The 72,089-nt window shown below is 32.8% G+C and overlaps 4 protein-coding genes across 5 annotated transcripts; 3 read left to right on the top strand and 1 right to left on the bottom strand.

Moving 5' to 3' along the window:
- Positions 1-1,674: 1,674 nt before the first annotated feature.
- Positions 1,675-8,285, top strand: LOC141690167 (gamma carbonic anhydrase-like 2, mitochondrial). The gene is made up of 2 exons (XM_074494832.1): positions 1,675-2,128; positions 7,665-8,285. Exons 1-2 carry the CDS (start codon positions 1,771-1,773, stop codon positions 8,039-8,041), a joined length of 735 nt encoding a protein of 244 aa, XP_074350933.1. The 5' UTR covers positions 1,675-1,770; the 3' UTR covers positions 8,042-8,285.
- Positions 8,286-15,636: 7,351 nt separating this feature from the next.
- Positions 15,637-23,421, bottom strand: LOC141692247 (F-box/LRR-repeat protein At5g63520). 2 transcript variants are annotated; one of them, XM_074496986.1, is made up of 11 exons: positions 23,160-23,421; positions 21,646-21,753; positions 21,470-21,562; positions 21,352-21,372; positions 21,175-21,261; positions 20,869-20,964; positions 20,713-20,752; positions 20,236-20,379; positions 17,308-17,489; positions 16,564-16,682; positions 15,637-16,191 (listed from the first exon to the last, which is right to left on the bottom strand). In XM_074496986.1, the coding sequence occupies exons 1-11, from the start codon at positions 23,382-23,384 to the stop codon at positions 15,744-15,746; spliced, it is 1,563 nt and encodes a 520-aa protein (XP_074353087.1). In that variant the 5' UTR covers positions 23,385-23,421; the 3' UTR covers positions 15,637-15,743. The 2 variants fall into 2 exon arrangements, with proteins under 2 accessions (XP_074353087.1, XP_074353086.1); XM_074496985.1 differs by having other exon boundaries at positions 21,175-21,372.
- An 11,802-nt stretch (positions 23,422-35,223) lies between these two features.
- LOC141693474 (SUMO-activating enzyme subunit 1A-like) lies at positions 35,224-39,454 on the top strand. Its single transcript, XM_074498580.1, has 10 exons — positions 35,224-35,419; positions 35,549-35,600; positions 35,726-35,921; positions 36,846-36,925; positions 37,155-37,271; positions 37,627-37,677; positions 37,900-37,966; positions 38,729-38,832; positions 38,912-39,016; positions 39,113-39,454. The coding sequence occupies exons 1-10, from the start codon at positions 35,337-35,339 to the stop codon at positions 39,218-39,220; spliced, it is 963 nt and encodes a 320-aa protein (XP_074354681.1). The 5' UTR covers positions 35,224-35,336; the 3' UTR covers positions 39,221-39,454.
- A 6,079-nt stretch (positions 39,455-45,533) lies between these two features.
- Positions 45,534-47,619, top strand: LOC141690623 (uncharacterized). Its single transcript, XM_074495407.1, has 3 exons — positions 45,534-45,922; positions 46,006-46,576; positions 46,933-47,619. Exons 1-3 carry the CDS (start codon positions 45,534-45,536, stop codon positions 47,617-47,619), a joined length of 1,647 nt encoding a protein of 548 aa, XP_074351508.1.
- Positions 47,620-72,089: the final 24,470 nt, after the last annotated feature.

Below are 72,089 nucleotides of genomic sequence, written 5' to 3'. Positions count from 1 at the left end.
TCAATTGAAACTTGTCCATATTTCCATAATGAACAAGTTGGGGGAGATTGTTAGAAGCAATTGATGATATCAAACAGAAATTATCAGAAGTTCACATCAGAACTTATATATCAACGGATGATGATGATATCAACGGATGATGATATCGACGGATGATGATATCGACGGATGATGATATCAAAGGATAATGATATCGACGGATGATGATATCAACGGATGATGTAATCAGTATTTGTCACATCAGTTGATCTTCGATAAGGAGAAGCAAACAGGAACTCAAGGCAGTGAAGGACTTTATCTCAGAAGTATTGTATTAGGTTTCCTTGTTGTTAATAGAATATGATTCCTTATACATTATGTAGTTATACTCTATATAAAGCACAGATTAGGTTCATGATATAAGCATTGTGAACATTGTTATATATTTCGCATAACCTAGCAGCTCTCAAGGATAATTGTTCATCCTTTCGAGAGAGTACGTTTGTAATCAATTTTTATCTGTTAATATAAAAATTGTTGATTCTGTTGAAGTTTTGTCGAATTGATTGTATTAACTGTATTCCCCCCCCCCCCTCTACAGTTGATTAAGGGCCTAACATAATAATTTAATCTTGAAGCAATATTAAATTGAATGAAGTTAGTGACTTTTATATGAAAATAATTCTCTCATAGTTGGTTCAATTCTCATGACAAACATCTTTTTTCAATATTAATATGAAATAGGAATAAATGGGTAATTTTCTAAGTAGCTTGGTTCAATTCTCATGACAAACATCTTTTGTCAATATTAATATGAAATAGGAATAAATGGGTAATTTTCTAAGTAGCTTGAAAGACCATGTTGGCCTATGACAAGTATAATAGATAGATAGATAGATAGATATTAAATTAAATTAAATGAAAGTGATAAGTTTTTTGTGAATGTAGCTAATGAGTTTCTAAAAGATTATCATTAATGTCTTTAGTGTAGTGGTTTGAGATGTGAACCTAATTCTTTTCTAATGTTAAGGTCAAGGGTTCAATCCCCATGCAAAACATATATTTTCCGACATAAAGAGTCCATCGGCGATGTTCTAAGAATTCATTTATTTGGGAAGAATTAATATCAACCATTTCTATTTAAAGGTCTTTTTGAACAATAAGTTAATTAAATATAATAAAATTTGGACCATAGTTTCAATATTGCTCATTAGTATTTTTATTTTTTTAGGCTTAATGACCTTTTCGGGCTCAAAATTTGCACCAGTGTACTCGTAAAACCCCGAAGTTTAAAAGCGTACCTTTTCAGCACTCGGGTATTCAAAATGTGCTTTTTTATCCTTGGACCGGGAAAAAAATCGGGTGAAAACCGGCCGGTCTAAGGGTAAAAGGTTGCGTTTTCGGTAATTGAGAGGCAAAAATGTACGGTAATAAACTACAGGGGCTGATGGGTATACCGGTGCAAAGTTTGAGGTTTAAAAGATCATTAAGCCTTCATTTTTTTATTATATATATATAAAAGTTATATTATTAGATTTTATTATTATTTTAAGCCAATTAATCGAGGTGCCCAGTTTACAAAAAAGTTATTAACAAAAGATTGCAATATTTTAACCATTACCATTATTAGTAATTACAATTTAGTTAAAAAACAAAATAAACACATCCGACGCATGCGCAACAGAAATGATATTTCAGCACAAAACACACAAAAAAAGAGTAAAATTGCCCATCTTCAATCCCCAAACACACACCACCAAGCCTCAAAACCAGTCGCCCTAGCTCACAAAAATGGCTTCCACACCTCTCTCTCGTCTCTCCAGAAAGCTCCTCTCATCATCAACCTCTACTCACCGGAACCTACTTTTCCGGCGAGCTTTGTCAACCGAATCGGCGGCGGCGGATCGAGTGAAATGGGACTACAGAGGTCAACGGCAGATCATTCCGTTAGGTCAGTGGCTGCCTAAGATAGCTGTGGATGCTTACGTGGCACCTAATGTAGTTCTGGCCGGTCAAGTTAGGGTTTGGGATGGTGCGTCGGTTTGGAACGGCTCGGTTCTTAGAGGAGATCTTAATAAGATTAGTGTTGGCTTTTGTTCTAATGTTCAGGAGAAGTCTGTTATTCACGCCGCCTGGTCCTCTCCCACTGGTATTGTAGCATTCTCCCCCCTCTTTTCCCTCTTTCGGTATTCGATACATTCTCGATAAATGAATAATCTCGATAAATTAGTACTCTCGGTAAATTAGTTATCTTGATGAATTAGTTATCTTGATAAAGTAATAGTTTCGATACATTGTATAAATAATTGTTTATATCAGACAATTAGTACTCGCGATGAATAGTAATCTCAATAAATTTGTAATCGTGATAAGTTAGTTAATTAGATAAAGTAATAGTTTCAGTAAATTATATAAGAGGGCGTTTGGAAACTTACATTTCATTTCAAATGAGGGATTTCAAATGACAGGATTTGAGTTGTCATTTCAAATTCTCATGTTTATACTAATATTTGAATGTCCTGGATTTCAAATGAAATCCAAATTCAAATTCCCAAACAGCTTATTTGATCAAATCCAGAATTTCAAATGAAATCCAGTTTACCAAACGGGCCATAAAATTATTGTTTGTATGAGATAAATTAGTATAAATTAGTAATCTCGATAAATTATTAGTTTAGATGAATTAGATAATGTATATTGTTTGTATGGCGTTGAGACCTGAAATGTGGCAGGGATGATTGATGCTTTTGATTTTTAGGGCTTTCGTTTTGATTGTAAAGAAATGATAGGGAGAAAGGGGAATTAGTGCGAAGATTTATTTTTGTTATATTTGTACGATTTTATTTTTAGGAGTGAGTGTGCAATTGTGTGATTATGAATGTGTTTCTGGTTTGAGCTGGTATAAGAATGTGTAAAAGTCTAATTATGTTTTGCTTATAAAGAAATGATAGTAAGAGAGGGAGGTTAATGTGTGGATTTATGTTCATTTTAATTGTTGGATATTGAAGTTAACGACGGGTTTACTTTTTTAAAGGGTGTGCGAATTTTGTGATTATGAATGTTTTTCTGGTTTGAGCTGGTACTAGAGTGTACAAGATTTAATTTGTGGTTAGAGATTGTGCTCACTATAGGTGAAAGTGGTCCGACTTGTATGTGTTATGTATTTGTGTACGACTAATATAGACTAACTATATGCTGGAATTTTGTATTTAGTTGAGCTCGTAGCTCTTCAATTATTGAGCTGGGTAGAATCTTTAAGTGATTTGTATGGTGGGACAAACGTGGACTAGCATGATGATTAGCACTAGGCGGGAAACCAAGTTTCTTACACTTGTCCAATCTTCAATTTCCTCCATCTTTGTTGACCTTTGTGATGGTGCTATAAGTAATACGACAATTAAGCTGATACTTATGTTTGAAACTTCGAATATCATGACCCAATATTGCTTTCTTGTATTTCTTTGTTTTTCTGTGTTCCGACTGCTATACATGAAAGAAATTGGAAGATGCCTAAAATGTAAAACTATGGAGTGGCTTAGAGATTGCACTGCTTTTGCATCTGGTTCTTGGTTTCTCTGTGGTTTGTGTGCTATTCAGGAAAGAACTAGAAAGATGCCTAGTCTATGTCTATACAAGTAGAGAGTGGTTAAAAAGATAGTTGTCCTTGTATCGGTGCTTGGTTCTACTTTGGTCCAAGTGCTTTGCAGAAATGAAGATGCCCTTTTGTAAAAGGGCTTTCATTATTGTTTGAGGATTATGCATTTAGATTACAAGATGACCTAATAGAGAATTCTAAGATATGTAACAGTTGCGTTGTCAGGGCCAGTTTGAGACTTGTTTTTGCATATTGATAAAAAATTGGTGTGCACAAGCTCTGGTCCATTATATAGTTTTGTCGACCTTCAAACATAGGCTTGTATCTTCTGTGCAATACTGTAACCCCTGATTCCAGTGGCTTATCAATGAAAATTTGACATGCTATATATGATCAACAATGACGTATGCTTTACTGAATTCGAATTTTTACTGCCCAATGCTCATTCCAGACCAATTCAACACTCCTAGGTGTTATGCTACAAGCTATGATAACTGAATTCGTCTTAGAAGTATCTGGTTATAACTTATAAGTGCCAGTGTTGAGTACCCATACTCATGTCTAAGTATTGAGTGTTAATACTCATGTCTGAATGTTGAATATGCAGTGTTAAACTCTCTGTGCTTCAAGTGTCAAGTGTCCGAACAGGCTACACACCGGAACTAAATTTTGCCTTATAGCCGCTCCGAAATTTATTATTTGACCCTTTGTTACCCGGATTATTCAATCTGCTATCATACCATGCCTGACACGACATAGGTGTGGGTATGGGATCTTAGTCGGTTCCTTCACATTGAATCCCAACACTTCACCCTCTTGCACCCCAAGTCCACAATGTAATCTAGAGCCTTTAAGTAACTTATTGTTTATTCATAATTTCATATTATAGTTTTACTAAAAATATACAGATGTAATTCAGCCCTGATTTATTGGTACTTTTATACTTTACTTGATATAACAAGAACAGTGGTTCTTGTGTACTTGACAATAGTTTAGTAAGTTCGAAAAATTAATATGTTATATTGTTCTCTTTGTTACACTTGCATGGTGTCTGTCCGCTTGTATCCAATGATGGATCCATATCCATGAACCCTGGTCTTTTTTTAATGAGCCTGTGAGACCTGGATCATTGAATATTACAAAGTGTAAACAAATTTTCATCTTTTTTTTTGATATTGTATAAACCTTTTACTCGGGCTTCTTTGAAATTTCCTGATGTCCATCATACTAAAAATGAATTGACTTTATTATAATATGCAGACCTTTATTGGAGAGAAGAGAATCCTTTGTGAGTACTGACTAAACTATATGTTGAAATTAGGTTAGGTAAGCGGGGTGAACTCGCATGGGTTAGGCAGGCTGAATTCTAGAGACTAGTAGAGAGCCTTAGGAAAGTTAATTGGATATTTACATTTGACTGTCAAGCGCTCCCAATAGAACAAGTTTATAATGTTTTAAACTCCTGGAGGTCATATGTTAGATACATATGTACATATATGTTTCTGACACGTCGCACATAAGATATGGATTTAGTACGTTTCTGATGGATCATATGTAAAATCAACAAAACTGAGTAAATTGCCCATACACAACAACAAAACACACTACTCAAACCATTTGCCTTAAAATCACAAAAGTGGCAGCAACAGCTCTATCTTGATTCTCCTGAAAACTCCTATAATCTCTGACCATAACAGCCTCTACTCACCAGAACCAACTTCTCTGGCCAGCTATATCAACTCAGCGGATCGAGTGAAATTAGGCTACAGAGGTCCAAGACAGATCGTTTCGTTATGTCAATGGCTCCCTAAGATTTCTATTGATGTTTAAGTGGCTCTAATGTTGTCATCACCGGTCAAATTTGGATTTGGGATGGTGCTTCGGTTTGGTTATTAGAGGAGATCATAGTAAGATTAGTGTTGGTACTTGTTCTAATGTTCAGGAGAAGTTTGTTATTCACGTCGCTTGATCCTCTCCAACAGGTTTCAGCTTTTACCCCCCCCTGATTCGATATACAATACAATTTTGATAAGTTAATAATCACTATAAATTAATAATCTCAATAAGTAAATATTGTTGATAAATTACATTATAAATGCAAGTCTCGTTTATATGTAGCTGATACCTGAACTGTGGCACTGATAATTGATGCTTATGATTTATATGGCTTTAGTTTGCATTTAACAGAAATGATTGTAAGGGGAAGTTCATTTGTGGACTCTGGATTTATGTTCGTTTTAATTGTTGGATTTTGAAATTGATATTTAAGTTAACGATTTTTTTTACGAGAGTGCAATTGTGTGATTATGAATGTGCTGGTGTCTAATACTCTAATTATGTTTTGATGATAAAGAAATGATAGGAGGAAAGGCAAGTTAGTATGGATTTATGTGTGTTTTAATTGTAATTGTCGAACGTTGAAATAAGTTAACTATTTTGTTTTTTTACGAGTGTTCAATTGCGTGATTATGAATGTTTTTCTGGTCTGAGCTAAGAGTCTAATCCGTGTTAGAGATTGTGGACACTGTATTTGAAGGTGGTTGAACATGTGCATGTTTTTTTGTTTGTGTAAGATTAGTATAGATTAGCTAAATTGAGGAATTATGTATTTGACTGAGCTCGTAATCCTTCAATCATTGAGTTGAGTTGCTTGGAAGCTTTTAAGTGATTTGTATGCTGGGACAAACATTGCCAAGAATCAGCACTAAGCTGGAACCAAGTTTCTTTGTACTTGTTTGATCTTCAATTCTCTCTGTCTTTGGTTGATCTCGTATAACGGTGTTCTAATAGTAAGTACAACAATTAGGCTGAAACTTATATTTGAATGCCATGGCCTAATATATTGATTCTGTTTTCTGTGGTTTGACTGCTGTGCATAAATTAATCGAGAGATGCCTGATATGCAAAACTAGAGAATTGGCTAAAAGAATCCACTGCTTTTGCACTTGATTCTTGGTTTCTCTTCTCTGGCACATTATGTAGTAGTGATGATAGTTGATAACTGCCTGGGTTGTATTTTAACTGTATCATTGATGATAGTTGATAGTTACAGTGTATGTTAAAATTCACGGTCGAGCACTCCGAGTAGAACACATCATGTAGTATTTATAGTGTCGCTCCGAGTAGAGCACATCATGTAGTATTTATAGTGTTGCAAACTTTAGGGGGTCACCTGCTTGATAGATGTGTAGAGGTCAGGATTCCTCTCTGGCACGTGTGGAAGTTCAGTCACATAAGTTGTGGTTTTAGTCTTTTGCTGATGGATCCTCTGTAGAGAATTTCCGTTCTTGATAATTTCTAGCTGAACAAATGAAATTCCATAGCTAGACTTCCATACAGTTGTGGTGTACGCAGGACTATTCGCTTTTTTTCCCCTAGAACAAAGCTACTGTTTCCTTATGTCTGATCTGGCTGTTCCTCCTGGAATCAGCCACCATGGATAGCCTCCTTGGAGGGGATTATTCTGGTGCTTTAGTTGGGCTCCTTAATCTCTTGACAAATCAGGTCTAAATATGAATCTGCATGTAGGATACACAACTTGAATTAGACATACAGTACGTGAAAAGTGCTTGTCTTGAATGTTATCAGATATTTCAGAATATGATGATAATAAAAGACACAGCTGATCATGCTCTGATGTTTTACTTTTTAAATATTATCTTTATATGTGAACTCCGCTGACCATATCCATAGGCTTTCAAATAAACTTGTCAACAATTGTCACCATCTGAATTGCCTTTTCTTGTGCAATATAATCTGCTGAAGGAACGTCTCCCTGGCATCCTATTATCATATTCAATGCAGAGCTTTGTATCTGTCTTTTGTTTGTCAAATTAGTATGTTTTTCATTACGATTCTTTTAGCTACATTTTATGGTTTGCAAAATTTGGCGCCACATAATTTGTTTAGTCTCTTCATTACCTAGACACTGGTAGGGGATGATACAAATTGCACTTGACACTTGATATAGCTTAAATTTGAACAGAATACTCTGTGAAGTAATATACCCTGCGCCCCTGCTCGACCTCATTTTACTGTGTCGGAATTTACAAAAAAGAATAAAGATGTAATATTTTTCTGTATATGCCAGGCCTGCCAGCGGAGACACTAATTGAGAGGTTTGTGACCGTCGGTGCCTACAGTCTCTTGCGTTCATGCACTATCGAGCCTGAATGCATTATTGGTCAGCATTCCATACTTATGGAAGGTTCTTTGGTGGAGACCCATTCTATACTGGAAGCTGGATCTGTGGTTCCCCCAGGAAGAAGGATTCCTACAGGAGAGCTTTGGGCAGGAAATCCGGCAAGGTTTGTTAGGACCCTGACTCACGAGGAGACGCTGGAAATCCCTAAACTAGCAGTTGCAATTAATGATTTGAGTAAAGCATATTTCTCGGAGTATCTGCCATATTCCACGGTATACTTGGAGGTTGAGAAGATGAAGAAGAATCTGGGGATTTCAATTTGAAGCTCCTTCCCATGTATCAATTAGTTTCCTGGCATTGAAATAAGCAACTCTAGAACTCAAATGCCAGCAGAATCTTGAGTGGAGTATTTTGTTTTGTATGTGATTGCCAAATGATTATGCCGACAATTAATGTCAGAATGAAAGTCTGGAATGGACTTGAACTGTTGTTTCATCTATACTCCCATTTTCAATCAGACTGTTGGGATTGTTATATTATAATTAAAATGTTCCAGTTTTCAGTTAAGTTATATACCAGTTAACGAGTTGAGGAGTTGTCTACATACATATATATAACCCTTTCATCTAAAACTTTGCAAATTGCAAGTTTAGTGTAGTCATTTGTCAGTAACTAGGAGTACTGTTTTGCGAAGAGAGGTTTGAAACTAACTTCTGCTCCTGGGAAAGGTTAATTAATCAAATTCAATATCATATAATAATAATAATTATTATTATTTTTTCTACCCATTTTTTTTACTTGAGCCCCGTTTGGTATTGCTGTTGCAGACAGTCAACAAAAAAACTGTCAGAAAAATGTTTGGTAAATTCTGGAAAACGCTTTTGGTCAAACTGTTCTTAGCAAAAGTATGCCCCACATATTTTTGAAAATAGCTGTTTTCAGCTTTTACAGGAAGTGATTATCAGTTTCACCATCAAATCTTTTCAAAAATATTATTTTATATATTATATCTTAAAATATGCATAATTAAAAAAAATACCAAATAGTTATCTAATTTTCCTGACAGCATTTTTCTCTCAGCACAACAGTTTTTAACAGCACTCCTCCATTATGCTGTAATGCCATCGCCATCAATTTCACATATAGATTCTAACCAAAAAAAGTTCTTTCAAATCAAATTTATATTTCATCTTTCGTCACGCAAAGTTGATGAAAATGTGCAAGAAATGAGACGTAGCATGTAGCCAAATACATGAAAATGGATGAGAAGATGAGACGTGTAATTTGTAACAATGTCGATATTGATAGTAACCTAGCAAGCGCCAATACAGATGAAAGTAGTTTTCTACTGCTATATCGTTTCTTGGGCTAGTAGAGTTTTGCACCACCTACCTAGATATAACAACAATAATAGTATAAGATTGATATCTATTACGTGGAATATTTTGGCTACCTTGTTTTTATCTCATACTCCTTCCGTCCCAAAATACGACTCCTTTTACTATTACGTGGAATATTAAGTGTATTAAGTAATATTACGTGGAATACTCCTTTGACATTTTACGTATATTTTAATGGGTACAAAAGTTATAGTTTCCCATATATATATTTTTTAAATTTTTTAAATTAAAATTTAATTTGTATATATATTTAGAAAAGAAAATTTTAAAAAATAATTTGTGTAGTTATCCTTTTTTTTAACCTTAAAATAAGCGTTAAAATTTAAGGGAATTTGTATTTTGGGACAGAGGGAGTATAAGTTAATGTAAGTAGTTTTTACTTATCTATACTATATTATAATAGACACATTAAAAATTTGGTAGTCGATCAGTCGGTACTTGCTGAAATTACTTAATTACCCTTAATTAATTATTCTAGATCTAATTGCTTAGTTAGTCGATCGGTCAATTCCAATTCTTATTGATATTGGAGTCAACTTTCTCTATCAATTTAAATTCTATTTCATATCCAACTCTATATTATTATTAATTGATATTAACGTCAACTTCTTCTACCAATTCTAAATTCTAATTCATATTTAGTTATATATTATTCTAATTGATATTTCGGACTAAAATAAATTTAAGCAAACTAAATATAATTGATGTGCATCGGGTTAAGTAAAAATAATAAATACTATCGTTCCGTCTAAAAAATTATATTATATTGAACTAGGATAAACGAAATAATATATATTAGTCATCCAAGATAATTAAAATATAATTTAACCAATTAAAATAAAATCATACCAGTATATATTAATTATTCGGGCTAAAACAAAATTATCTTATTGATCCGTACTTATAAAATTAAAAGTAAATTAAATTTATTTAGTTGAATTTGGTCGTAGTAATGGGTTTCGGGCTAAAATATAAATAAATTAAACCGGGAGAAATCAAATTAATATCAGATTAAGCATAATTTGTATCCTATTGATATGAACCAAAAATTAACTTTTAACTAAACATAATTATTATTATTTTTAAAACACATAAAATGATCAATAAAACTATATCGTTCAATCAGTACTATTGTCCTTTTCAAATAACTCTTATAATTTATCGATTAAGTAATAATCTCTCAAAATAATATTTTTGTTAAAGTTATAACATAATAGAAACATTGTATTTTTATTCTCAAAAAATTATAAATCGCTATAATAATATTTTTAAAAACTTTGAACATATACGTGTATTAAAATAAATATCACGAAGTCATATCATTTAAAAGGTATAAATAAAAAAAATTAATGAAAAAATTTAAAAAATTCAATTCAAAATATTTTTGTTTAAAAGATTATATAATATTAAAAAAAATTGTGCATCCGTATGTAGCATGGGTTTTAAGCTAGTAAGTTATAAGTTACGAAAAGTAAGTAAATATTTACGGAAACATGTAAATTATAACAAATTAGCATAAATCTTGTGCGATGCACGGGTTTCCATTAATATCTTAAATTTTTATTTATCAAGTTGTATTATATTTTTAAAATATTTATATAAATATATAATGATTATAAATTTATAATAAAAATAATAGAATAACATATTGTCGTAATTTAGTAGAATAAATAGACTATTTCTAGTAGTTAACAATTTAGTAGTTTAGCGGATATGTAACACTATTATTTATATCTTTTAATAATAGGATAAGTTGTATTCGTAGTTTAGTAGGATAAGTCTACTATATTTAGTAGTAGTTTAATAATTTAGTAATTTATTAAATATATACCACTATTTATCTGTTTTTATAATAATTAAAATTAGAGAATTATCGTTGAACTTGAACCAAATTATCTTTATTCCGGCTATTATAATATAGTATAGATTCCAGTTTTACTTTTACAAGATACGAACACTCGACCTCCGTACAGGAAACCAGAGATACGCTACACTAATGAACACCTTTGGCTGTTACTTGGGTCCAATTTTACTTGCTTCCAATAAAGTAGAAGATAATTACTGTATTGATTAGTAAAGTTAATCTAATGAGACAAGGAATTAGGTTAGGCACTGATAATGACAAGGCTACAAGGATGTTGAGAATATGTGTTACTTTTTCTTGAGGAAAATAATGGTGCGTGTTTAGTGGTGTTACTGGTGTAGATACCCAAGTGATTACAAAACTGCCGTCCTCTAACAATAAAATCCTGAAATTTGTAAACTAATCCTACTTAACCATGCCTTTTGGATTCTAACATTTGTAAACCAATTCCAAGAGTAGTTAGATCTTCTGTCAAACACTACATTAATCAGCTCACGAGTTTAGTCCTCTTAATCATTGCAGTTACTTTTCCTAATATATTAAGCCATCTCTCAAACGGGCCGGTTGAGTTGGTCTTTTTATGAAAAGTATAAATTTTAGTGAGATTAGTAACAATTATTTTATGTGATCTTCATTTGTGTGAAAAATGGGAATAATGTATCACATTCTAATACGATATAATGTAAAATATATATATTAGTTGTTGGGCAATTAGCTGTTAATTATTAATATTAACTATAGCGGTTTGAATTAACTGTTTTTACTGCTGATTTAAACAATTTTTTTTTATAAATAAATGTTTTTTTGAAGAATATAGATGTTAATTTAATAATAAAAAATCATACAGCATTTACACTAATGTCGAGTTTTGAATACAGTGTATATACAAATATAAATACTCATTTCATGCATTCTCATTAAATTAGTGATATCATCTTCATCATACCCTGATAGAGCTATCAATCAGAATTCCTATTTAATACAATATTTCATCATTAAATAAAGACCTCCGCTTACAATCAAGATGTGAAAAACAAAACTCTCACTTTGAAGAAAAAATAACTTGAAAATACAAGCTGAAAATCAAAATAAAAACAATCGGAAACAAATATTTTTTTTTAAAAAAAAAAACTTAAATATGATAGTCGGAATTACAAGATAGGTGGTTAACTCTCGAATCCAATAAGTCTCGTTCAAATCGAAGAAAAAATTCTAACCGAAAATCATGATAATGTACATCCAAAAAAACAACCCAAACCTAATCAAAATAATATAAACCCTTCGCATAAGAGAAAGATTATTGAAGGAAATATATTTAAAAAAACCAGTAAAAAGATTTGAGGCTATTAGCCGGTTTGATTTTAAAGAGGGAGGCGATGCCGAGAAAAAGAAGAGTTGAAGAACTTGAAAAGCGTATACGATGTTAAATTATAAAACTTAAAACTTAGATGGTAAATATATGTTAATTATTATTTTATATACATGAGTTAGTCCGAAAAAACTCTTTAAAATAACTTTTTTTCACCAAAACAATTATTTTAAAAAATCGCACTACGTACTATCTTGAAAGTATATCAATATGGAGGGAAGAATTGTAGGTTAAGTGGTGGCTAATTCAATGGTTTCATATTAAAATTGTCATTTACCTACCAAACTCAAAACTTTTAAAAATTATCTCGTGAAACATCTTAGCACATAATATTCCCACCAATATATATAAATAAACTTCACCACCATCGCATTTCCAGCACTACAGAGGCATGCAAAACATATGCATTCATTTTTCTTCAATATAACCTACTTTATACCTATCTACATATATATGAAAAATATATTAATTGGTATTTTTGGTAAGAATTTTGAATTAGTAAGCTTGACTGGTCAGCGATTTATTAAGAAATGAGATGCGCAAATACAAGAAACGAATATTAATTATTGGCTTTTAGCTTTTGGTTTGTAATAAGAAGTTTTAAATTATTTGGCCAACTATTTGAGAGCTCAAATTTCAACATAATACAAAGAAGCTAATTTGATTCTTTGGAATAAAATATAAATAAAGATGACATAATGATGATGGTAATTTTGTAGCAGGTATATATTAGGTTAAGAATTGGTTGGCAAATTATTAGAAGCATTATTTTAATTTATTCTAGAATAAAATGGGAAATACTATGGAGAAGAAAGAGACTTGTTTCTAGTAATTGAGTTAATTGTCATCAACCACTACTTGTTTATTTTGTTAAGACCTCTTCTTGGAAATCTTTATTATAAATTCGTTTTCTCTCTTCTAGTTCAAGCTCATGGACTTGGACATTTCAACCTTCCTTTTTGTTCTTGAGATTCTTTCGGTTTATTTCTTAGTTCGGGACTTTATTTAAATACTCACGCACACACGGTAATGCTGTGAGGCTTTGTTGGGAATGCTTATGTTGTAGTTGATGTATGATTGTGTTTTTGTATGTAAGTTTATATGGTAAATCTCCCTCCCTCTCCCTCTCTCCCTCTCTCTCTCTCCCTCCCTCTCTCTCTCTCTCCCTCTCCCTCTCTCCCTCTCCCTCCCTCTTTCTCCCTCTCTCTACCCCCCTCTCTCCCTCCCTCCCTCCCTCCCTCCCTCTCCCCCTCTCCCTCTCTCCCTCTCTCTTTCCCTCTCTCCCTCTCTCCTTCCCTCCTCCGCTCCCTCCCTCCCTCCCTTTCTCTCTCTCCCTCTCCCTCTCCCCCTCTCCCTCTCTCTCTCCCGCCTTCTTCCTTGTAGAGGTAGGTAGTTGGAAATGTGAATGCACGTAATGACATATGTAGTGGTTTTGGGTAGTAGTTTGTGGTGGTGGAGTAGGTCATGTAGTGTAATGATATGAAAAGGCGGTGACAAATGATGTTGGAATGGCTCAATCAAGCCAAATCTCCCAAGAGTTAAGCTGGGTCCTTTATTTTGATTGAGCCGCGCCAATATCATGTCGCAAGCTCATACATTAATGTTTCATTATTATAGTCATATTGTGAAGTTTGTAGTAACAATTAGTACTAATTTCCTGCATGCTTCGAGTGATAACTACGACCTGTTTGAATCTCCTAAATTTCATGATTCAAACGGCTGTTTTTTAATATATGACGTTTGACTTTTTTGCACACATATTTAGGAGGGTTGACCATGTAGCTAAAATTATTATTTTTAAAAAATTTTCTTTGAATAAAATATGAGATCAAATCTTTTATTCACAAAAAAAAATCGAAAAAATTTATTTTAATTATATGGTCAAACCTCCTAAACATGTGTGCTAGAAAGTCAAACTCATATATTAAAAAACAGAGAGAATATTTAATTGAAGATATACATATATATTAAAAATTTAGAAATTACAGTAACACCACATGAACTGCATTAGTAATAAATAAATATTCATCACTTTCATAGAATAAATTAGATAAATATTTTGAATGCTTCTTCCTATATTAATGTTGGGCATATTTATTTTCGCTTGAGGCTTTAAATATCCGAGGTCAGTCATGACCCTGGGTAGAATATTAGCATGATATGCAAAGCAGTCAAATATATTCATATCATTAATTTGTTAGACTAACAATTGTTAGAGTATATTGTATGTTGATTCCTTACTAATACTATTCTGCAGGTGTATTTATTTTTGGAATGCCATCTAAGTCACCGTAAGTTGAGCTGGACCTTTTTGTGTTTCTTATTACTACTTTCTTTGATAATTTGATATTGGTTCTATGATACTTCCTTAGAATACGTGTCAAAAAATCAAATATCAGTTAAAATGGTGCGGAGGTTGAAGTATGTTGCAAGAACCTAATCAGGACATGTAATACGGAAAATGGGAGAACTGAGAATGGAAACAATGGCACTGGCCAGTGTTCTGTTGAAGTGCGCCAAAGAATTGTTTCGTGTCAGGACATTTTTACCAGAGTCATTCAGCTTGCGTCGTATATTCGCAATTTCCTCTTTATGTTAATTACTGCAGCTAATGGTTGTAAGTACTTTGCGGACAAACACTCACCTGAAGCTGTAAACGCTCCTTACGTTAATTACTTGCAGCTAATGGTTGTAAGTATTTTGCGGACAAACACTCACCTGAAGCTGTAAACGCTCGCTAGTGAGCACTGCATCTTCAGAAAATTGTGCGCGACAGTTTATTCATTCTCGTTCAGCCGCTGCATTGATCATATACGTAAAACGGCAGGTGTTCTGAGCCTACATATGTGCTGCTGTCGCCCAAGAGCTAAATTGTCACTTCTTATTTAGTCCAGTAAATTATATCTCATACTTGGAGCCTTCAAGATTGACAAAACATGAAAATGTTAGGTTGCTGAACATAATTGGACCTTGAAATTTATACGCTAATTAATCGATTTTTCAGGTTGTGCTGTTGCATTTTCACAATGTTGCTTCAGTTGAGCTTCTCCAGCTCAATATTGTATCTTATTAAAGAGAACTGAAAAATCAAGTAGAATAAATCTAGACACATTAATGACCGAGTCCATTCAACTTCTTTACGAGCCTTGGACAAACTGACCATTGCAAATTCGCAATCAAGGAATTTTATTTCATCTTCATCTTTCACATCCTTTCAATTAAACATTTGTATTCCATTACCGTTTATACTAGAAGTACTTGCTGAGAATAAACAAGCTAAGAGGCTAGATAAATCGTCTCCCTCACATTACTGGATTCAAAACTCAATTAGTTTACATATTCCATTGAAGAAATTTTCTCCGAAAGCAACAGAAGATCAACATATTATTTAACTATATTCTGGGTCCAGATGGAGTGTAAGACATGACAAAATAAACACTACTATAAGAATGAGCAAAGCAACAGTAAGACCCCAATTCTTGATCATATAAGCTTGAATCACTACGGCATATTTCAGAGTTGCCGCAATACAAACCAGCCAATGGAACCCCAGGAAAATTCTCCAAGAATGGGGTGCTGTCAACATCATTTTTACCCAAAAATCCATCCTCTCGTCCAATGCAGGCAAATATAATACCACCAAAGATTATATTGTTGTTACCAGAGGCAGATGTCAAACAAGAACTTCCAACACCACTACTACCTTGCTTCAAACTTCTGAATTTGTCAGAGACATTTTTAAGAGAAGATAACGCCACATGGGTATCTGACTGAAACACACGAAACGGATCTCCCGTTTTAATACCACGGCCTTCAACAAACAGTTGCGCCTCGTCTCCCCTGCAAAATAGTAACAGATTTAAGCAATGTTATAGCGTGACATAATTAAGAACCAGAACGACAAAATTTAAGATCCCAAAGAGGGATGTGTACAATAGATGTTATGCTAAATTCATTTGCCAAATTATCTCTGTAAGGTGAACAGTCCCACTAGCTTCTTAAAAGATAAACCAAAAGGGTGATATAGTGTTAGGAATAGATTACACAAAAATACAAAAGAATGAATGTCTTTTTTAGTACGTAGCCAAAACTACCATCTGATTTTCATTTTACTGCTTCTCCGTCTCACATTTGCCTCAACATTGTTGAAATCTGTAAACACATATAGAGGTATAAGAGATCAGCTGAAAGATGCACAGTTTCATAATTTACCCATGAACTTCATGAAATACTTGAGAAGTTATCCATTTCACTTCATTTGACCCCAGAAAGCATTTTCGTCGCTTCACCACCCCTAGGTATAAAGAAGGATACTTTAAAAGACCTGGCATCTGTAATAAATAATGCAAACCTTAGAATATAAGTATACCCAAGCATGAATAAAGATACACTCCAATAGTCTGCACTATCAATTCGAATCAAACATAGATAAACTACCAACTCTTTTTAATTTTAAAGGAAAACCAAATAAACTGGAAAATCACTCTTGATGCCTTTATGATGGCCACCACAACAGCTATAAATTAATTATAAATGACATAGATAAAAAATGAACCATCCAGCCAGCTACTACTGGAGAAGTTAATGGGTGATGGTACCAAAGTAGGACTGTTATTAATCTTCTAGTTTTGAAGTAGCAGGAAAGTCTATTGCATTCGTCATATTGCATCCAAATATAACCAAACACGGTCTTCAAAACTATTTAATGAATCTTTTTATAGTCGAATATTACAGCATATACCCCCGTCGGTGTCTAGTCCTTCGCAACATTTTGAAATCAGTATAACAACAATTGTTTGGACCAGGGCCTACAAAAGTATACACTTTTACCAGTTTATACCAAAAGATGATCCTGAATTTGAACAGCAAGTTTATTAAACAGCCACTTTCTCAAGTTAATTGCAATATATGACACAGGAGCTAAAATTTTAACTTAAGAAACATATAAAACCATACTTCTTCATAAATTTGATTGAGAACTGTTTCACCGTCAAGCTCCTGAATGTCTCCTACTCTTTTTGCAGTGAGCCAGGTTGTACCCTTACCACGAATCTCTCTTACTGAAACTGCCTTGTACTTGGGGCCTATAGGTGACATGCCAGTGGACAATGCAACATGAAATTGTATATTTCCCTGAACTGTTCATAGGCACAAAAACTCTAACTTTAATAACAAAGTTACCTTTGACAGATATAAATGATAACCAAGCAAAGGCGTGTAGCAATCAAAACTCGAATCACTTTATTAACCAACACTATTATAGCTGCCTTAAATGATTTTATAAATATTCAGGTTATTTATATTAACTAGATTAATTTAGTACTTTTTCATGTGTCTAACCAAGGGATTTCCTTTGGTTAGAGTTTACTTTTATTTTTATTTTGAATTTTGAATATAGTATTTATCTTATATTATTGTTTTAAGAAGTAATCATCATATTTTACGAGTAATTTAATTTTTCTTGTTTTGTTTTCCAATTGCAGGTGTTCTATTTTCAGACATTAAAGTCTTATTGTCCAAGTGTCCGGAGGCAACATGCGTGCCTTTCGGTTAGATAATAAACTTACTTGAATGAAAGACGTCCTTATTCGGATTCTGTACAGTTCATGTACGAATAAGTCATTCTTGACCAAAGAAAAAGTATTAGCTAACAAATAATTATGACACATAAAGCACAGAAAAGCATTAGCAGATGTGGGTCATGTGACCATCTCTAAAACAACCAAAAGCATGGTATTGGCATAAACGAGTGACATACTCGTAAAAGAAAATTTGGAAAATTTCAACATCCTCATACCCTGATCCCACATAGACTAGATACATTAACGTAAAAAGGAAAAAATGAAAAACCTTGATAACAGTAACCAGTGTTGTTAAACGCGAGAGCACTGAAGCGCAAAGGCTTCCTAGAGCATAAGCGAGAAGCGCAACGCGAGAAGCGCAACGCGAGAAGCGCGCTTTTTGAAAAAAAAATTGCAACAACATGAAAAAATGTATAAAAATAAATTTAACATGTAATGAGCAAATTAGATTGCCATAAAATATGTTAATAATATCCAGATTCAAGTTAAGGGCAAAAACATGAAGTCTTTGTAATAAAATAAATATAGATGATCAACTAAAAGTTCCATAAAATAGTTATGAACTTAATAGTTAATAACTTGACAAAAACTAAGGATCATTATTAACATAAATTAAAAATCATCATCATCAGGCTCTTCATCTTCTTGAAGATTTTCGAAATCTTCATTTTCACTGCCATGGTCAAGATTTTTATCCCCCTCTTCGAATTCAATTTCATCTTCATCGTCTTCACTTTCATCAACTAAACACCTTTTAGATGATAATTCAATGGTTTTTTTTCCATTTTTGTTTCCACTAGAGGTATTTGCCCTATGGTAATGATAATATACATATGTAATAAGTACAAAATATGTAAAGAATAAATATGTAAATTAATAACTTAAGTATTAATTATCAGATTTTTTAATTATTTTACCTAGAATTATAATGAGGCTCTGTTGTGTGTATATACAAGAATTAGTACTATATACTAAGAAATCAGGACTCAATATGTGTATGTGTGTGTATGTGTGACGCGTGTGTATGCATATGTAAGAAAGAAGATTACCAAAAAGGAGATAATCCAGCACAGATCTTTTACAATTGCTATGTGTATTGTTGGGTGAGTGACAAAAATAGCCCATTTTTAATAAGAGAATGACAAAAGTAGCCGGTTTCAAAAAAGTGGTCAACTTTAGCCGGCGGGATACGCATTTGAGAATAAGGTAATACAGATTATGCATTTGTCATAGCGGGGATCTGTATTATATTTATATAATTTTACTGAATACGCAAATGGGGTCGGAGTATTATATTAGTTAAGCATTCTTTGAATGCGTATTCTACTCTGATAAGCATTCATTGAATGCGTGAGCTTATTATTAGAGCATTAGACTGCACTAGCCATCTGACATCACATGACATCACATGTGATAGTTTTTAGTTTTCACCTTTCTTTTTCTATTTCCCCAGTAGCAAAGAGGTGACAATATTACGCAATCAATAAAAGGGTATTAAAAAGGCCATAATTGGCCAACTTTTCTAATGCGGTAGTTTTGTTAAAAATTTCTGAAAACAAGTCATATATGTCATTTTTTCTATATTGTTTGTATCATTCGTTAGTGTCGGTCTCTTTTAGGGGTTTTATTACCCTTTTTCTTAAAAAAAGACCCGGTCAAAGGCCCAGTCAACAGCCCAATCAATAAATTTAAAAAGCGTGATTTTTTGCGCTTCTTGCATCTCGTTTAAGCGCAAGAAGCGCACCAAAAAGCGCACTTCAGAAAACTTGCATCGCATAACTGAATCGAAGCGCTTCAGCCTCGCATCGCATCGCTTCTCGCTTAAGCGAGCGCTTTTAAAAACACTAACACTGTAACAACCAAAAGTATACCAATACCATAATACGTAGAGAGTGCATCTATTGGATGACAACAGGTAGCTAAATGAAAATTTTATCTATTTTGTTCAGTAAACAATAGAAGGACCAACATCAGAAAAGTGCAAGTTTATATGTTAAATTGATACAATATCTTCTCTGATCTATCCCTCCGGGAAACCCGCCAGCCATCATGAGTAACATCTTATTATAAACCTCATCCTCATTTTCAGTAGCAACAATAATGTTTAGCTTTTTGATCTACCAAAAATGATATTTTAAAGAATTAATTTCACCAACATTCCAACAAAAAAAATTAGAAGAAAGATTATCACCAAATAAGTCAAGGTTTGACTTGTCAAAAAAATGATTTCTATTTGAATAAAAGTGAACATATCAACAAATCAAAAAAGTCTTTTAGCTCAGATAAATAAGATAAGCAGTACCGTTAGGCTTGTCTCGGTCTCGCATAAATAGTAAAGCAACGGCTGCAACAGAGTTCTTGGAGTTTTTCTGTATACAAGTACCTCCGCAGATGAACACACTACTCCCATCACCAATAATGGCAGTTTCAGGGGACATGGCACAATCTGCAAAATTGCACAACAATAAGCTCTATGCCTCTACAGAGAACAAACACAAGATTTGTATGTCATTACTAAGAATATAGTATTAAGTAAAAGACACACAAGTTACTTGTAATGATTCTAGACCAATGTTACATACTTATGTACTTCACAAGGCTCAAAAGGAATATATCTTTGGAGGGATAGTGCACCGAAATATTTCTGGTTTATTGCCTACATCTGCATTTATCCTATCTTTTTGGCAAGTTCATAGGGAGATTGAAAAGGATAATATTAAAGACAAGGTTGAGATATGCATCAAAAAATGATGTAATATACAAACATAACGAGACTCACCCAGCTTCTCTAGAAGACCATCTGTGTCAGTTCCAAGACCCTAATACATCACATTCATCACACATTAATATTCAAACGACAAAAAGTTAAAATAAAATAAAGATCTACTCTTCTGATAGGATACTATGGGAACAATGTAAAAGAACATGAACTTACTGCGAATAACATAATTGCTGCCGGAGAAGTACAACCTGAAGCAAGGGCTGAGCATTCCCTGATATTTGTCACGAATTCATCGATGAACAGAGCATCCTATTTACAGAAATTATAGTCAAACTATTATGGCAAAAAAGTATGTAATCACATACATATTTCATGTTTCTTCAAACTACGAGTAAGAGTTGTAGTAAGCGGCCCAAGAACAAACGACTGTTCGACGAAATAAATTAGATGCTTCTTTATCAATGAAACAGACAAAGAATACAGATACAAATTCCTAGAATATAAGCCACCCAATCGTACCTTCTTTGATTTTGACAAAGTAACTGCTGCTACTTTCATTCCAGGTAAGAACCCAACCGTCAACAAAACAGCTGCATTCCTGTTCGTCTTATGGTAGTTCAAAATTTCAGCATAATCAGCATCTAAAAAAGCGCCTGGATCAATAAATTGCCAATTATCAAAATAATCTTCTTTCACCTCTTCTCCCCACTGCGGAATCTGGACAAGAACACGAATTAATAATCTTTCCGGTGAACCCAAACATAAACCTAATAAACACATATCTACAAATTTATATCCACATAAAACTGAAAACCTCTTTGAAACTATTTGTAGCTACATCCCTTCCCATTAATCCAAAAGCTGCAGTACAAATGATTGGAATCGCAGTTCCTAATTTCTTAGTAATCTGCAAGTCATCGTGCAACTCTCAGTACAATAAAGCAAACAATTAGAAAGCCAATGCAAAAACACATTCATAGAAATACACACCAGTCGTAGAGCAACATTCATTTCAAACGATTGGCCAATTGCCACAATCGCGAAATGAGGACGTATTGGTTCCGCAAAAACCTTGTTGAAAACCTCATCCACAGCATCCTATACAACAGTCATTATCAATATCATAAAAATTAGCTGGTATCATACTGCCACAAATCTACAATTTATGATATTGAGATACATAATACAGTCTTATAAACATGTAAATTGAGTGACTATTCCCATAAATAAATTACCTAAATAATAAAACAGAGACGATGCACTTCAAATCTCGAAAAATGAAAAATTCCTCTAAACAAATAAAACTCTTAATTACAATGTAAATGTAAATGATAACATAACGTTATACTGTCACCATTAATATACAACTTGTGATACCGAGATGCATAATACAGTCTTAAATATAATCATATAGATATGTTAATTGCGCGTGTGAATAAAAAACATCGATAATCAATAAATAACAAAGACAGCAAGCTCGATAAATAAATAAAATTCTAAAATTAAACCTAATAATTTCATACTTCCATCAACCTACAATTTGCCATTCCAAGATACATAATACAGTCATGTAAATATATATATAAAATAGAAACTAGAAACTAATCTAAGCATGGCTTAGATCAATCTAATCTAGTGGCTCCCCCTAAAAACACCACACCCAACTAATATGTACCCTCCCACACACAATCTCAGTTTTTCCCCTCCGTTTTTAATTTGATTTGCATACCATATGTGATATATTTCGAAGTATTTAAAACAAAATTATTTTGTTTCTAGTTTGTATTCTAAAATTGTTTTTTTCGAGGTTATTATATATATATATATATGAAATGCTTGATAAATGAATAACCTCGAAAACATTACAAAGACCTTAAGCACGATAAATGAATAAAATCCTCGAATTAAACCTAATAATGTCATACTTCCGTCAACGTACAATTTACCATTCCAATATACATAATACAGTCATGTAGATAGATATATGAAATGCTCGATAAATGAATAACCTCGAAAACATTACAAAGACGATAAATAGTCATGTAGATAGATATATGAAATGCTCGATAAATGGATAACCTCGAAACATTACAAAGACGATAAATAGTCATGTAGATAGATATATGAAATGCTCGATAAATGAATAACCTCAAAAACATTACAAAGACGATACATAGTCATGTAGATAGATATATGAAATGCTCGATAAATGAATAACCTCGAAAACATTACAAAGACGGTAAATAGTCATGTAGATAGATATATGAAATGATTGATAAATGAATAACCTCGAAACATTACAAAGGATAAATAGTCATGTAGATAGATATATGAAATCATCGATAAATGAATAACCTCGAAACATTACAAAGGATAAATAGTCATGTAGATAGATATATGAAATGCTCGATAAATGAATAACCTTGAAAACATTACAAAGACGATAAACGAATAAAATTCTAGTAAATGTAAAGAATACATGTGTGAATTGTGTGCGTATATACCTGAATAGAAGGATTGAGGGAAAGAGCGGAGGCGAGTTTAGGAGTGGAGAGAATGGAATCGCAAAGACGATGCCAGGAGTGGTTAACGCAGGAGGCGGATGCGAAGTGAAGCGCGGGTAGTTTGTTAAGTATGTTAGTAAGAAGATCATCTCCGATTGAATCGATTGTGGTCATTGAGTTTCTGCTAGTTTCTCCCATTTCACACACTTTCATTTTTGTATCCATGGTTATTTTTAAACCCTATATTGTAATTTGTTTTTGCATTTTACACATTTAAGAATGCAAAGAGGTCGGGTCCCGGATTAGATCCACAAATCAGGAAACCTATTTTGGTGAACAACTTATAAACCACTTGTTAACTTGTAAGTCCATAAATATTTATTAAAGATTGTTTGTCTACCTAATTTATAAGTCAAATTTTCAACTTATAAGCTGATAAGTTTTTGTTTTTATCGGTGAGATATGCAATCTCGATGAATAAATTGTACCGAGATACAAAATAAGAAAAGGAAAAGGAGTTTCCTTCGTACAATAAATTTTATCATCTAAACGAAGGTCATGCATGATGGCCCCGGAAATTTAGACAATAACAACTTAAGATTTGAAAAGAGAAACACCCAAATAACTAAATAAAAGCAAGATTACTTATCTAGTGTAAATATTTAAGCAAACTACTTATTGAAGAGCCAAATCTTTGATTTTCGTTACCAGTACCAAACCTGAAAATATAACCAACGGATTCAGTCATTTAACCATTATCGACACGTAAATTCAATTTATTCAGGTTTCAAAATTAGGAACATAATTAAAATAGTTAGTGAAATTAACATAATATAAAATCCAACTAAAGCGAAATCTTTTTGTTGGATGATAAATTATTTAGTAAATAGATTGATTTTTAATCTCAATTATTTAAACTTAAAAAGTAGGCTGTGATTTATTGTTAAAAGCTAGTAACTTCTGCATAACTTTATAACAATTACAAAACTTTCAAATAGACACCACATTCAATAATTTGTACCGGCATAAGAGGGTTTTAAGATCGTCCTATTATTATATCCCGTAAATAAAACTCGATTTATAAATATCCATAAATTTGTAATTTCAATGAGTTGGTATTTTTTGTAAAATAGGGCTCAGTGTAGTAGTACTGAATTAGTTATCATGAAATTTCTGATGTTTAGCTGAAAGTGGCTAGCACTTCCCACGAAACAAATACATATGATCCTGCCAAAATTCTAACTAAAATTAAAATTAGCCTGATTTTGAATTTCCTATGTTGTCCATATGCCTTATGATATAAATGAAATGCAAACTTAAGGAGGATTCTGAAGTGGAATAAATGATATTGATTTTTATCAATAATATGCATCTGACCCGTTGATTAATCTTGATTACCACATTACTAGTCCTTTCGACATCAACTTTATTTTCTCAATTAATAAAGCATAAACTAAATTAAAAGTTGACATTGCAAGTCATCGGTCTAGTCTACAGTTGATTATTCTTAAAAGAAAACGTGTAGAGAGTGTAAGTTGGCTTCTTTATATAGCTCCAATCTATGGCTAATGCAAGAACACAAACAAGAACAACCATTTTAATGGCGAATTCTCTATCATGTCTCCTTCTGCTGTCTGCAATGTATTATGTAGCAGCTCAAAACAGAACATTTAATATTATAAGCCAAGCCTCCTTTCTAACGCCAACACAAAACAGAAGGATGACCACACTTGCAGATGCAGTAACTTAACAATCATCAACCAAAATACTTATCAATGATTGTGTTAAGTTGTTGCAGAAGGATGATTGTGTTAAGTTGTTCAGGTATATGATTGTTCTCGTAAATGTAAAGAATAGATGTGTGAATTATGTGCATATATACCTGAATAGAAGGATTGAGGGAAAGAGCGGAGGCGAGTTTACGAGTGGAGAGAATGGAATCGCAAAGACGATGCCAGGAGTGGTTAACGCAGGAGGCGGATGCGAAGTGAAGGGCGGGGAGTTTGTTAAGTATGTTAGTGAGGAGATCATCTCTGATTGAATCAATTGTGGTCATTGAATTTCTGCTAGTTTCTCCCATTTCACACACTTTCATTTTTGTATCCATGGTTATTTTTAAACCCTAGGCTAAAATTAAAATATTGTGATTTGTTTTTGCATTATACAGTTTGGAACACAAAGAGGTCGAGTTAGATCCGCAAATTAGAAAAAAAAATTATTCTAACTCTGTCCCGTTTATATTGGTCATATTTTTTTTTTCTTATTTTCTTTAATTAAGTTAGTTGTTAAATTTGTGAATTTAGACCGGTGGCCGATATAAACGGATCGAGAAAATACCGTTACTTGAAAATTTGAAATGAATATTTTTGTGACTGATTGAAAATTAAAATTAACATTTATTACAGTTTGCAATTAACCAGAGATCAAACTGAAATGGTTATAAGTTTCCATTAAAAACTCATCAAAGTTATTTACAATCGTTTTGTTTACATACAGAAAATGTAGAAATGTATAGAGAGATTTTAAGAGATTAACTGAGAGAAGAGAGAGAGTGTATCTTATAACTAACTAACACTTATACACACAAAATAAATAACAAACTATTCAGCTGTCAGAAATGTGGAACCAGCTTGATATGCCGATGTCAGTTGTTATGCTGATGCGGGCACATTAGATGTAGAATGATCAGAATGACCAACACCCCCTTCAAGCTTGATGGTGAAACGAGACCAAGTTTGGACTTCAAAGAATGAAACGCATGAGAAGGTAAAGATTTTGTAAACAAGTCAGCAAGTTGTTGGTCAGAGGGGAGATAAGAAAATTGTAACAGACCCTCCATGTGCTTTGTGCGTTCATGAAACACAGAATTGCAGGCAATATGCATAACAGACTGATTATCACAATAAAATGTGACATGTTGAAGATTGAAAAGCTCAAGTTCATTGAGCAAACGAACCATTCAAGTAACTTCTGAGGCTGCTGAAGCCATAGCACGGTATTCAGCCTCAGAAGAAGTCTTAGACACAGTAGACTGTTTCTTTGATTTCCAACTAATAGGAGAGGAACCAAGAAGTAACAGATAACCAGATACTGATCTCCTGGTATTAGGGCAAGCAGCCCAATCAGAGTCAGAATATGCCTTGAGAACAAGAGAATCTATTTCATTAAGTAGAATGCTTTGACCAACAGTGGAAACTACATACTATAAGACATGTTGCAGAGCCTCAAAATATTGTATTCTAGGAGCTTGCATAAATTGACTTAGCGTCTGAACGGAGAATGCTAAATCAGGCCTGGAATTTGTCAGAAAATTCAATTTTCCAACCAAGGTCCTGTAAAAAGAAGGATCAGGATAAAGCTGGCCAGAATCATTGCTGAGTTTAAGATGAAGAGGTAAAGGAGTAGTGGTAGATTTAAATTTGGTAATGCCGGAATCATGAAGCAGTTTCTTAGTAAATTTGGCTTGTGTCAGAGTAATTCCATCAGCAACATAATCAACCACAAAACCTAAGTAGTTCAAATAACCAAGATCTTTAATTCCAAAAACAGTGTGGAGGTGAGATTTGAGATGCTGAATACAAGAGATATCAGAACCCGTGTGATCATATCATCAACATAAACAACAATAATAGTTATATCATAATAAGTTCTTTTGATGAAAAGTGAATAATCATTCTTGGACTGAACGAAACCTTGACAAAGTAATTCATGTAGGAGTTTTGCAAACCATTTTCTACTGGCTTGTTTGAGTCCATAAATGGATTTCTTCAACCGACAGACTTTGTTAAAGGGATTAGGAATACCCGGTGGCATCTTCATATAAAATTCTTCATATAATTCACCATGAAGAAAAATATTATTGACATCTAGCTGAAATATTTTCCAACTTTTGTTAGCGGCTGCAGACAGAATACTCCTGATTGTAGTCATCTTTACCACAGGAGAAAAAGTTTCTTGATAATCAATACCGTATTTTTGAGTGAACCCCTTTGTCACCAATCGGGCCTTTAACCTTTCAATGGAACCATCAGCTTTTAATTTTGTTTTAAAAACCCATTTACAACCTATTGCCTTTTTTGCTTTTGGCAGTTCAACAATATCCTAGGTATTGTTTGACCGAAGAGTTGCAAGCTCTACGTTCATAGCATAAACTCAACCAGAATCTTGAGAAACCTCTTCATAGGAATGTGCCTCAGTAAAACTAGAAATGTGTGTAAGAAAAGCTTTATGAGCTGATGGAAGAGAATTAAAAGTGACAAGATTACAGAAGTAATCATTTAAGTGGGATGGTTTCTGAATAGTTCTTATACTTCTCCTAAAATATGGCTAAAGGTGAGTGTCATGTGAATGATCAGATAATACATTAGAAGTATGAGAATAAGAAGATTGAGATTCTGAATGATCAACATTCTCATCAGAATGATCAACAACATGTGGATTTTGAGAAGTAACAAAGACATCTGGAATGTCATAAAACTGAGAAACATCACAAGTAGTATGAGTTGGTAAGAGAAACTGTAAAGGCTTTATTGGAGAATCTGCAGATGTCATATGAAAAGGAAATTTCTTTTCATGAAAGACCACATCTCTGGATATTATTATTTTGTTGGTAACAAGATCACGAATTTTGTAAGCTTTTTGAGCTGGTGGATAACCAAGAAATATACAAGGATGAGCTCTAGCAGAAAGTTTTGATCTATGTTGTTTTGATGTGGAACCAAATTATAAACAATCGAAGCATTTGAGATAAGAGTAATTAGGTTTATCCTTAAACATCTCTCATATGGAGTGACATTGTTAAGAGATTTGATGGGCATTCTGTTAATCAGAAAAGCTGCACACTGTACATAATGTCCCCGGTTTTTTATAGGAATTTTTGATTGAAAAAATAAAGCCCTTGCAGTTTCCATTAAATGTTTATGTTTTCATTCAACCACCCCATTTTGTTAGGGTGTGTCGGAGCAACTAGTCTGGTGCAATATACCATATATATTGTACAGAGATAGTATTCTACCATAACATAATTCCATAGCATTATCAGTTCGAATCACTCTTACTGAAGTTTTGAATTGGTTTTGAACAATTGAAGAAAAGTAAACAAAATATTGACTGAATCAAGTTTAGATTTAATCAAATGAATCCATGTGGCTCTACTGAAATCATCAACTATGGTGATGAAATATTTGCAACCATCATGTGTGGTGTATGGTATGGACCCCATAAATCATGTAAGAGTTCAAAAATATGAGTTAATTTTATAGAACTGGAGGAAAAAGGCATTCTATGTTGTCTAGCTGCTGGGCAAATAATACAAATGCATTCTGAAGACAAAGATTTTACATCAACATCAGAATTGACAATTTTGAGTTTAGCATAAGGCGTATGGCCTAGTCTAAGATGCAAAATTTTTGCATCTTTGGTATTACCAGAAGTGAAAGGTATAATTGTATTAAAAAAGTAGAAGAAGATGGTAAACAATCTGTTGAAGAAACATAAGTTGCCTTTCAAAAAAAGTGTAGAAGCAAATGATCTGCAGCAAAATAAAGACCTTGCAATTGTTTACCAAGAAGTAGAGGCTTCATTGAATGCCCCTAGACAGAGCAAGTAACAGGTGTGAAACAGAAAGATAATTGATTGTCTTTGCATAATTTATGGATATATATAAGATTGAAATGAAAAGAAGGAACAAATAGAACATTATGGAAAATGATGGAATGATTTAACTTCACAGTGCCAGTATGAGTGATTTTAACCTTAGTGCCATTAGGAATTGTAATACTATTTTTAGTAGATAAAACACTATAGGTGTCAAACAAAGCAAGAGAAGAACACATATGTTCAGAGGCTCCACTATCAAGAACCCGGTTATTGCTAAAGACTATAGAATTTAGAAAATAGGCAAAAAGTACCTGTCAAAAGTGCATTCCCTGTAAATTCAGTATCATGCGGAGCATCCTTTTTCTGATTTAGTAAGTTTATTAGTTGGTTGAATTGATCAACAGTAATGTGTGCAGAACCAGAACTTGAGTCAGATTGATGAATGCCTGAAGAATCTTGAAGAACATTATCAGCAACCACATTAGCAGTAAATTTTCTTGGCAAAGGCTTAAAACCTGGAGGATAACCATTCAGTTTGAAACATCTTTTCTTACTATGCCCTGGAATTTTACAATGATCACATGAATATGTTTTTCTGGGCTTGACTTGACTCGCCGCGGCTGAAAACTTTCCAGCATATTGATTCTTTGTGTATTGAGATGTGTTCTGTCTCTCTGTAAAGAACTTCTTATTTCCAGCAAAAAAAAAGCTACAGGATCAGAAGTTGTAGAAGGCAACTTAGACATTTCCCTATGCCTTTGTTCATGGAGTAACATCATGTATGCCTGAGGTAGGGTAGGCAAAGAAGACATCACGAGGATGTGAGAACGAATATTGGCAAAGTCATTGAACAATTTCATCAAAAACAACAAAAGCCTCTGGTCTTATTGAATTTTAACAACTTTCTGAGTCAGAGTACAAGTGCAATTTTTGCGATCACAAACAGGTAATGGCTTCAAATTATCGATTTCATCCCATAACCTTTTCATTTGAGTTTAGTAGTCTGAAATCGAAAGGTTATTCAAAAAATATTAAGTACTTCTTGCTCCAAAGCATAGAGTTGAGCTAAAGAAGCTTGACCAAAACGCTCCTCTAATTCAATCAAAATCTCTTTTGCACTGTTAACATAGAGTATACTAGACACAATTTGAGGTTCCAAAACAGATATGATCCAACCTATATCGACTAGTCAATTTAAGAAATTCTAATTTAAGAAATTAGACCGGGGAGCTCAACTTGGGAATTGTAGACTAGTCGGTTCACTTGGTCGACTAATTGGTCGACTTATTGACTAGTCGGGCGACTTGGTCGACTAGTTCAAAATCCAATTAGAAATTAAAATGATTTTTTTTGTAAATACCTACTCAACATTAGCAACAATCAACTGTTGGGTTTTGAGGCATAAAACGCAACGAAAAATAATAAATAAAACCGTAAAAACAGAATAAATCGAAACCCACCGTAAGATCTATGCGAAAAATAAAATTTAATTTATGGATGAGATGTTTACCTTAAAGAGCTTTACGATTATGGTTGTCATAAGGAGATCCTAGCTTTAACCGAATACCATGTATCCCGCCTTAACGATCTACGCCGTAGAGGTATCCACACGAAAGCTGGTACGGAGGACACGTGTACTAGCACCAAGAACGGATCTGTTCCCCCCCCCCACTCTCTCTCACCTTTAGCTGCTAGGGTTTTATATTTTTTATCTAATAAAAGCATAACCCTAATTTTAGCCTTAAGGATGTTTATATAGAGAGATCAAAAACAGTCCTAACCCTAATCCAAGTTAGAGTTTATTAAAATATGAAATTCTATTTATTTAATAATTAAGTTTAACTCAATTATTAAATAACAACTGAATTTCGGATTTAATAATATACAAATTCAAAATTTATTTATCACATTAATTAAGTCCAACTTAATTAATAATAAATAATTCAAATTTTCTTTTTAATTCAAATCCGAATTTGAATTAAATATTCCTTCATGCCTTCTTTGTGCGACCCTATATATTATTATTATTACGTTGACAATAATTTAAATATCTCATATTTAAATTATAAATAATGAGTGGCATCTAGTAATACATCATTGTTACCCAAGTAATAATAATTAAATCGGTGATCGATTAAACCTTTCGTGAATAATGTATAAAGTAATATAATCTCTTTAACCAAATATTATAGATTAAACTTGAGGCATGTTATGTGTCATCCTCTTCATGATTTAATCTAGGTTTCCTTGATCAACATTTGAGTGCGGCGCCACACATTTCATAGTCCACCTCACACAAGAGGCCAATAATATCTCTCAAATAATTAGGAGGGTTAAATCTGTTATTCTCAAACAATACAACAAGAATTACAGAAGGGGGGTTGAATGTAATTCTGGCTACTTTTTGTATTTTAAAAATATTCTAACTTAATATATATAACAGTGTTTGATTTGCAGTAGTGCGGAATGGAAGAATAATAAAAATCAAAATACTAAGTAATAAAACACAAAGTTTTAAAACTTTCTGATGGATTTGAATGTATCCACTATATATATATATCAGATTGAGAACTCCGTGATGCTTTGAATATCACACAGCTGCTTTACAAGTGAACAAACAATCTTACAGAGAAATTCTTAACAAATGCAGCCTTATCTGTTTCTCTGGAAAACTAGCTTACTCAGTTAGTTGTTCTACTTGCTACTCTTGGTTTATATATCACCAAGTTACATGATAGTAAGACATGATAATAAAACAAAATTATATCTAATCTAACTTCATGCTACTACATTACTCTATCCAGCATCTTTGAATATTTTCATATTTGCATGAAAATGGTAATGCTTCCTTGTTCTCAAAATCCTGCTTAACAGGCTACCACAATACTTTTGCAAACACCCGACGCATGTGACTGATCAACAACTATTTTGAATATGATTATCTGTCGGGATTATGTTGAACATCCGTCAGATTATGTTGAGCATCCGTCGGGAGCCTTGTAGATCATCCGTCGGGAGTCTATCTATCACTTGACTTCATTCCACTTATACAAAATTACAAGACATCTCATATTTACAATTAGCCAACCTATTATGTATATCAATCTAGTAGTCAAGATGACTTAGAGAATCCTACAGAATCTACTAGACTAAAACTTTGTTGTTTGCAGAAATGTGCTACAATACTTATAGTTACATAAGCTACACTCTCGATGGATGTTCAGTTGTCATCCATCGGGACTGTAAAGTTCATCCGTCGGGACTATAATGAAACATTCGTCGAGAGCTACAAAAATTTACTAAGTTAAATCTACTAAGATGTTTTGTTTAACTTATCATCAAGTTCACAACATATTCCTAACAAAATCCTTTCTAGATCATTCATATTCCTCACACGATTCTTAATATACCCGAAGTCCACTTTTATCATTACCCGGTCAAAGGCAACTTTTTGATGTAATCAAAGTATATTAATCATCGCATAGAAATATAATGATTTCAAGTCGAAGGACCATTACATCATTATCACTGTGAGAATTACTTATGACACAACAGACATGTAAAATCTCACATTGGGTCTATCCAGCACCATGTATATTTACATCTTCCTGTGTTTTCGACTTTAGTATCACTATACCTATGATCAATAAGATGTGATCATCAGTCAACAAACACACTAGTCTTAATGCATTATTATTGTCCCTTAATAATAATACTCGACTATGGATATTTGGGAATATCGATGCTATTCACATAATCTCATTTCTAAGTCACGTACTTAAAGATATAAAATTTATATCATATTCCAAGGACATTTATTAATCTAATATTTATATCGCAGTAAATGAAAACTTAATAAATTATTTTAAAAAATAATCGATAGAACATAAATTTTAATAATCCAAATATCATAAACAAAATATAATAGTGTTGTCTCTAGGACACAAACACTAACATCAACATGCTAATCTCAACGTATATATCATTATCTGGGTGCAGAGGCGGAAGGAAAGAGGGGCTGGGGTCCATTGCCCCTCCAAACATGCATAGTATCTTGATATTCTGCAAGCATGCTTAATTATATACAAAGATTTTAATGTAAGTGATGCTCACTCAATTATGAAATCCTGGTTCCGCCACTGTCTGGGTGTGTTTATGTATGTATAAATTGATTAAAACTTAATATATATGTGGTATAATCTATTTATATAATTAGCTTATCGACATGAGCATATTGAAAGGAAATAAGATATGTTTGTGTTTAACATATCTATTTTGTGACTGATATACATATGAGTATAGGAAGACTTTTGTTGTGGGAAACCACGTATATGAGATATGTATTATTATATATAATATATTTATTTATTGTTAATTTTTCGACTAGTCTACGACTATTCGACTAGTCGACAAGTAAGACCTCCATCGACTCGACTCGACTTATCGACTTAACAACCTTGTTGTCAACCCAACTTATAAATTGAATTTATAACTTATAAGCTGACAAGTTTTAATATTAGTAACGACGTACTTTTCTCAACTTATTTTTTATTTTTTTATTAATTTTAATTTTAAAAAATATTTTCTAAATGTTAATCTAACTTAAAATATAAGAATTTATAAGCTAATTATATTTAAAAACTATTTATTTTAGGCCATTTAAGTAAAAAAAATTCTGAATTATAAGTAAAATTATCCAAACACTTATATAACTTATAAGCATTTATCAACTTATCGCTTATAAGTCAATTATTCAATTTAAGTCATAAATTACTTATGTGAAGATTTTCTAAACGAGCATTAAATTGATATACGATAACATAAATATCAAATTTTGGTATAAACATATATACACATCAAAAATTAATTTTGAAAATACAAATCTTTCTTTTTTGAATTATTAGGGTCATATAACTTACAAATAAGTACGTACATGTTTTAGTAATTTTGGGACAAGTAAGAATCGAATTCAGAACTATCGACAAGATACTTTAGAGGGCGTTTGAAAACTTACATTTCATTTCAAATGAGGGATTTCAAATGACAGGATTTAAGTTGTCATTTCAAGTTCTTATGTTTATACTAATATTTGAATGTCCTGAATTTCAAATGAAATCCAAATCCAAATTCTCAAATAGCTTATTTGATTAAATCCAGAATTTCAAATGAAATGCAGTTTCCCAAACGGGACATTAGAGTATTTGCATATTTAGTTATTTGAACAATTGGCTTTAATAACTCGGCTGCCTAGATGACTCTTCAACTCGATGAGCATTAAGTGAACAATGCACATTCATCAACCTTCTCTGCCCTTTGAAATGCATAACAAACCAGTGCATTATATAAGTTCATCATCATCTTTTGCCAATATTTTATATACATATAACTTCATCATCTGTCAGGTATGTTTTATTAACTTTCCTGCAATTTAACCTGTAAGTTTCTACATTCTGAATGTACACTTCTAGTTCCACATCATGCATGCATTCCTTCTACAAACAAAGTGATTTATTTGAATTTTCAACATTTTTACATTGCTCTGTGATTTTTTGTAGAGTGGAACAGTTCTTGTTGTTTAGCTTTTCATCAGGGGCGGATTCAAGAATCATATTCCGGAAAAAAATCTTATATTTCTTGTAAATACACCCTTTAAAATTTTGAGAAAACCTAAAATTTTGTTTTAGCGTACTTCATGACCTTTACTAGATCCTTACTGCTTTTCATCATAAAAAATATTTTTCTCCGGATCACTCTCTTGGGTGCATATGTTTGTATTTGCAGCAAAGTAATCCAGTGTAATTTGCAGATCAAAAACTAGTGTATACATAAAAATGTCAGGAACGGATCAACTGCTTATTCCAATGGGCAGGTGAGCAGCTCTCTTTTCTTGATCACAACTCTAATATGTCAATTCTTTTAAAGAAAACTCTAATCGTTTACTAAGATTCTACTTTCTCCTTCTCCCTTGATTCTTAACATTCGAAGAGTTATATAAGAGTGAAGAAAAGGGAAGAAAATGGAGTAAATGAGTAAATGATTGGTATATTAAAATGATTTAATACTCTTAAGTACGTACTAACTCACCTAACTTAGATAAATACGAAGGGATTTTTAATACAAATACGGAAGTATTTTTGTAATTATACAATTTGATTAAAAAATTAGAAATCTACCATTGAATACATTCCGTACTCGTATATTTCTCCTATTTACTAAAATTAGTAAAGACAAAATTTTTATTTTTAAAAATCTAAAAAAATGAAACATCCAATCAAGAAATGGTTAACTAGCTAATAAAAGGCTCAGACCCAAATGGGTTAGGAATATTAATTCTAGCCCATAACAAATATGATTACTATGGCCCAAAACATCAACCAAAAAGCCCAACTTAATTTCTCCTTCAAATCAAATGACAATTCTACCCCTGCAAACACACTCTATTTACAACTATACCATGTATTCCCAAAAATTCATTCAAAATGTATCTTGAATCTCCATCTAGGGTTTTATTAATTCCCAATCTTATTAAACATATACACACAACTTTTGTATCTAAACATTTACAGATTAAATCTTGAAATGAAAGGAGAGGAGTTGACTGAGCAAGAAACAGCCCTTTATGATCGTCAAATTAGGGTTTGGGGCGTTGATGCTCAAAGAAGGTATATACATACAAACTTTGTATCTATATATGTTGTTTTTTAATTACTATAAATTAGCTGTTTAATTTATGATTTTATGTTAATTCAAGTGTTTATAACTAATAAAAATGTAATATTTATGTGTTTTAGACTAAGCAAATCACATATACTGGTTAGTGGCCTTAGAGGGACTGCAATTGAGGTAATTTTGATTTTTCTTTTTGTCGAAAAAGTCGAAAAATTTCAAGATTTTAGTTGGGGTTGTTTCTTTAGGTGGTTTGGGTAGGAAAGATGTGATCTTGGTAATTGGGTTAGTTGAATTTGTAGTTTTGCAAGAATATTGTGTTGGCTGGTGTGGGAAGTGTGGCATTGAATGATGATAGACCGGTTACGGAAGAGGCTTTGACGGCTAATTTTTTGATTCCGGCTGAGGGGGAGAAGCTTGTTGGGAAGTCTGTGGCGGAAATTTGTTCGGAGTCTTTAAAGGATTTTAATCCCATGGTTCACGTTTCTGTGGAAAAAGGTTTGCAACGTTAGCCTTTTGTTGCTTTTTTAAAATTGTGTGCTTGGTTGTAAAATGTAGTTGTAGTTCTCCCACATGGCAGTGTACTTGTTTCCGTAGAATTTATCTTGTGTCTCTGCTATGTTTCTCTTCACTTCAAAATGAAGCTTTTAACATTGTGTTTACAAATTACACAAAATTACGAAGTTTGTAGTAATGCAGTTATTTAGGGATTGATGTAAGAGGGACGTACATGTGATCTAACATCTAAGTCATTAAGGGGGCTGCTTCGTTATTTTTATTTGGGGGGGGGGGTAAAAGGGTTTTTAATCTTTAAGTTCATGGTTTATCATTTTATATTAAATTTATTTAAGCTGGATGTAGAGAAAAAAAAAGAACATACCAAATCACTACCAAAAGGTTTCCCAACTGTGGAAAGGAGAGAAGCTATGGATCGCAACCAATGCAGGAGGCTGAAATCAATATTTAATATATTAAAATAAACATGAATTTACAAAGTCTAAAGATATTATGTGAGATTACATGACTTGTATAGGGACCAGAAACCATAAAACACGACCTAATTGACTTAGGCGAGTAAACAGTTGGGCTTATTATAAAATACGCTTGTTTAATAAACTCCTAGCCTCACATATATATAAATAAATAGTCTACATAAACATGTAGAATGTGAGCTCTCCCACTGCGCTCCTGCCCTCGTCATGTACTTTAAAAATTAATTTAGCCACCGTATTCCAGGATTGTGTCCGTACGTAAACAATCAGCTCAATATTGTATTCTCTTCAATGCATATTGCAAATGTTTGGCAAGCTCCTCATTTTCATATATTAATCTTCTATTATAAGCATTACCCTATTTAGTTGACTGATATTAAATTCTTTCTTTTAATAAGCCTGATGATTTCGTCCTGTATATGTCCTTCAGGTGATATATCTAGTTTCGGTGTGGATTTTTTCGACAAGTTTGATGTTGTTGTTGTCTGTTGTTACTCCCTTGCGGCAAAGGTTTGGTGTTTGCTATAAACTGCTTGTAGAAAATAGCTTTCTTAGATTTTTTCATGCCTGCTGAATTTGATCAGGATCTTTTATCAGAATATTGAATTATCCTTACATTTATTCGAGTTGATTTATTGGTCAAATTGACCGGCTGGATAGACACTTTTACAATTATGAATATGTTGAGAGGCTTACAAATGTGTCTGCTTTCTAAGATGTCTTAATTGTTGTGCCACAGAGAATGGTCAATGAAAAGTGTCGCAAGCTATCAAAGCATGTTGCCTTTTATACTGTGGATTGCAGAGATTCATGTGGTGAGATATTTGTTGATTTGCAGGACTATGCCTATACAAAGGTAATAAAATCCAACTGTTTGAAGTTATAGCTTATTACTAGTGTATGTGTTGGTATTCTTCACTTTCTATTACACCAAGGAAGTTCCAGATACATTATCTTAAACTTTATGTACATTTTTTAAAGACGATTAATGATATGATGTAAAGTTTCTTGGTGCGATAAATACGCCTTTTACGAGGTTTAATATTTTAATATAGTGTTTTTCCAAATTATTCTCATAAAGCCTAATTCTGGCTGCTTGCTAGTTCATTTCGTAATATTTTCCCAATATTTTCTTCACATGAAACTCCTAGGGATTTATATAAACAATGAATAACTAAATTCGTTTGCAATGATGTTTGGTATCTTGGCAGAAAAAACTTGACGAAACGACGGAATGCCAATTACATTATCCCAGTTTCGAGGTAAGATATCAGAATGGAGTTGAGTTTTGCCTATTAAATTAATCATATGCAAGATAGTTTTATGTTTTGCATATTATATCATTAACCTATCAGCTTATAGGTACTCCTTCCAATACTTTTTTATTTGTAACCTATTAAATTAGTGCTTCTTAGAGGATGACAAGTTAACAAGTCAATAAATCTAATAACGACCAGACATGATCAAGTAATCTTTGTTTGCAGGAAGCTATTTCTGTACCATGGAAATCTCTTCCTAAGAGATTCTCAAAACTGTACTTCGCAATGAGAGGTAACATTATGCATGTGTATAGCTTTTCTTATATATCAGTTTTATCATTTACTTCTGCTGCTATTTTTTCAAATCATAAAGTTCTACATAAGCTATTGAAATGAGTGGACATTAGTTATGCAAGTTGTTTTCGAAATCAATAAATTATCTTTTATAGCAAACTGTGTTTAGAGATTGAATACATTTGCGTCGAGTGTTAGCTATGTCTCTCTTTCACTAATTACCTACAATGTCCACAAATTGATATATCGAATTTAAGTACATTTTCTGATGGCGGAGTTGGATCTTTAGAGTGAGATGATGGTACATAATATAAGTAATTCTTTATGCAACGGATTGAAAATAACTTTCTAAATATGGAAAACTGAAGCCTGCTTAAATGAATGGTAAAATATTACAGCAATATGCATGATATTGCAGTTAAATTGTAAGTATATGTATATCTCATTTGATATTTTCTTATGATACCTGATTCCAGTTACGGTTTAAAAAGTACCTCAAGGGAGGCGCTTTTCATGATCGTCATCACCTTGGGATAATAGACTAATAGTGGAAATTCAATTGAATACTCAAGGACTCATTTACATGTCCTTTGATTTTAGAAGTAACCTTATGAGTCATTTTTAATGGTGATTTTAATTAGGTCTAATTGTATAAATCTTTTAAAAAAGCACATGTACTACTAATTGCTAAATGCCCCCCCCCAAGGCAACACGCAAATAATATTGATTATCTGTAATTTTGCCAAATTTTATTATGCAGTAATTGAAAGGTTTGAAGATGTTGAGAATCGCCAATACGGAGAAACTTCAAGTGCAAACCTTGCTAGTGTTCTGAAGTTGAGAACTGAACTTTGTCAGGCAAATGTATGTCCGTCCATATGTGTTTTTTGAGATTGTTATAGCCCTATTATGCCTTTGCTCATGTGTGCTATGTATGCTGCAGTCGGTGAATGTATCTCAGGTTCCTGATTCTCTTTTAGGACGATTAATAGCTGGTCCTAGTGAATTCCCTCCTGTGTGTGCTATCATTGGAGGAATTCTCGGGCAGGTAACATCTAATTTGCTGTTTTTCATTGATATCGTACTGGGTGCAATGCATATTTCACTTTACACTTTATTCATGCCCACAATTTATTTGATTCAGGAAGTGATTAAAGCAATATCAGGCAAAGGTGATCCTGTGAAAAATTTCTTCCTTTTTGATGCTGTGGATGGTAAAGGCGTGATAGAAGACATATCAAGTAATTCGTAATCAGTAGTACAGGCTAGCAGGAATTTGTATGCCTATCTGAAGCCATAACTTAGGTTTCTAACTTATGACTGTCAATGGATAACTATTACGTTGTTGGATAATGATTGTTACGCCTTTTGTGATGCCTGTTGACAGTGACGAGGGTTTGTAAAAAGTAACATTGCTCTCCTAACAATCGGAGAAACTGACGTATTTAATGGATTTGAAGGTACCAGCATTTATCTCCTTTTGTCATGGTTGCTCTGTTCATGAGTTATTTAGAATTTCTACTTATCGTAAAAATCGAAAATTTTGACATACAATAAGAGAATGTTATAGCTGTGACACTCAGGATCAGGGTTTTGTCAAAATATAATTTATGCATCAAATCGAATTAAGTTATATTTATCTGAAATTGAATTTTTAAGTTAAGGCAAGAAATTTTTTAAATACGAGTCATATTCGGTCAATTTGCAGTTGACAAGGTCGTATTCGGGTCACTTTCGAATTTGTTCACGCTAAATCAGATTACAGATTCTAGTCATATTTAGAGTCTGTCTCTAATTATTGTCGTCCATAACTTGTATTAGCACTTATGGTCCTAACTTATGGTCCAATTACTCGTTTTGAAGAAACAACAGTTTACTGTCATTAATATATGCTAATATAATGGTTAGTCTTAAAACTGGGGAACTTTATCAGATATTAAAACTGAGGCCCAAAGCTGAAGCCCAAAAGAAGTAATCACCTCGTAATAAAGTTGTTGGACTTTATTCTCTAGAACCTAGACTAGACGTTTCATATTGTGATCGTATTTCCATTAAAGAAACATAATTATGTGACACTTGATCATTTTTGTCCTCAACTATGAAAAAACTGTGTCTATCGGAAAAATATATATTATTTTAACGAAATTATTACTTTATACGAAATTATTACTTTATAAATTATTATTTCATCGAGGTTCAACTGTATTCAACTATAGTAGATTGAGCACCAACTTACATTAGAATCAAATTATTACTACTAAAATAAAAAGTTTTAAGTCTAAATTATAACATGCAAGTATAATTAGAGAAGGCTAAAAGTTATTTAAATAAAATTATGAAGTAATTAGCGAGCATTGACTAGTGTTAATGTAACTTTTGTTCTGCTCCATCAAACGGTTCTCCACTTCCTCTGGACAACGATGCTCCTCCCTCTGACTGAAGGTTGAATGTATGCTCGGAAATTGGAATATTCAGCCAAGTCTGTTTCAATGAACTATAATTTCCGAATAATAATTCGGGATAACTAGTCCATTAATATTAATTATAGGGACTAAATAATCATATTATATGTTTATTTTGAAGAATTAAATTTAGAATTTTACTATAACACTTTGAAATTAGGATTGAGGGATTAAACAATACCTTCTTCAAATAAGTATTATAGCGAATTATAATCCTATTTTCTAATCTAACATAAAAAATATGAGATAAAATAATTTATAGGATTCTAGTCTTTGAATTAACTAGAAACAAGCTTTTACAAAACAAAAATGAAATTAAAAAATTTAAGGATTACAATCCTATTCTATACTTAATATTATTAAACAAATATGGCCGTAAAGTTTGTGTTCGGATTTGATCTGATTCGGGAATAATTTAATAATTATAGCATGAAAATGTATTTAATTTCAGTTCTGTATATATATATATCACATTGATAATCGATGTAATTTTTTTGGTGGTACGATAGTGAAAAATTATCACATAATTAATTTGAAAGAAGGTATAAGATACTCCCTAAAAACATTTCATATTTGTGTTGTACACGTTTATCAATGCACACTTTTGATTGTTAATATCTTTAATTTCGTAATAGTATTAAATATAAAAAATTTATTATATTAAATTACTCATAAATACGAATCTAACGAGACCACTCATGACTATATTCTATCTTATAGATTAGACGTAAATTAATAATCAATATTAAGTGGATAGTGTCTGAAGTGAATATAGGAAATGTAAAAAGGGACGGAGGGATTAGATCAAACCAAATATTAGTAACCTGAAGTTTCAATATTCGTAAGCCTAACAGCTCTGTATAAAACAATTTATTGACAAAGTACCAGGTGAACAATGCTACAGCCTACACTAAATATCAGTACTGTGCTGTGTGTATAATCTCACCCACCATCACCGGCTGTGGTGTCACCTGTTGCAAAATTCATTCATGCATGAGGTAATTAACTTGACTTGTAATTGTCGATATAAAACAAAACTGAAGACGACAATGAACACTGCCTCCAAACGTGTAAGGGAGTTGATGAGAGGGCTGGTGTAATACCCAGTCCCATGTCGAGAAAATGAGTTTAAATGGGGGAGTTTGTAACACCCCAGTCCCATATCGAGAATATTTAGGATTTCTGTTCAGTTTATAAGACAAAATACTACTACTATGTACACCAAAAAATTATGATCTTTGGGGCTTGTGGTGGGCGAGTCGTTACCCAAGTTGGCTGCACCCGGGACAGTAGTTTTCGGCTTATTTCAGACTCGGAATCGGGACTTGACCCGGTTTTCGAAAAAGACTCGGAATTTGACTCGGGTTTTCACATCCGGTATCAGAGCCGACTCTCAAAAGCTTGATTCGTCAAGTTGCCGGAGGTGCGGACACGAAAGCCGGTGGTATTATTCCACAATGGCAAGAGGTCCGGATGTGGGGACACGAAGCCAACCGGTATTATCTCATATTGGCTAGAGAGGTACGATCTTGGCCCTATGGGTTGTCTGTCCGGGTCTAACGAGGACGTAAGGAGTATAAGTGGGGGAGTTTGTAACACCTCAGTCCCACATCGAAAAGATTTAAGACTTCTGTTCAGTTTATTAGGCAAAGTACTACTACTATATGCACCAACAAATCATGATCGTTTGGAGGCTTGTGGTGGGCTAGTTGTTACCAAAGTTGGCTGCACCCGGTACAGGAGGCTTCGGCTTATTTCGGACTCGGAATCGGGAATTGACCCGATTTTTGAAAAAGGCTCGGGATTTGACCAGGGTTGTCACAGCTGGTTATTGACAAAGCATTTAAGGTTCGATTTCTAGAGACGTGGAAAAGTTTCCCACACTATAGGTTAAAGGGTTTCCGGTATGACCGAGTCTGAGACAGACTAGTATGGTACCGGTTGGGGAGGGTCACCAATTTAATCTTACCGTTCAGTGTTAATTTTATATGTCACATGTTGGGTCTGAGACAGTCTAACGTAATACTAATTTATGGTGTTGGGTTGTGTTACGCTCAGATTTCTGGCGATGTAAAAATGTCCTTCAATCGTCCAAGAACAATCTTTGGCTTAGACCTATAAGGGAAAACAATGCGAGAGATAGTATCCCGATTCACCTCCAGTGTGAGAATCAGTAATCTGGATGTAAAAGTAAGTTTGAGATGATAAGAAAGTAGAAAGAGTTTTGTGTGTAGAGAGTTATGAAAAATGTCATGTTTCTTACTTTCCTTGGGGTACTTATACTCAGACCTGCAGTTAATGTTCGTCCGTTATGCGAAGAATGCGGACGAACGTTGGAGGAGAGAAATGGAGGTAGTTGTTTTGATTCTGTATTTTCGAGCGGCTGATTGAAAGGTATGTGGGCTTTCGACCCAATGGTCCTAAAGATCGACGGACCTTTATTCATTGGGCCTTATTCGGCCTATAACTAATCGACTGTGTTCAGAAACTTAAATCATGCATATAATTAATGTATAATTTATCTGATAGTACATGTAGCTCCTGCAAGGGCCAGGCCTGGATTCCTAACTCGATCCAGTCCCGTACACCACTAATCCTAACTGTCCCAATCCCGCAAGCCCAACCTTGAGAGGTCCCAGCACGTGAGGCATATGCCAAAACGCATGATAGGGACAACGGTCACACATCAATCATGTGAATAATCAAGGCACGTGTCAGAGGATCCTCTGAACATTCCCCAACCAGTCCCGTCCCGACACGTGTAAAACATCTACTCCAGCCAGGTGTCCTCCGCTCCTAGAACCAACGACTACGATTAAAAGGTACCAACCCCAAAACCCTACCCTTGGGCTATAAATAGCCCAAGGAGGAAAGGTTTTGGGGTTAATCACACTCTCACACTCATATACACACATAGCCACCTTGCATTCCTATCTATCTTCATCTTCCCCAAAAGCGAGTTCTTACTCTCACACCGGAGGCACCGCGAGACCCAAACCCCCTTCCGGTGTTGTTTTGTAGGAACCGCACGACAGCTACACCCCATGGCGGTGAAGGATCCAGGCACGGCGTCGAAGGAGCAGCCCCGCCACCAGGAGTTATCATTTGGCGCTAAAAGGAGGGCTCAACATCCTTGGATCTCGGTGCCTCTGGATTCACCTTCATCAGCAAGCTCTTGAAATAATCCATTTCTTTAACTTGTAAGAATCCAAGCAACCAAACCCTCTCATAAATATGAATGTTCTTTATTTAAGCCACGTTTGTGTGTGCTCGTTATTTTAGGCCACGTTTGTGTGAGCCCTGTTTCGTTGATTTAAGACATGTTTGTGTGTGCTATTGTTGGTTTTGATTGTTCTAGAACCCCGATTTTGCTTTAGTTTGCATATTGCATTTGTGTCCTAGAACCCAGCTGCACTCATTTTACTATATAATTAACCAGTTCCAGAAGGTTGTATGAACTAGTCCCAGAAAACTGTTTGTTCTTGTTCTAGATAGTTTTTGCAATTTTCAAAAAGCAACCTTAGATCAATATTTTTAGTAGAAAATTTTTGTTAGGTGTTGTTGGTACTTTTGAAACAATGGCAAGACCAATTTAACATACTTCTGGAAGACCCTCTGCTAGTACTCAGGTCCAGAAGCTGGACTACTCCCAGGCTCATGACCTGGGAGCCAACCAAGAAATATTCCAGGAGCAACCATTGCAACACACTCCAATTATGGAGAGGGTTGTCAACACTCGGGACTCCAGGAGTCTTATTGAGCTAAACCAATACAAATACACTAATGTCCCGGTGGCTAAAGAACATATTGCCAACCTCACAAGTGATGAGTTATCTTTGACCGAATTGGAGCTAGGGGAAAGAAGAACAGAAAGGTCCCAGGAAATAAGAAAAAAGCAGAAGCGGCCAAGCAAAAAAGGTTAGAAGAGATGAGGGAGCAAATCAGAAAAGAAGAAGAAGCAAAGCTCGGGCTCAAAATCCAAAGAAGGATGCGGTTGGAAGAAGAAAAGCTATTGGCCAAGTCCAGGACCAAGAGAACCCGGAGGGATCCTACTCCGGAGCTGAATTCTGATGACGAAGAGGAGGAGAAGCAGTAAGATATAAATGATATGATCTATGAATTACAAAGAAAAATGGACAGAGACTCGGGAGTAGAAATTGGGGAAACTTTAACTCCTTTCAGCCACTCCTTGGAGACTATTCCCCTACAGCGGGACCTGAAGCACTACAATTTTGATTCTTTTGATGGTCTGGGAGACCTAGAAGAGCATTTGAATTACTTTGAACAGATTGCGCAAATATACTACTACAATGATTTGACAAGTCCCGATTCTTCGCATCAACCCTTAAGGGAGGGGCCCAGAGATGGTTTAGTAGGATCCCCTCCTAAAGCATCCACAATTGGAAGGAGTTTTGCGCGGCATTCCTGAGGAGGTTCCGAGCAAAAAAGACACATGAAAGGCATATGTGTCACCTGAAAACCATCCGGCAGCATGACAATGAGTCCCTCTCAGCCTATATATGCCGGTTCCAGGAAGCAATCAACAAGGTCTCGAACTTGGACGAGCACGAAGCTCTGAGCATCTTCAGGAGAAACTTAGATCCGGAGCACAATGAAAGATGCAGTAGAACTGATCAATAAGGAGCCAAAAAGTCTGGCAGCAACTTACTTCATGGCTGCTAGATTCATAAAGGAGACTGATGTACTCCAGGCGATGAGGATGTCCCGGAATGGGGGATCTAGGAGTAAGAACTCTGATGACCGACCGAAAGGGGGTTACCATCAGGACAAGAAGTTCAAACAAAACCAGCAGAACCCAGAAAGACAATCTACTCCAATTTTTCAGAGGCTCGGTCCTAAGCCGAAGTCCAAGAGCGATCCAGGACCCACGAAGCAGTCCCGGGAGATGAAGCAGGAGCCGGACTGGCCCCTCTCAACATGGCCCGGGAAGAAATCTTGAAAGAAATAAAAGACAAGCCTTTTTACTATCCTCTGAAGCCAACGCAAACTCCCCCGGAGAGCAGGCCCTACAATAGGCAGTGTGATTATCATGAGACCCATGGCCACAAGACGGAGAACTGCTTATCACTCAAGTACTCCATTATGGACCAAGTAAAGAAAGGAAACCTGGACAAATACTTGGTTCGGGACAACAACAACAGAGGAGATGGGCAAAAGAGAGGAAATAACATAGTTAATGTGGTCATAGAAGGCTCCCACTCCACACCACGAAGCTCGGATTTTGGCGAAGAAGTGCTTACAATCCAATCACTCCCAGATCTGGTGATTTTCTTCAGCAGTAAGGACTATGAAGGAGTCAACCCCCACCACATTGCAACTCTAGTTGTCACCTTGGACATCTTTGATAATGAAGTAAGAAGAATGCTAATAGACAATGGCTCCTCGGTAAATATCCTCTTCAAGCATACAGTGGATCGAATGCAGTTAGGGAGCGTCCGAAACAATGATTGCCGAGAGAACCCACTCTATGGGTTCGGACTGTCCCAATCCAAGGGACCTTATACCTACCTGTCATTTTTGGAATGAATACTAACCAAGTAACTCATGCCATCAGGTTTTATGTCATCAACACTCCTTCGTCCTACAACGGGATAATCGGCAGGTCAGCTCTAACTATGATGCAAGCAATAACTTCAATCTCCCATCTCAAGATCAAGTTTCCAACACCTACAGAAGTCGGAGAAATAAAGGGAGATTATGGAGTTGCTGAAACATGCTACAACCAGGTGTTAGTCATGGCAGAAACACACCAAGATAACAAAAGGAAGGCCGCAGTCCTTCGTAAACAGCACAACATCAAGAAGCACCGACCCCGACCATGGGAAGAAACAACAAAAGAAGTACAATTCATTGAATCAAGTCTGGATCCAGAAACAATCCCAAGTTCGAAAGAACTGACAAGCAACCAAGTCATGGTAGTCGACAACGCGAATGCGGTCCTAGACCAAACCAGTCCTACCATGCAAGCAACCAAAAAGAATGAGTCAGAGCAAATCAGCTCCTACTTGAAGAAGAACTCCGAAGCCCGAGTTCATCAAATGGTCTTAACCAAAGATCAAGCAAAAATTGAGGCCGCGGTCGAAATAGAGGAAGTTCAAATTGATGAAAGCACTCCTAATAGAAAGGTAAGAGTTGGGCCAGGACTCGAAAAGTCCTTCAGAGAAGAACTAGTGTCCTTACTTCGGGAGTACAAAGATGTTTTTGCCTGGAGTCCAAGAGACATGCCTGGACTACATGAGTCCATAGCAATGCACAACTTGGATGTCAACCCCAACAAAAAACCAGTCAAGCAGAAGCGTGTAAATTTCGCCCTGGAGAGGCAAAAAGCGATAGACGAAGAAGTGGAGAAGTTACTTAAAACAGGAATCAGCAAAAAAATAAATACCCGGAATGTCTAGCTAATGTTGTCATGGTAAAGAAGTCCAACGGCAAATGGAGAATGTGTATGGACTACACTGATTTGAATGATGCATGCCCGAAGGACCCATACCCTCTACCCAATATCGATCAGTTAATAGATGCCACATCTGGACACATTATGCTAAGTTTCATGGATGCCTTCTCTGGGTACAACCAGATTAAGATGAACCCGAAGGACATATCTAAGACATCATTCATAACTCACAGAGCAGTCTATGCTTATGTGATGTTGCCATTTGGACTTACAAGTGCAGAATCCACCTACCAAAGAGCCATGAACAAGATATTCAAGTCCCAAATCGGGAGGAACTTGGAGTGCTATGTAGACGATATGATTGCTAAATCAACAACTATAGCAGGACATGTAGAAGTTTTGAAAGAGTGTTTTGACAACCTGAGGAAGAACCAACTTAAACTAAATCTGGAGAAATATACCTTCAGAGTAGGAGCAGGCATGTTCTTAGGGTTCATGATCAGCAACCGAGGAATAGAAGCAAATCCGGAAAAGATAAAAGCAATCCAGGAGATGAGGGCTCCCAAGACCCAAAAATATGTGCAGAAGCTAGCAGGATCCCTAGCAGCACTCAAGAGATTCATCTCAAAGCTAGAAGAGAGGTGCTTACCATTCTTGGATTTACTCAAGGGAGCAAATAACAAGAAAGAGGTAAAATTGAGTCCGGAGTGCCAAAAGGCATTTGAGGAGATCAAGTCCTACCTCTCTCAGCCACCAGCCACCAGTCCTAACTAAAGCTTAAACATGAGACCTCTCTACTTATACTTATCAGCGGGAGAACAAGCAGTCAGAGCTGCCCTAATCAGGAAGAAAATGGAAGACAGCAACCAGTTTACTATATAGCTCCTGCAAGGGCCAGGCCCGGACTCCTAACTCGATCCAGTCCCGCACACCACTAGTCCTAACTATTCCAGTCCCGCAAGCCCAACCTAGAGAGGTCCCAGCACATGAGGCACATGCCAAAACGCATGATAGGGACAACTGTCACATATCAATCATGGGAATTATCAAGGCACGTGTCAGAGGATCCTCAGAACAATCTCCAACCAGTCCCGTCCCGACATGTGTAAAGTATCCACTCCAGCCAGGTGTCCTCCGCTCCTAGAAACAACTACTATGATTAAAAGGTACCAACCCCAAAACCCTACCCTTGGGCTATAAATAGCCAAAGGAGGAAAGATTTTGGGGCTAATCACTCTCTCACACTCATATACACACACAACCACCTTGCATTCCTATTTATCTTCATCCTCCCCAAAAGCGAGTTCTTATTCTCACACCGGAGGCGCCGCGGGACCCAAATCCCCCTTCCGGTGCTGTTTTGTAGGAACCCCATGACAGTTACACCCAACGGCGGCGAAGGATTTAGACACGGAGTCGAAGGAACAGTCTCTCCATCAGGAGTTATCATTATGGATTAATGCGCAATAAGAATCTTAATTACTGAATTAAAATTCAAAATCACACTAAGCAAGAAGTTCCCCACATATTACCATAAATAATTTCAAAGTCGGCATGATTGTGTGAAGTGTGAACTCACTTCTTTGGAAGCCCCCTCTCCACACATAATGTCTCTCACTCGACTCCTATAATTAATACCTTACCAAAACAAATTTATTTTTTCTCCCAATTGCCTATCATGGTATATTACAAGACATGCATATAATATTTACAGCGTTCTCAACAGGGAACTTCTTCTCTGAGCCATACGTTCCAAACTACACCAGATCCCAAAACATACCGTTTCTTCATTCTACAGTACCATGCAAGAGTCAATCATGATCTTGTTCATCTGATTTGCCATTTTCCTAAACTCTAAGCTCGGCACAAGTAATCAAAAAGTTGACAAAGGCCCTGCAAAGTTAATGCTTATCTTCTCTGAACTTATCGACACGACGAAGAAAATAAAAAGGATCGAGATGATGGATGTGAAACTCTTGAGCTCGACGTCTATATATTTACCCTCTTCTTTTTCTTGAAATTTTATATTATAATAATGTAATTTAAAGGAAAAGCCATGAAAAAATTGACCTATGAGTCATTTCGAAGTCAGTTCTCGACTCCTATCTTGTTGAAATAGCACCGACCAGGTAACACTAGGTTAACTCTTTAGGTCTGGTCCCTTCCCTAACTCCCATGATGATTTTAACACTAAATTATACTGTCCCATTTAATTTTTTACATCACTTTTTGACACGTTTTTCAATTTTCATTTAAAATATAACTCCATTACATTTTTTTTAAAAAATTTTGTATAAAAATTTTATGTTTAAACTTTTATTCAAAAAAAATAATTAAAAAAACATTATGAAATTATATTTTATAGAGACCTCGAAATGCGTGTAAATAGTAAACGTAGAGAAATTAACGGGACGGAGTTAGTATGAATCATATTCCAGTATAAAAATATATAATATTATAAAATTTGAAAATCAATTTTACTCTGTTGAATTTTAAAATACCTGTAAATTTTTGGAGTACTCTTTTTTAATGGCAGGTATTCGACGGAGTCCTTGCTAGCCGATTGATTTCTAATTTTTAAAATACTAAAAATATATTTTAATTGCATCTGCGAAGTCTGGTGGGGAGTTGGAAAAGGCTAACGGATAGATTTACCTTATTTACGTTAGAATAATATTTTTTTATATAATTAATCACACACGTTTAAGTTGAACTCATGATCATCTAGGTGGGAAACAAAAACTCAATCACTGCATCAACACTTTATTGTCCCGTTAGAAGTTAAATGTAGACTAAATTTGTCAGATTTCGAAAAAATTATTTATCCCACGTTTACGAGTTTAATTTGTGAAAATTAATAGAATTATTGACAGAATTTCTCTGTTTTTCTAAAATATAAAATAATGTTTTTTACTTGTCATTAGTGATTAATACTCCCTCAATCTGATATTATGTGTCCTCTTTTAACTAATCAATGATCAAATTGTTTCGCAAATTATACTTACTATATAATTAAATAAATTTCAGAACTTATATCATTAGGAAATATTTAATATATCTCATCATCTTTAAAATGTATTTTTCAATTTACAAAAATAATACATAAATTTGTCCTAATTATCGGTCAAAATGTGATCAATTTGATTATATAAAAATTAAAAGAGTATACATAATATGGGATGGGATGTAGGAAGTATAAATTTAAAAATAAATTAAAAACTGAGTAGGATGAAAAGGATAATAATTTCATTGAGCTGTCAGTAGTTGTGAATGTACCTGACATTCACTTTTGCCTCGTGTCCTATGATTTTGACGTTGAATCAAATTTAGCTGCCGGTTGTTATACTTATTATTGACGTTTAACTTAAGAATGAGTTGGTAATTTATTTTTCCTATCTTTTGAAAACGAATGAATTGGTGAGTGATTGTAATTTTTTCCAGTGCATGTTTGTAAATAATTCTGATATGCGTTTTCTAAATTCTACGTAAGATCGATGATGCGAGGCAAGGTTGATCAAATCTAGCCGTCGACGCCGCGGGCCGCCGCACTCTGGTCGTTCCATAGTGATGTACGCTTTTCAAACGGTCCTTGAAGCCGGCTCAATTTATGATTTAGACGTCTGACTCTTTGAAGAAGAACAAGAATTCATCTTACAATCTACAAATATTTATTATAAGTTGATGGGGTACTTTTATGAATAATAAATTTAGATGTATTATAATTGAGAATCTTTTCTACTAGATCACAAGAAAATCGCGAGAGTAAGCGAGAATCGAATTTGGAGCTTTAAATAACGTATACTCTTAATCTTGTTTTTGTGAGAAATATTTCTTTTTATGTATGAACTTTATTTATATATAGCATGGGTAGTAAAAACAAGAAAATATTTTTTTTAGATACTTATTCTTTTTCTAAGTAGAGCAGAGGGTGAGCACAGAGTTAGAACCGAACAGAATCATAAATTACGGTTCGTTTTTGTTCCGAACCAAAATTATCAAAATTTTATTTTACTTCATATTTATCTATTTTGCGTATTAAATTTTAATTCTAAATATTATAAATTTGATTAACTGTTTTGGGTAACTTCATTAAAAAATATTTTAATTATGAGCAGATCATTTTGCATTTAATTATTTTTAAAACTTTAATAAACTTATATTAGCAAAAATAATCAAAATATCATGAATATTTAGATAAATGAATAATATAGTATAATATAATATTTTTCTTGAAAGTTATCATAATATTATAAAGAGAAAAAATTAAAATACATAATATTATACATATTCGGTTTTGTTTTTATGATTCTGAAATGTTAAGAAATAAAGTGAACTGAATATTTAATTTTTTTTGAAAATAAAATACATAATACATAATATTATTTATTTTTTTGAAAATACATAATATTATGTATTATATTATACATTATATTTTTTAATAAAAAATTATATAATATCTCAAATATAGTTAATATATAATTCTATCAATTTTTATGATTTATATGTAAGAGCATTTTCAATAGTCCATTAAGTGAATATATAAAAAATTGACTCTCAATATGCATTCATATCCAACAATAATCTTTATATTCACACTTTAAAAAATAATTTAATATTAATATATTTTTATTAAAAAGAAGTACAATACAAAGTAGGGAGTGAAAGTAGATATTTATATTAATTTATAGTAAAATATAACTTAATAGTAGGCGGTAGAGTCTTACATTAGAGAAGAGAGAATATACTCTTAAAATTTTAAAGAATATCTAATAGTCTCTTTAAACTCCAATATTGGAGTATTAATAATTAATTATTAATATTCTCTATTTTTTTCACTTAACTTGTTTAAAGAGTTTGTTGTAGATATTCTAAAATATTACGAGTGTGCAAAATATTGCTGATTTAACTCATTAATTAATAAATGATATATTTTCTTGTATTTGTGTTGTAATTGAATAAATACAAGCAGTGACATTGGTATATGTTTATATTTCTTAATATTACATATAAAGTAAAACTAATACAATAGATCATAAGTTGACTTGTAGTATCATAATGTTAGTTTTTGAGATATTTGTGCTGAAAAAAATGTTACATCATTGTCGATATAATAATTCATCAACTAAAACTAATCTAATTCACCGACTTTCTAACCCACTGAAAAAGCAATACACCATATAGAAGCGTTGCAACTGCCTTAATGTAATGTATCAACAAAATATTCGAATATCTCAATAAATCACATCCATGATCTAGTATGATTACGAAGAGAATGGACTTAGGCCCATCTTTGTGTAACTTAGTCCTTTTCAAAAAATATCGAGTGTTTTTCGTGTAGTCTCAAAACATGTTCCTACTCCCATTTAGATATATTAATTACGCTCATATACATCTATGACATTATTACGTCTTATAGTTTTTTATATACAATTTCACAAGAGATGATATCGTTGAACACTGTGTGAAAGTTTTCACAACATTTTTTATATTTTTACACGAGACAAATGAGATGGAGTGTCCAATATTTAGGGCATGAAATTCAATTGATCTCAAACTCATCATTTTCTCCACAAACTCCACATTCGATACTCACTACAATAAAAAGGTGAATAGAGATCAGATGTTAGACATCGGTCGAATGTGCCACCGATGTCTACACTATTGTAGACATCATCCCGCGAAAATGCGATGTTTATGTTGTTAATAGACATCGCTTTATTTAGAACCGATGTCTATATTTTGAAAAAAAAATGAATGCAGCAAAACCCCCTTTCTTTCCCCCCTTAGCCAATTTTCCCCCTCTTAACGAATTCACTCTCCCTCTCTTCAGACAAATTAATTACAAAAATCTAAACTAAAAACTAAAAACTAAAAACGCCCTCCCTCTCTCAAACTCTCCCTCCCTCGTCAATCTCTCTCTCCCTCTCCCGTCACCGGTTCTCTCCCACCCAAACTCTCTCTCCCTCACCATCTCTCTTTCTCGTCCGTCTCAACCTCTCTCTAAAACACACAAACTCTCTCTCTCTCTCTCTCTCTCAAACCCTCACCGGAGTCTCGCCGTTGTTTTGCCGTGGTCTCGGTCATACTCTCTCCGACCTCTCGCCGCTGCTGCAATCTACTCAACCAAAGCAACTGCGCTCACTCTTTGTACTCTCACATTTGTACTCAAATTAGGTTTATTTCTCCTCCTTTTTCATTTTATAAACTTGAATTACCTTGCATGTTAACCATTAATTTAGAATTTTGAAAACCCTGGATTTGAAAATTATGTGTTTTTTAAATTGACACCCTAGATTTGAAAATTGGGGTTTTTTAAAATTGAAACCCTAATTTATACTAGGTGGATGTTGCTCTGTAATTATCTTATTGCTTGTAAATTTTGGTTTTGATTTTATATTTGTTTAATTTTAATTGTGCTTAATTGTATCTCTCTGTTTTGACATATGTAATTACTTATAGGATAATTGTATTTTAATTGTATCTCTCTGTTTTTCAGTGTTGTTCTGTTAGAAATTAGGATAGTGGTACAAAAACATTGATAACAATTTTGTCAATTGTTATCCTAATTTATGTTTGATATATATGTTTTACTTGTTTTATTTTAAAATTAGATAGGGGTACAAAAAAATAGTAGGAATATAATAAATAATATTAATCATATAAGTTATAAGACTGAAATTTTAGTGATATACCAGGTGGTTTTATATGGACAAGTCTTGGATAAAAGCCGATAGGGATTCTTTGCAATATGAGATTGGTGCGAAAATTTCTTGATATTTGCCGAGGAAAATGCTAAAAACCCAAAAAAAATACCGTGCCCTTGTTCATGCTGCGTTAACTTCAAAAAATTTACTGTCAAGATAATCATGGGTCATCATTATGAATCTGGTTTTAGTTTAGGATATTTGGATTGGATTTGGCATGGAGAAGGGGTTTTTAGTAATACTAAGTCATCAGTTGGTAGTACTTGTCCTGCTAAAAAGCCCACACCCCTTCAGAAACATATAATGTATGTCAAGCAACATATAATGATGATGAAGATTGGGATAATGAATCTGATAACATTAAGAGGTATGTTGTTGATGCGGAACAACCTCTTTTTGAGGGAAGCGAGTGCACTAAACTAGAGTGAGTCCTCAAATTACATAATTGGAAGGCTAGGTTTGGAGTTAGTGATAAAGCCTTTACCGATCTTCTTGAATTCGTTGGCTCTTTTCTTCCTAAAGAACATGTGCTTCCGGGTAGTATGTATGAAGCTAAGAAAACCTTAACTGATTTAGGACTTGAGTATGTCAAAATCCACGCTTGTCCAAATGACTGCATGTTATACAGGGGACCAGCTGCCGAGTCTTTATCTGAGTGTCCCAAATGCCATCTTTCTCGCTGGAAAATTGGGAAAGATGGTTAAGTTAGGGTTAATGTTCCAGCCAAAGTGATGTGGTATTTTCCGATAATCCCTAGATTTAAACGACTGTTTAAATCTACTGTTACTGCTAAATTAATGAGTTGGCATGCGGAGAATCGATCTAAAGATGGAAAGATGCGTCATCCATCTGATTCTCCTGCTTGGAGAAATGTAGATTGTAGGTGGCCCGAGTTCGGTAGCGAGGCTAGAAATATACGCTTAGGATTAGCGGCCGATGGTATAAATTCACACAACAATGGATTAAACAATCGGTATAGCTGTTGGCCGGTCATGTTAGTAATGTATAATCTTCCTCCATGGTTATGCATGAAGAGGAAGTTTATGATGTTATCGACATTAATTTCTGGCCCGTATGAGCCTGGAAATAACATTGACATATATCTACAACCAATGATCGATGATTTAAAAAAATTATGGGAGGAAGGGGAACCAAATATGTATGATGCACATAGCAAATCTGTCTTAACTTTAAAGGCAGTTCTGATGTGGACAGTAAACGACTTCCCGGGATACGGAAATATGTCAGGCTGCATAAATAAGGGGTATAAGGCTTGTCCAATATGTGGTGATAAACTGTTGCTAGATATTTAAGTCATAATAGGAAAATGTGTTATCTAGGCCATCGTCGGTATTTAGATGAGCGTCATCCTTATAGGAGGCAGCGGATAACATTTGATGGACAACAAGAACTTGGTTACGCACCTGAGCCACTTAGCGGAGAAAAAGTGTTAATGCAATAGTAGCAACTGGAATTTAGTTTTGGGAAGGGGGGAAGGTGAAAAAGGTAGAGTATGCATGGAAAAAGAAATTAATTTTCTTTGAATTGGAATATTGGAAATTTCACCACGTGCGTCATTGTTTAGATGTTATGCACATCGAGAAGAATGTATGCGATAATATAATTGGGACACTACTTAATATGAAATACAAGACTAAAGACAGTGTTGCCTCTCGTCTTGATATGATTGATATGGGTGTAAGGACTTATTTAGCTCCTGAAATAGGTGAAAAGAGGACATACTTACCAACTTCCCCTTTTACTTTGTCTAAAAAAGAAAAAAAAACTATGTTGACATCATTGTCCAATATGAAACTTCCATATGGACATGCATCAAATATTAGAAACCGTGTATCACTGATTGATATGAAGTTGTATGGGCTGAAGTCGCACGACTGCCATATCCTACTCCAGCAGTTACTACCGGTTTGTATTCGTTCCGTGCTTTCAAAAAATGTTAGGGTAAGTATAATAAGATTGTGCTTTTTTTTCAACTCCTTGTGCAACAAAGTCGTAGATGTGTCAAAATTGAGTAAACTCCAAGCAGATTTGATTTTGACCTTATGGGAGTTGGAAAAAATATTCCCTCCATCATTTTTTGATGTTATGGTACATCTCACAGTCCATTTAGTAAGGGAATTGCAATTATGCGGACCAATTTTTTATAGATGGATGTTTCCATTTGAAAGATTTAATAAAATATTAAAGAGCTATGTCCGAAACTGATTTTATCCGGAAGGTTGTATAGCTGAAGGCTATCTGAAGGAAGAATCAGCCGAGTTTTGTACGGGGTTCTTTAGCGAGAGTAGTAGAACTGCAGGTCTTTAGAAAGATGATGACAAGTTTTCCGGTCCAGTAGGTCGTGTGACAATAAAGTTTGTTGTCGAAAAAGAACGAGATGAGGCACATCTCGCGGTCCTTCTTAATAATCCTGAAGTGGAACCATACGTTCGGTAAGTAAAATATTTATAAGTATATTTATAGGTGTATTAGTTATTTTTAGTAGGTGGCTCATTCTATGTACTTGCAATATTTTCAGATTGCATAAGGAACACTTGGAAAGAATTTACCAAGGAATAAAGAAGAGTGTACAGTGGCTTTTGGGAGAGCACAAACGACAATTTTCCGATTGGTTTCAACAAAAAGTTAGTTTATATTCTTTTTTTATTTTATTACAAAATTATGCAAGTCGTGCATTTAATTGAAATTAACTTTTATGCATCCCTACTTTACTTGTAGGTAAGTATAGAAATGAGGGAAAATTCTGAAGCCGTGTCTGAAATAATTAGATGGTTGGCTGGAAAGCCTTCATTTTCAGTGCTGACGTACGAAGGCTATATTGTTGACGGGGTCCATTACCATACGAAGGAACGAGATAATGTTAGGGTAGTTCAAAATAGTTGTGTTTCATTAGTTGTTAGGACATTCCAAGTGTCTAGTACTAAGGATGTAAATCCCGTAGAGTGTGAGTTAACATTCTATGGGATTGTACAAGAAATATGAGAGTTAGATTACCACGCATTCAAGGCCCCTTTATTTTTGTGTACATGGGCATCCACTGATAGAGGAGTCAAGTCTGATGATCTTGGTTTTACGCTCGTGGACTTCAATCGACCAGGCCACAAACAGGACAAATTTGCCTCTCTTGACCAAGTCAGCCAAGTCTTTTATGTCGAGGATCCATGTGATGCGAATTGGTCAGTTGTGTTATCGTCAACAACTCGAGATTATCATGACGTGTACAATGAAGATGTAGAAGAAGAGACCTCCTGGAATCCTCCCCCATTCTGTTATGATATCCCTATGTGTGATCCTACTACTTGTGATGATGATGCAAGTGTTAGCAATAAAAGACAAAATGTAGAGGGTATTTGGGTGAAAAAGTCATAGAATTATAATTATTATGACTTTTACTTGTTTAATTAGTTGTATTAAATTTAAATTTCAATGAACTCTCTTTTTTGGCTCCCTGATTACACTTTGTAGTTATAATTATTGTATTATGTGATAGAATTACGTGTATTTGCACCTTTTTGGCTCCCTGATTATAATGACTTGTACTTGCACTTTATTTTATTATAATGTTTTGATTTTGCTTTAAGTTTAATGTTATAATTATTTTGCTTTTTCATAATAATTAGCCTTAAATTTTAGGTATTTTTCATAATAATTAGCCATGAAGTTATTTTAGAATTCTAGGTATTTTTCATAATAATTAGCCTTAAATTTTGCATAATATTGTGGAATTATAGCATAATTGTGTACTTGTTTTAATTTTGATAGCTTGTCCAGATTTAAGGAAGACGAGATAAATGGCACCGAAAAAGCAAAAGAAATCAGCAAAGGCAGGCTCAGAAAATAAAACAGAAAATGCATCAGAACCCGAGTTTAGAGCATCTGGTACTTGTGATAATCATGAACCCGGGGCATCAGAACCTCAACTGGAGGAGTCCGAGCAACCCGCAGTTACCTCAACTGGTGCAGTGACAAGAAGTTCTGGAGGTACTCGAGGGGTACCAGGGCCCGACTGCAGTCCTATATCGGTATGTTGGCCATGACTACAATTCCAATTGATATTGCTAATTGGACAAGTGTAGATCCTGAATTAAAATCAAAGATTTGGATAGATATTCAGGTACTCCACAACCCCTTCATTTTTTTTGCACTTGTTCTGTTAATTTCTTAATTTAAAATTGTTATTATTCCTTGTGTTTTTTGCCAGTCAACATTCAAAGTTGGTCCACACTGTGAGGACATTGTCCTAAAGTCTGCGGGCTCTAAATGGCGACAATTTAAAACCGATTTGACGAGGAAGTTTGTGCTTCTGTTTGTTGGAGACAAGAAGAAACTGAATAAGCCACCAAAGAGATATGGTTTTGTCAGTAAGTCAACATGGAAGAATTTTGTGAAGCAAAGGACTGATCCTAGTTGGACGGTATATTTTATTTTATTGGACTTTTGTAATTCTCCAATTATTTTTCCCTTTCCTGTTAATTTTGCACATCAGTTTATGTAATTCTATAAATTTGTTTGTAGGGAATTCATGAAGTGCTGAGTGAAAGGGTTTCGCTGAGAAAGTATCACCATCGCTTGTCTAGTAAGGGCTATATTGGTCTAAAGGAAGACGAAGTAAGAACAAAGTCATTACTGTCTTATTAAAAAAATTGCATTTTTAATATTTTTCTGCATATTTTGAATAGATCAAAAAAGGAAAGTTGCAGCCGGAAGAAGAACCCGATAGAGCAATTTTTTGGCAAAAAGCTCGGAAGCGGAAAAATGGTGAAGAGGTCGAAGAGGTCGATGAAGACCTGGCTGCTGTATGCGAAAAAATTGTAAGTGTTCATGTATGATTATGTTAATCCTGTTGGATTTTTTTAATTATTTTCATACTTAGTATTGTTTTTTAATTATCGGCATGGTTGTTTTATGATTATGTTAATCCTGTTGGATTTTTTTTTAATTATTTTCATACTTAGTATTGTTTTTTAATTATCGGCATGGCTGTTTTATGATTATGTTAATCCTGTTGGATTTTTTTAATTATTTTCATACTTAGTATTATTTTTTAATTATCGACATGGCTGTTGTATCATCATGTTATGCTTAATATTATTTTTTAATTATCGACATGGTTGTTGTATCATCATGTTATGCTTAGTATTGTTTTTTAATTATCGACATGGTTGTTAATACTTCTGTAATTTTTTGCAATATCAATAGAATGCTCTGTTGGAAAAAAAGAAGAAGGGTGAAATAGAATTGTATGGAGGTGAAGAGCTTCTGGACAACAGCTTTGGACAGTCGTGAACATGTAACTCCAAAACAAGACTTTAAGCTGCCTAGAGAGAAAAATATTTGAATCACGAAGAAAGAGTTGTTGGCTCGTAATCGAGAAAGAGATGAAAAGGTCGATAAAAAGACGCAGGCTCTTGAGGCAGAGGTTGCTGAGTTGAAGCCAATGATGGCTTCAAGGATCGCTCTTCACTCCCCAATCATGTCGGAAAAGGCAAGTCATCAGCTAGAAAAAGCATTTGTAGTGGCCTGTAGTGATGATGATGACGACGTTGATGAATGTGTTTCAACACCTGCACCTCCTGGAGTTTTGGTAATTTATCAATAACTTAGTATTTTTTTTTAATTATTATTATGCAGTAATGATTTCTTTTCAACTTGGTACTTTATATTTCGTATTTATGTTTGGTTTTTTTTTGTATGTATTAGGGGTAGAGATCGTGTGAGCTATCCGTCAACACGATAGACAACAAGGTTGCTTTTGGTATGGTGTACCCTGGAAAGGATAAAGAAAAAGTGCATGGAATCGATATACCACTTGGACATAAGTGTGTATCTGTCGATGGGCTACTCAAATCAGATGCGTTGCTTCCGGTGCCGGTACGTGGCGAAATGGTGACAGTCTGCGATGCACTTGGATCCTTTTTAGCATGACCTGAAGGACTAATCAGCTACACAACTCCGGCGGTATGAGGATATTTCAATTGTTGTCTGGATTTTAAAATTGAAAAATGCTTTTGTCTGGATTTTAAATTTTGGTAGTTTAATTGTCTACAGATTAAGAAAAAAGAAAGGAAGCGGCCAGGTACAAAGCCAGGTCTAGATTTGAATAATTTGAAGTCGGATTTTTTGGAAGCAAAGCCAAGTGTAAAAGTTCCAAAAGGCTTTAACTTACTCTATAAGCATGCTGTTACATGGATGAAGACTACTGGGGTTTCGATACAAATTAAATGTGAAAAAGAAGTGTTTGGACATGAGAAAGTAATTTACTTGTTACATGAGAATGTTCAGGCGGTGTTAGAGTTTGAAATGCTAGGGCAAGCTGTACTTGCATCTTACATGACGTAAGTTTCTTTTTTTTTTCCTTTTTTCAATTTCAGTAATTTTGCGGTTCAGGTTTGTTTAATTATGTCTTTTGGTAGGTACTTGCATTCTGAGATGAGTGAACGACCAGAATTGGCGGACACGTTTGCTTTCATTGATCCAGGATCCACTTATTACTTGAATGCAGAATTTGAAACTTACATCGTGAACCGGTTGAAAGAGGGTAACCCGGATCGACTATTCTTCTTGCCGCACAATCAGAAGTAAGTTCTTACTTTGTGATATTAAAAAGATGAATAGTACGTAAACTAGTATATAATGTGTGAAATTTGTCTTTGACATGTTTTTTAATAAAAACAGTATGCATTGGATTTTGGCCATTATTTGGGAAGGTGAAATATATTTTCTTAATCCTCTCCCTCACCCAGTAAAATTTCCAGATCTAGAAAAGGCATTATCGAGGTAATTTTATTTTTCCTGTAATATTTGATGAGAACTTTTGATAATCTGTGGTCTTATATCAGTTTATTTAAATGATGCAGGGCATTGAAAAGTTTTAATTCTGAAACTGGTAAGGGCAATCACAAGCCATCCAAAGCAAAATTTCTAAGTGTAAGCGCTTTTTTGTGCTTTCGTAATTATGGTTAATAAGTAGTTTAGTTCAGTTGTAATTTTTTGCTTTGGAACAGGGGTCTCCTAAGCAACCTGGTGGCATGGAATGCGCTTATGTAGTCATGCGCTACATGAAAGAAATCATCAACGACACTAGATTGACTTTTACTACAAAGGTGTGCATCCTTGTTTTGGCATTGAGATTATATAAAGGTCCACTTTTCATTTTATAAAAATAAAGTTTGTTTGAATTTTTCAGTGGCTACAGAAGACTCGCATGTGTTACACCGAGGAGCAACTTGATGAATTACGTGTTGAAGCTCTCAGATATATCCAAGAGCACATCTGAACAGTTTCGAGTGCTACTTTGGTTTTGGACAGGTTATGTAGATCTGAACATTTGATATTATGGTTGTGGACTAGCTAGTGCATGTAGTTATTTAGGATTTGGTTTTGCGGATTGGTAGATGTTTGTTTTGTGGATTGGTAGATATTGGTTATCCGGATTGATGATGTCGATTTTGCGGATTGATATTTGTTGGATGTATGTTGTGAATGGTATTTATGGCCGGATTCTGGATATTGCAAATGCGCGTGCAATTTTAAAATTTTGTGTTTGCGTATATAGACATTAGTTTTATTTATGATGCTTTGAAAAGTAATGTCTATTGGTAACATCCACATCATATTTTTTGTAAAACTGATGTCTAAAACTTTTATTAACATCAATTTTTTCATTGCAAAAGCGATGTCTACAAATATAATATACATCACTTTTATAAATAAAAAGATGATGTTGAAAACAGGTATAGACATCAGGCAAAAACGATGTCTAAACAATACATATAAATCAGTTTTAAAATAATAAAATCGATGTCTTTATACACATAGACATCGTCCAAAACCGATGTCTAACATCTTAATCAATATCGCTTTTTTATAAACAAAACCAATGTCTATATAGAAAAAGACATCACCTAAAAGTGATGTCTAAGATGCAATAACACATCGATTTTATTTTTAAAAAAACGATGTCTTTAAGTCAATAGACATCGCTCAAAACCGATGTCTAATATATCTTTGGACATCAGTTTTTTTTTAAAAACCGATGTCTAACAGCTTAAAGACATCGTTTTTAGGCGATGTTTAAGGTATTCTTATACATCAAAACTGATATAAAACTGATGTCTAAACCTTTTTTTTGTTGTGTTTTCAATTGTTCAATGGCTTATACTTGATGTAATTATCACATAAAAATAATATAGTTTAACACATTTTATAAAAAAATAGGATCTCAGACATCAGAAAATTGCTAAAAACTGATGTTTATGTTAGTATAGACATCGGTTTTTGACCGATGTCTAGAATAGACATCGACGACTAAGACATCGGTCAAAAAACACAAAGACATCGGCCAAAAACCGATGTCTATTAGCTTTTTTCTTGTAGTGACTTTTCCAGAGCTTAATAGGATGCTTCGTAGTATTTTTAAACACTCTCAAATATATATTAATTTTTAAAATAATTATTTTAATTTTAATAACTAATATTAAATAATTAAGTGATAATTTTATATATAATATTTGATCTTATACTTTCAATTACTTTTTTACAATTTACTCTATAAATAATAGTAGTTATGTAAAGATATCACATACAGTTTCTTTATTTTTTTTGAAGTATTTATTATTTTATACTTAAAAGTCTAAATAAATCTTAATTAAAAAAATTAAGATTTTATATTTGTAACTTGTAACTATTAATTTAAATATTTTTAAGGTCGTAAATCGACTAATCAATTATTATATATAAATATAAAATAATAGCATATTTGAACCATTTACTTTTGTAACAGATTCATAATAAATTTTATAATACTTTATATTATTATATATAATATGAAATGAATTAATTAATAGGAAAATATAACATGAAAATTATTAATAAAAATATTAAATTTAGAGTAATACTATACAAGACAATGTATAATCTATGACCACATGATCAGTTTTAAAGGCGGTTATATATCGTAACTTATATCCCATACACAACTGATTATATTCCCATCATCCTTTACTTCATAGGATGTTCGAGTACCAATTCAAATTTTAAAAACTAACATAAAATCATAACTGCCATCTTCACTTGGAGACACGCAAAATCCTTTCCCAGGACCAGCCTGCATATTAAAAAATACGTAGTCAAGTATTATTGCCACGCTATCTTGGTCCTTTATTACATTATATTTTTAATTTCTGATCAGGAACTTAGATACAAATTTTGATCTTCCAACCGGTTCATATGTATACATGGAACACAATGAACTTCAATGAAGCTGCCATTTGAAAAGGATGGCAGTTAAGCCATATCTCATGTTTAAATGAAGCTGCATTGAGACCTCAGTTGTACTCTACTCTACCCAAGAGATTTGGCATGTAAGCCACTATTCTTCCTTCTTTTACTTTTGTTCCATCATGCCATATGTCGTCCTCTAAGATGCCTTTATAATTATGGATCTTATGGGAGATAAATAGCATTTGAATGCTAAATAGCCGATTAATTGATTCCTTTAGGATGATTAAGTTGCTATGAATTTTTTTTCATCTCTCACTCGCTATTAATTTTCTATGAATTATTTTTTTTATCACTCACTCGCTATTTTTTTATCAATCTAATTTTATCAACTTTGTTTTATTAAAAATGTGTTTGCACGTTTATCAGTGCTAATATGATCCTGGTAATTTTAAAACTAAAGAGATAAAATATTAGGCCACTAATTATTGGTGATTCTCATTGCCTTTCTGGAAATGAATGCCTATACATTGTATATTATTGTGATTTGAGGATTATTTAAATTTCAAGAAGAGCGTGCTTATCTAAATTTCTTGGTAGAGTTAGACTATATAGTTGTTTTCCATGTAATATAGTATTCACTATCGTATTTTAGTTACTTTGTGTTGCGTTCTTTATTTATATTTTTGTAGAGGGCCTCCAGATTCAAAATCATATTTTCAAAAGGATGAAAACCGAGGGGGATTACACAAGCAACAAGAAGATGTACAAAGTGAGCTCTGATTTTAAAGTACAGGTTGTTTAAGAAAAACTATAGGGTGTATATGGTTGTATATTTTATCGACTAGACATTTGAAGCAAAGAAGAAACAATTTCTATTTAAAGCAGTATCTGGGACATTACTTGTCACATAATATTTTTCCTAAAAATAATTTAAAAAAATCTCTATTTTAATACTCATAAATCTGATGACTTTTGAAATGGAGAAACACTTTTCATTCGTCAATCGTAACTCTTACCTCTTCACGGCCACTTGTTTTTGCAGAAGCTTTTGAGCAATAAAAAACGCTCAATGAGGCATGTGTGTGTACGTGTATTGATTTCTTGATGCTGCAAACATCACCAGAATGGGCTATTTATTCCTCTTTCAGACAGTTGTATTCCAGTTCACTACTTGCCAACCTTATGAAAATATCTCCATGTGATGACCTAACTGGATATGGTAATAGGCTTGAAGCCTACATATGCTTCCCTGATATTCATCTTCATCATTGGAGGAAAGGTTCCCAATGGCTTGAGCGTAAACGCTGTCTGGTATTTATTATGATGATTCCAGTAGAATCAAGCCGAATAAGGATGATATGCCCTTTGGATTTTTCTAGCAAGTTTGTGTTGGGAGGATTTAGTAGAAGAATGAGATTGCATAGCAACATAATCATCCTTGTCTGATACTCACCAGACTTAGTTAGGAGGGTGTCTGATGGCCACAATAGATTTGAATATATGTGAAACAATTTTAGGAGAAAGTGGAGACATGATTTTTTTTGTCACAACATCATGGAACTTTAGCAAGAATTTCTTCTAGCATCATTACTATGACAAAGGTAAGGAGAAAAGATATCCATTCAGGTTTGAATATATATGTATGCATGTGTTATACCTGAGCAGGCTACTAGGACGGTCTAATTAAGAAAAGATATTCATTCAAGTTTGAATAGATATTTATGCATGTGTTATACCTGAGCAGGCTGCTGGGACGGTCTAATTATTGTTACTGGTCATACATTAAGAACTAGAGATGGAAATGAATGATCAAGGGTAAAGTGGAATCCTCCTGCTTCATTTTGTTTCAAGTTGGTGGTTAAGTTAGGTGTTTGATGTTCAAGTTATTCAGTATTTTGTCTCAATATTTTCTAACATATAGTTTTAGAATGTGTACACTAAGATATGTATTAAAATATTTTATGAATTTTAGAATTTTGTAGAACGTTTTTAATTTTTTAAATTCAAAATCAGTATTTTACAGATAAAAATTATAACTAATAATAATAATAATAAAAAAAAAAATAATAATAATAATATTGATAACAATAATAGCCATAACAACTAAATTATCTTAATTATAATTACAAAAATTTCAACAAAATGTGTCCATGTACACGTACAATTTAAAAGAAAAATATGGTAAATATCCAAATTTCAAGAAAGTCAACCACTAAAAAAGAAAAATTAAAACAAAAATGAACCACTAAAAATCAACATTTACAATTATACTATATCTATATTAAATTATATTTGCTGAGAGGTAGTGAATATTTGCTTACGTAATGAATGAAATTATATTATATTAAAAAATTTGGAACTATTATACTAGTCATATTTTTTTTTGATAAAATAAAATATGATCACTTTACAATTTAAAAATTGAAGTGAAATTTTGAATCACTTGCAAATGTAAATACAAACTAAATCGCTGATTATTATAATATATATTTTTTAAAGACCACTCAATTCAATTTTAATACTAATTACTTTCATAATATAGTCGCTGTAAAAATGTTTTCATATGATAATTATATTATAAAACGAAACACTTTTGGATGTTCTTTATGTTTTTGTAAATTTTTAAATTAATGGACCAATAAATTTTAATGACAGGTAGTTTATCCTGTAATTTGATTATTATCCTTTCCATTATGTGGTTAATGTTAAAAATATAAACGTGCTTAAACTATATACAAAAAATAAAACTCTTCATACTATTTGACTAAAATATTATACCATTTCTTTATCAAAGACATAAAAAGGGAAGAGACGTTATCTAATGATTCGTTGTTAGTGTTTACACATGATGATATTGATATAAAAATGTTGGTACACATTATCGCAACTTCATTAATATATATCTTTAAAATTTTAAAAAAGATCGTATATAATTAAACTCCTTGTGCGTAGCACGGGCAAAATAACTAGTATTTCTTAATATTACATATAAAGTAAAACTAATACAATTGATCATAAGTTGACTTGTAGTAACATAATGTTAGTTTTTGAGATATTTGTGCTGAAAAAGATGTTATATCATTGTCGATATCATAATTCATCAACTAAAACTAATCTAATTCACTGACTTTCTAAACCACTAAAAAAGCAATACACCATATAAAACCGTTGCAGCTGCCTTACTGTAATGTATCAATAAAATATACATCGTTTCGAATATCTCAATAAATCACATCCATGATCTAGTATGATTATGAAGAGAATGGACTTAGGCTGTGTAACTTAGTCCTTTTCAAAAAATATAGAGTATTTTTCGTGTAGTCTCAAAACATTTTCCTACTCCCATTTAGATATATTAATTACGCTCATATACATCTATGATATTATTACGTCTTATAGTTTTTTATATACAATTTCACCGTTGAACACCTGTGTGAAAGTTTTCACAACATTCTTTATATTTTTACACGTGACAAATGAGATGGAGTGTCCAATCTTTAGGGCATGAAATTCAATTGATCTCAAATACATCATTTTCTCCATAAACTCCACATTCAATACTTTTCGAGAGCTTAATAGGATGCTTGGTAGTATTTTTAAACAATCTCAAATATATATATTTTTTAAAATAATTATTTTAATTTCAATAACTAATATAAAATAATTAAGTGATAATTTTATATATAATATTTGATCTTATATTTTCAATTACTTTTTTATAATTAACTCTATAAATAATAGTAGTTATGTAAAGATATCACATACGGTTTTTTATTTTTTTGAAGTATTTATTATTTTATACTTAAAAGTCTAAATAAATCTTAATTAAAAAAATTTAAATTTTATATTTGTAACTTGTAACTATTAATTTAAATATTTATAAGGTCGTAAATCGACTAATCAATTATTATATATAAATATAAAATAATAGCATATTTGAACCATTTATTTTTGTAACAGATTCATAATAAATTTTATAATATTTTATATTATTATATATAATATGAAATGAATTAATTAATGGGAAAATATGACATGAAAAATATTAATAAAAATATTAAATTTAGAGTAATACTAGGTTTCCCAAATATTTACCTAAATTTTTCCTAAATGATGTGACATGACACATGTTAAATTTTCATTTGGAGCTCATATTTATAAACAATTGATTCCATATTATTAATTAAAACTAGTTACCATTTATATATGATACATCATTATTTAGGAAAAAATTGGGAAAAAATTTGGGATCTGTAACATTTCTCTTAAATTTATTATATTCATACTACGTGCACACATATTAAGTATATAATTTAAAATAAATGCATAATTTAAAATTAATATGGGGTAAATTGTATGGGAGGAGTTATGTGTGTTTATTTACTACACCACCCAAGTTTAATTCCCATAGTAATATATTTTAAAAAAATGTAATATACAATACAGTAGTTTTATCATTTCATATAAAGTAAATGACTCACGATACATGTGCACACATATTAAATACATTATTTAAAATTAATGTGAATAAGTGGTATAGTAGTGATGTATGCATGTAAATATCTCTAGACCTTGGTTTAATTTGTACTTGATTAAAACCCGTGCAATGCACGGATCACACAGATTTTTTTTTAATTTATATAATTTTTAAAAAGGTTTTGAATTCAATTCTTAATTTTGTTTATTTAAAATTTTAAATGACATGACTGCATAATAATTATATTAGTAGACGTATATGTTCAACATTAAAACTTATTTAAAGTGATAGCATCGTTCAGGGGCAAATGTTATTATAACGAAATTATTATTTTATTGAGAGTAAATATATAATATCTCAATTATGTTGGGACCTTAAAAAAATATTATTTTATCATGGTGAGTACTTAATCGATTAACTATAATTCTATAAAAGATATTTGAAAAAGATAATAATACTAACTGAACAATATAGTTTTATTGATAATTTTATGTGTACTTTTAAAAAAAATAATATTTATGTTTTAATTAAAATTTAATTTTTTAGTTCACATTAATAGGATACAAATTATACTTAGTCTAATATTAATTTGATTTATCTAGGATTAGTGGTTTACATTATTTTATTTTAACCCGATGCCCAATACAGAGACGAAGTCAAACTAATTATTTTTAGTTTAATTTAATTTTTTTAAGTCTCGATCAATGAGATAATTTTGTTTTAGAATAAATATTTAGTATATATGGTTTATTTTTGTTGGTCGAATTATATTTTTATTTTAGTTTTGTGTTAATCTCAATCAATTGTATAATGTATTTTTTATCCTCGATAAATAAAATATATTATTTTGTTTATCCAAGTTCATTAGTATAATTTTTTTAGGAGGATTGATAGTATTATTATTTTATCTTAGCTCGATTCGCATGATATATCAACTAAATCTTGATAATTATATTTAGTTTGCTTAAATTTAATTTAGCCTGAAGTAACAAATCACAATAATATAGAACTCGATATAAATTAAAATATAAATTGGTAGAAGAAGAAGTTGAATTTAATATAAATTATAATGATATACAGTTCGATATAAAATAGAATTGAAATTGGTAAAGTAATACAAGAAGTTGACTTCAATATCAATTAGAATTATAATGGATTGACCCCATAATTAGATTTTTTTTTACAGAAACCTATTAATTAGAATTAGAATGATTAAGTAAGGGTAATTAAGTAATTTCAGCAAGTACCGACCGACCGACTACCAAACTTTTAATATTTCGTCTATTATAATATAGTACTAGCTTAAAATCCGTGCATCGCACGGATGTACAATTATTTTTTAATATTATATAGTTTTTTTAACAAAATATTTTGAATTAATTTTTTTAAATTTGTTCATTAAATTTTTTTATTTCTACTTTTTTAAATGATATGACTTCATGATAATTATAATAATACATGTATATGTTCATAGGTTTTTAAAAATATTATAGCGATTTTATAGTTTTTTTAGAAGAAATACAATGTTTCTATTATGTTGGAACTTTAATAAAAATATTTATTAGAGAGTTTATTACTTAATCGATAAATTATAAGAGTTATTTGAAAAAGTCAATAGTATTGATGAACGATATAATTTATTTATCATTTTATATGTGTTTTAAAAATAATAAGAATTATATTTAGTTAAAAGTTAATTTTTGGTTCATATTAATAAAATACGAATTATGTTTAATCTGATATTGATTTGATTTATCCTGTATTAGTGGATTCCTTTATTTTATCTTAGCCCGAATCCAATTACTACGACAAAATTCAACTAATTAAATTTAGTTTAATTTTAATTTTTTATGCCTCGATCAATAAGATAATTTTGTTTTAGCCCGAATAGTTAATATATATGATTTTATTTTAGTTGGTTGAATTATATTTTAATTATTTTGGATGACTAATATGTATTATTTTGTTTATCCTTGTTCAATTGTATAAATTTTTAGACGGATTAGTAGTATTTATTATTTTTTCTTAACCTCATGCACATTATATCAACTAAATTCAACTAATTATATTTAGTTTGCTTAATTTTATTTTAGTCCGAAATATCAATTAGAATAATATATAACTAAATATAAATTAGAATTTAAAATTGGTAGAAGAAGTTGACTTTAATATCAATTAATAATAATAATGTAGAGTTGGATATTAAATAGAATTGAAATTGATATAAAATTTAACTCCAATATCAATAAGAATTGAAATTGACCAATCGAGTAACTGACCAATTAGATATAGAATATTTGATTAAGGGTAATTAAGTAATTTCTGGAAGTACCGACGACTACCAAACTTTTAATGTTTCGTCTATTATAATATAGTATAGCTTAAAACCCGTGCGATGCACGAATCGCACAGATTTTTTTTAATATTATATAATTTTTTAAAAAAATTTTGAATTTAATTCTTAATTTATTCATTTAAAACTTTAAATGATATGACTTCATAATAATTATATTAGTAGACGTATATGTTCATAACTTTTTAGAACATTTTAATTTATTTAAAGTGATAGCATTGGTAAGGGGAAAATGTTATTATAATGAAATTATTATTTTATTAAGGGTAAAAATATAATGTCTTTATGTTGGGACCTTAAAAATATTATTTTAGCATGGTAATAATTAATCGATTAACTTTAACTCTATAAAAGATATTTGAAAAAGACTATATTACTGATTGAACGATATAGTTTTATTGATAATTTTATGTGTATTTTTTTCAAAAAATAATATTTATGTTTTAACTAAAATTTGATTTTTTTAGTTCACATCAATAGGATACGAATTATACTTAGTCTAATATTAATTTGATTTATCTCGGATCCGTGATTTACATTATTTTATTTTAGCCCGATGTCCAATACACAGACCAAATCAAACTAATTATTTTTAGTTTTTTTAAAAGTGTGAATCAATAAGATAATTTTGTTTTAGACGGAATAATTAGTATATATGATTTTATTTTTCTCGGTCAAATTGTACTTTTATTTTAGTTTTGTTTTAGTTTAAATCAATTGCATAATGTATTTTTTTTATCCCGAATAAATAAAATATATTATTTTGTTTATCCAAGTTAATTAGTATAATTTTTTTAGGAGAATTGTTGCCCGATTCACGTGATATATCAACTAAATTTTAATAATTATATTTAGTTTTCTTAAATTTAATTTAGCTCAAACTAACAACTTAGAATAATATAGAACTCGATATGAATAAAAATATAAATTGGTAGAAAAAATTGAATTTAATATAAATTATATTAATATAGAATTCGATATAAAATAGAATTGAAATTGGTAAAACAATAGAGGAAGTTGACTTATATATCAATTAAAATTAGAATTGATCGACCCAATAATTAAAATTAGAATAATTAAGTAAGGTTAATTAAGTAATTTCAGCAAGTACCGACCGACCAACTATCAAATTTTTAATATTTCGTCTATTATAATATAGTATAGATATATATGTAATTTTTTTTTAAAATTAAGTAAACAAACACGTAAACTTGGCATTTCACATGTATGTAGAAGATATTATAAATAAAAAAATATATGTATCTAGTAAATGATTTCAATGGAATAAATTTGTAACATCCCGATATTTTATAATTATTTTTAGTTGGATTATTTGATTTAATTATCTATTAATGTCAATGTGTTGTAATTAAATTAGTTTGTGTAAGTTTATTTTTATATTTATAATCAGAAGATTGTTTTAAGAGTATTAGTTTAAAAAGAAATAGTAAGGCTTTTATTAAAAAAGAGTGAGGGTTTTAATAAAAAAAGGGAGAAAGAAGGAAGAGAAGAGTTAGGGTTTGCTAAAAAAAAGGGTTTGCGTTACTTTGATCGGAAAGAGAGGAGAGAGGGAGAGAGAAAGAGAAAATAGTTGGAGAATGAGATGAATATCAAGAACTTTTTGGAGGGTTATGAATTTGGCGTTTGTGGAATTAGGGTTCTTGTGATTTGTGGTTCTGAAATCATTATTAGCATTCTCGGTTACTAAGATCTCGAGGTATAGATATCTTTCTTGTACTCTTTATTTTCATATTCGAATTCGTGTGTACGAACATCTTTTTTGTACTCTTTCTTTTTAAATTCGAATTCGTGTGTACGGTTATCTTTCTTGTATTCTTTCTTTTCGTATACGAATTCGTGTATGTATATTGCATTTTCTGAATCTTGTTAAATTCGCATCCGATTCGTTGTTCATCGTATGATTGTGATTTTATTCTCGTTGGAAAGCTAATTTGATTATCTTCGTTTTTTGTTCTTTGTATTTTCTGAAATTCTGCTTGTAAATATGTCAAAATCTGTTGTTTGTGTAATCTATTGCTGAAATTTCTGTTGTTCGGCCTAACTTCATAAATTCATTATAAATTGAATATTTGTTCAAATATTATGAGCAATACCATTTTGGAAAACTCTTTTCGATATCTACAATTTGCGTTTACATTCTGCTGCTAAATTCTGTGATTTTGATGTCTTAAATATCAAAATACAATTGTAATCAGGGGCTGATTCTATTCTGCAGTCCGCATTTATTTGTTTTCTGAATTCGTTACTTGTTCATTTTTGACGAGCCTTACTATTATGGAAAGATCTCGGAATTTCCTACGACTTTCGTGTTTCGTACTTTTTCAGTTGACTTCATCTTTATGAAGTAATTTGACATTCTTTGAAACTGGTCAGATTTGAGCTTATCAATAATTTGTGGTTTGTTATGTTATTTTGTTTCGTGATGTTAGGTTATAGTTTTTTGAGG

Source organism: Apium graveolens, chromosome 10, assembly GCF_009905375.1.
Source record: "Apium graveolens cultivar Ventura chromosome 10, ASM990537v1, whole genome shotgun sequence".
In the NCBI taxonomy this organism is placed as follows: Eukaryota; Viridiplantae; Streptophyta; class Magnoliopsida; order Apiales; family Apiaceae; genus Apium; species Apium graveolens.
Note: the sequence above shows the minus strand (reverse complement) of the source record. Positions and strands in the feature narration are given on the sequence as shown.

What these genes read in the sequence shown, in the direction of transcription:
- LOC141690167 (XM_074494832.1), top strand. Translation starts at nt 1,771, where the DNA reads ATGGCTTCCACACCTCTCTCTCGTCTCTCCAGAAAGCTCCTCTCATCA. An exon ending in CGCCTGGTCCTCTCCCACTG is followed by an intron (nt 2,129 to 7,664) that starts GTATTGTAGCAT and finishes TGTATATGCCAG; the next exon opens with GCCTGCCAGCGGAGACACTA.
- LOC141692247 (XM_074496985.1), bottom strand. Translation starts at nt 23,384, where the DNA reads ATGGATACAAAAATGAAAGTGTGTGAAATGGGAGAAACTAGCAGAAAC. An exon ending in TGAATGTTGCTCTACGACTG is followed by an intron (nt 21,563 to 21,645) that starts GTGTGTATTTCT and finishes GATGACTTGCAG; the next exon opens with ATTACTAAGAAATTAGGAAC. An exon ending in GTATTTCATGAAGTTCATGG is followed by an intron (nt 16,192 to 16,563) that starts GTAAATTATGAA and finishes ACTATTTTGCAG; the next exon opens with GGGAGACGAGGCGCAACTGT.
- LOC141693474 (XM_074498580.1), top strand. Translation starts at nt 35,337, where the DNA reads ATGAAAGGAGAGGAGTTGACTGAGCAAGAAACAGCCCTTTATGATCGT. An exon ending in CTGAACTTTGTCAGGCAAAT is followed by an intron (nt 38,833 to 38,911) that starts GTATGTCCGTCC and finishes TGTATGCTGCAG; the next exon opens with TCGGTGAATGTATCTCAGGT. An exon ending in TTGGAGGAATTCTCGGGCAG is followed by an intron (nt 39,017 to 39,112) that starts GTAACATCTAAT and finishes TATTTGATTCAG; the next exon opens with GAAGTGATTAAAGCAATATC.
- LOC141690623 (XM_074495407.1), top strand. Translation starts at nt 45,534, where the DNA reads ATGGACCAAGTAAAGAAAGGAAACCTGGACAAATACTTGGTTCGGGAC. An exon ending in CGAGAGAACCCACTCTATGG is followed by an intron (nt 45,923 to 46,005) that starts GTTCGGACTGTC and finishes TCATGCCATCAG; the next exon opens with GTTTTATGTCATCAACACTC. An exon ending in AAAGCACTCCTAATAGAAAG is followed by an intron (nt 46,577 to 46,932) that starts GTAAGAGTTGGG and finishes GCATGCCCGAAG; the next exon opens with GACCCATACCCTCTACCCAA.